Source organism: Dipteris shenzhenensis, chromosome 22 (genome assembly GCF_047967505.1).
Source record: "Dipteris shenzhenensis isolate YYH24624 ecotype China chromosome 22, Dip_SZ_1.0, whole genome shotgun sequence".
Lineage (NCBI taxonomy): Eukaryota > Viridiplantae > Streptophyta > Polypodiopsida > Gleicheniales > Dipteridaceae > Dipteris > Dipteris shenzhenensis.
The window spans coordinates 11015117-11068803 of NC_141617.1; the positions used below are offsets into that span (position 1 = coordinate 11015117).

The following is a 53687-nucleotide window of genomic DNA, read 5'->3' on the forward strand; positions in this document are numbered from 1 at the left end:
AGTGCCACTTTGCTAGCACTAGGATTGGGGTCTTCTATGGTTAGTGTAGGATGTAAGTGCCATCATTGCCGATGTAAGGAGGAGCAATAGGTGTGTTAGCCCTACAAAAGAAGGTTAAAACAAGTGTGCCAAAAAATCTCACCTACCTTCTGATATTTTGCATAAGAAACAATAATCGTGCACAATGTATGGGCCTTTGGTGTATATGTTACATTTGGGGTGTTAGTTAAGCTTGAGTTCCTAAGCTTTGTCTATGACACGTGCAAAAATTTCATTATTGATTACCGTTGACTCATGGGGCACACAACCTTCTCCTTTGTCCCTTCATCTTTCCCTCTCTTCTATACATATTATAACTATAGATGGCATGGGTTTTAGTGGCTCCACCACCTTGTTATTTTTTACCTTCCACTAGTCTTTATCTTGCACCTTCCTTCTCTTGTCCTCTCCCTCTTACCTTCCTCTTTGTGTTCCTTCCAACATTCCTAGAGCCTTGGAAGCCACCTTGCCCCCATCTTCCCAACTCTTTGTCCCCTTCACCCTCCATGCACTCTCCACGTTCTCCTTTACCTTGGCACCCTTTGCACCCTTGCTTTCTCGTCCTCCCATTACCCATATCTTGCTCAGCTTGCCACCTTTTACCCCTAATTTCCGCACTTTAATTACCCATGTTTTCCTCCGCTCACCCTTTGAATACCTTCACTCAATCCACCTTAGCCTCGATCTTACCAGCTTGCACGATGCATTTCTCCCATTCATCATTGGATGTCCTATAGGGAATTACTTCTTATAAATATAGCCCCGATGTGATTAGTCCTATCCCTATTTCTTCTATTATATTGAAGATGATGTACGAGACATGATTGAGAGAGTTTTGGATAGGGAGAAAAAAACAAAACTCATGTCAATTTCACCTTATTAAAAAGTGGAGGAAGAGGTAGGCCATTAAAGGGGAAAAAAAAACTTACCCTCAAGAACACATAACGAAAATCATCAATAAGAGAAGAAGTTGAACTTGCATTCAAAAGCAACATGATTGTAATATTTATATCCAAGGTGAGACATGAAGAGCCATCATGGTATGAAGGAAGCTATTATGTCCTCCCATCAAACTTTTAATTCAAAAATTGTATTAATTAGTCTCCCCCCCCTTTGAAGTTATCCAAGGTGAGATACGAAGAGCCATCATGCTATGAAGGAAGCTATTATGTCCTCCCATCAAACTTTAAATTCAAAAATCATATTAATTAGTCTCCCCCCCCTTTGAAGTTACAGCCCAATTAAAGTAAGGTAAGCGAACGATTAACATAAGCCTTAGGTTGCTTATAAAAGCAAGTTCAAAATTCGAGCTGTCGAAGGGGATCGCGGTGCATTGAAGGTCCTCAAGCATCGAGGTGCAATGTCTGCTATGATGGATTGCTACAACCCATAGTTTGAGCGAGCCAAAAAAATAATAATTGAGGGCAAATATGCTTGCTAAGAGTTGTGTGAGCGGAAGGAAACAACATCAGAAGGCAGTAATGAAGATTGTAGAAGTATTATTTAAATAGTCCTTGGAGTTGAGGCTTTTGTTGACAATGCATTCCCATGAATGAGATTTCTACAACCTAAAGTCATGCAAAGCAAAAAATAGGCTTAAAGTTTGCCTTGCTCACTGATATTGGAGAAGCTATTGCTAAAGGCATGAAAATCGTGACAATAAGCTCATTCTTTGGAGCTCCTCATGCTTTGGAGCTCCTCTATCTAGTCAGCAGCTCTTGCTCTTGCATCCTGCTCTGGCTATACTAGGGCAGAAAGACAAGTTTGTGGAGACATTTGGGATGTAGATGCTTTGCTAATCCTACTTAGGGTGGCTATACATTGAGGATGTGTGCCCAAGCTAAGTTGATGTGCCGAACATGTCCACTGGTAGTTAGGGTGTTTATTGACTTATGCCACCATGGACATGCCAAGAGATCATGGACGGGCATGATAGGTAGCTCATGTCTAGCCCATGGCCTAGATGCATTCAATGCAGTGTGGGTGGGCAAGATTGCCATAGTCTGCAAACACCCTCAATCTTGGCCTGCCCAAGCTGAGGCTAGGCCGGTGTGTAAACACGCTTAGAGGCTATCCCCCTTAGACCTTCTTTTGAGTCTGGCTTTGCCATTATGAGGGTTGTTCCCATAAAGCATAAGGTTGCAATATTGCTGGTAGCATCGCTATTGTCTGATGACAGTTGGGGCTTGCAGGTACAACCCACGACATCCTACATCAGCCAAGTGGTATAATATAAGAAAGGTGCGTGGATTTGTGGGGGCAGTTTCTGGCGAGATTGATTGTGAGTTGGTTCTGGAGAGTCGAATGGGAACGGTATCGGGCCAAGGTCTAGGGCGGGCCAAGCAAGCAAGGCAGGGAATGGGAAGGTTTGCAAAGAGAAAAGAAAAATATATTGAATGAAAAAGGGAAGAAAAAATAAAAAATAAATAAATGGGAAGGCATAGGCGGCAAAGAGCAACTAACCTTCACCAGTGGCCCCCTTCTTCATCCTCTTCTTCTTCTTTCTTTCTTTCTCTCTTTTTAAGCTCTGTTTTTTGCCATCGCCATAGCCAGAGCTCTGTTTTTCAATAGCCATAGCCGTAGCTCTGTCCTTCCATCTCCATCTCCATCTCCATCTCCATCTCCATAGCTCTCTCCTGCCTTCCCCTCCTCCCATCCTGCATTTCATCTATCCCTCCTCTTGCGCCACCCCACTCTCCTCTCCGATTTCCCCAAGATCCCTCCATCCTTTGCTTCCATCAGCTCCCTTGAACTCATGTACGTGCTTTCTGCTTTCGCTCAACTCCAAGTTTGTGTTTTTGCGCTCAGTCTGCCGAACTAGCCGCAGCATTCTTCTAATCTCAACAAATTTCGTGATCGAATTCTCCCAGTTCCGTGTTTGCACAACGAATTCTTCCTTGCCGTCTGTATCTATATGTTCGATCTGTATCTATGCTAAAATTGCTGTCTGGAACCCGTAGATCTACTCTATTGCTCGTCCTTCTTTGTCGGCTCGTCTGCAAATTTTACTTTCGAGATTTTTCGTCCTTGCCGTCCGATGGATGGGTCGCTAGCGTTCAACAATTGCGCTTGTGGATGTATCTACAGTGGAATTCACGTGACTTAGCATGACGTGTATCGGCGTCACATTATTAACCGTCGTATCTTTAGTAAAGCGGAATGTTAACGTAACGTCCTTTTGGTCTTTGCATTTGCGATCGGCTCTCATCAACATTTAGATTTGCATGTAAGTGTCCGCACACCAGAAGAGATTGTATTGCTCTTGCTCACGAGGAAAGAATTGTAGAAGATCTCTCTCTTTCTCTGTCCCCACCTCCCCCGTTGCGTCTATCTTACATCGGAATAGCATTACATGTATCCGCGTCACATTACGAACTGCTGTCTTGACTTATTTTAGTAAAGCGAAAACTTAACGCCACTTCGTTTTGGTTCGGTTATTGCATTCGCGATCCATGTGCTTTAGATTTGGATGTGACAGCAGTACTCCAGAAGAGACTGGCGTGCTCACGAGAAAAGAATTGTAGAAGAGTCTCAGAACCCAGATCACTGCTGCCGTCGGGATCTTGAGTATTCCATCGCCAGGCTCTTTTGTTTGATGTTTTCTTTGTACTGCATAGCATGTTTTTTTGTTCTTCGTAAATCACTCTTGTTTGAATGCTATCAAGATGCATCTTTTTGGATCCATCTTGATAATACATTGCTAAGTGCTACGTCCTGGCCTCTTTGGACCCTTCTCCTTTTAATTTGCTGAGTAATATGTTTTCCATGCAAGTCCCTTCTCACATTTCGAGATTTATTTGCTAGTGCGGCTGATTCATCCATCTTTTCCAAAGAAAACGTTGTAGGCCATTCAAAATATTTTGGAGAAGGCAAGTAGCCGTCTTTAGCCACACATCGGTAAATGATCCTCTGCCAAGGATTTCAGTTAAGTCTTAAGGTACCTTGGGAAGAGCATCAATGTCCCCTTTAATGGAAACCCCTTTGTCAAGACACTTCGCATGACTATTCGTTTTCTTTGAGAATCGTGGATGAGGGGAGAAGAGGACATAAAGTGTTTCCTTCTATATTTCAGTGATTCAAGGTTTTGAGCTTTTTCCCTTGTATGTCTTGCATCCTTGATTGCATGAAATTTAGGGAGGGGAGGTAAATTCTTGTATATTGCAACAGTCCCTACGACTATCCAATGTGGGAGGGATATGTTATCACCTGTGTAAAACATGGTGGCAAACAAATGTAGCCCATGAGGGTAAGCGATGATACCAAGATAGAACAGGTTGCCTACCCAAGGTACGAAGATTCTGATGGGTACTCGTAAATGTGCCATGGGAGAAAAGGACTTGCGTACAGAGCATGCTTCAAGAATGACTAATTTCATGGTCTCATCAAGACGTGCACATCGCTTGGTTGGATCTGCGGCCCTTGAACTAGACAATCAATCACATTAGACAATCAATTGCAAGATTCAGCACATGGATTTGCACTTCCAAGAAGACGACTTCATGGGTGATGCCGGTAACCAGTTGTATAGAGAGGCCAAATGCTCCCAAATCCCTTTGGGATGCATGTATGGACTTTGAGGCTGGCTGGCTCTCTACAGTGGTCTAGACCTGTAGCTTGTGGGTATTCAGCCCATGGCTGGGAGGTGAGGTGCTAGCTTCAACCCTTGGGAGTTGTTTGTGTGGTTTGTTGGACTTTGCCTTGAAGTGATACCCTACCAGGGTCTGATGTTTACTAGACCTGTTTTGGGATTGTTTCAATGGGTCATCTTGGCAAGGGATGGACAGTCGACCCAATACCAATCACCTTGGGGCACCAGTCTCGGTGGCGTTTTGGGTTGTGGGTGGGCTGGAGCTTCAGTGTCCATTTTCTTTTTTTTTATTATCTTTGTAGTACAATTTTAAATTGAAAAAGAAAGAAACATTTTTCCTTGGGTAATGTGTTTGTGTTTGTGTTTTGTTTGTTTTCTTGTATTCCTGGTTAGTTTGTCTTTGTTTCCTCGTGTTCCCTGACTTGGTCGGCTGGTTGATTTGCTTCCAGCCTGCTGGCCATATCCATCCCATACATTTTAGCAAAGCCAATCCTCCACACACTCCTTCATCTAGTTCCTTATGCTTTAGCAAAAGCCCGCCCCCCCCTTTCCCTACTAAAAGAAAATTAGGAGAGGAAGAAGAAAAAACTACCATCCTTGGGCAGGCAGCCTTCACTCCCTATGGTAGACAGGAGATCAACGGAATTGTAATCAGTTCTTTATGTTTTGAAGATGATATTTGTAGTAACAACTGATTTTATTCGTCTTTGCACAAGGAAGAGCACTTTTATTGCTCAACGTGGTAGTTTAACCATACCACTTCTCCGAATGGATTGTAGTACAAGAAAAGTAATGAAGAAACTTCAAAGTTCGCTCTCTTTTATTTTGTAGTCATTAGACCTTTGGAATTACAGCTTTGGGTATGTTCAGGTTTCCTGAACTTAGAATCAAAAGCCAAAGTGGGAGCTTCAATGTCTATTTTGTTTTTCGTTATTAGTTTTATAGAAAAATTTAAATTAAAAAAGAAGAAAGCAACATGTTTCCTTGTGTAACGTGCTTGTGTTTGTGTTATCGTTGTATTCCCCGTGTTAGCTTTGATTTTTTGGGTTTTCAATACAGAACTTCACATAACTCTCTCTCTCTCTCTTATTTCTTCTTCTTCTTTTTCTCTTTGTTATCTTTGTTTTTGTTGTTTGGGTAGGGATTTTTAAAACTTCGCAAGCATTGGGTTTATCCTAGAGATTTTGGAATCTTTCATAGTCTTGAAGGCAGCTTATGCTTGGGTATCGATCAGAAAGTGTAGCTTTACTTACTAAGCGATTTTTGTTCTTATTTTCACTTTCACTCTTAGTTTTGTTTATGTCTTTTACAACCCCCCTTCTTACCTGGCCTATCTTCTTGCTCTTTTGTTCGTTCTACAAAAAATTTACTTTGTAAGATTGGATTATTCTAGCCTTATGAAGTTATATACATTAGATGGTTTTTTCCCGTCCTAATCTTGATGCCCACCGCGGTTTAGGCTTAGCATTCCAACACCCACTTTAAGCTGAATATGAACCGCCAACTTGTAATCTTTGAATAGACCAGGCTTACATTCAGTAATTTGGCTGCCCCCAACACATGATGGTCTCATTGGATCATTCAAAGCCACTAGATGAAGTAATCAAGGCACCTAGTGAACCCGTAAGCACAAGTCTCAATAAACCAAGAGAGTAGGAAAAGACATTTCTTAATATTAGAAACAGAAAAGAAAAGCAACTATGCTCAGCAGCAATAAAAAAGAATGATCACGGATCTTTGGATCCAAGTTTATTGAATCTTCAAGCTAATTCGAGCTCATTTCAAGAGATGATGTGTTTCCGTAATTTCATGCATTTTCAAGAATTAAAATATTAACAATGCACGTGCTTGCGGAAAAGGAATATGAATATAAACATAAATATATAAATGAATGAGTTTGTGCAAACATTTGGAAATGCAACTATGCCATCCCCCCTACCTCTTAGGCACACATAACGGCATTCACCATCCAATAGAAGGCCACTGTGGACAATTCTAAGAGTGGCTCACAAAGACTAGGGTCCCACATGCTTACAAGCGGTGGGATCTTAAAGAAGATGACAAAGAAGATCAATCATGGGTCGGCCAGAAGAAGAGGTTGGTTACCTCTTGAAGAGGGGAGAGCTCAACCCTTCTCTGTATAAAGGTCTGCCTGGGCGGGGGGTGCTTTTGGCAGTCATTTCTCAGGCAGCTCCAAGAAGCGCTGCACATTTTGGCATTCAGCAGCAGGAGAGAGCAGCATTTAGGGCGGCATCCAGAGACTTTCTTCTAGCACTGCTCTTCTGGTTGTAAGGTCACTTTTGTATTCAGTTTTGGAACTATATTTCTAATGCTTTGGTGGCCTATCTATCTGTCTACATCTTCAGATCTGTGTGTTTTTTGATTCATGCTTGTACATGGAGTAGGATTTTGTGGGTTAACAATTTTGTGCTGTGTAAGGTTTAGGGATTGGCTTAGCAAGCAATTGCTGGAATAGGGGCAACAACCAGGGTGGGGGACTATACAACCAATGGATGCCTCGCTTCGTGAATATGTAGAAAACACCTGCAGGCCAAGCCTTGCAGAAACACTCCTGCCTTTCTACCGTCGTCCAAGAACCAATTGTCCCTCATATGGCATGCATGGTATAGATGATATCCTGCCAAATGGCAATGATGGTGGCTGTTGGGGGTACTCGCTGGCCTCCCATCACCTAATTGCAATGGGAAACCTAGATGTTTCAAGTAATAATGCTGGACTCCATCTCCCAAAACATCTCCATGTTGTCAACTTGGTAAATTTGGGCCAAGGAAAATAGGACTCTACACCACAAGGGCCTAGGTAGTTTTGGTGGAACCTGGTTGGAGAAGAAAGACCTCTCCCATATGGTGACCTCCTGGATGTGGTCACCTTGCAATGCCAAGCGTGCCTGAATCAAATCTCTAACTTGGCTCCTTGTGGACATGAGGCCTACAATGCGGCCCACCAGTGTACTATCTTGCAAAGATTGTATTGCTATCTGCAGCTGTTGCTTGTCTTCTAGGGAGAGGAAATCTGAACATTGTGGGACTCTAGGGAGCTGCTAAACCTGAATAAGGATGGCAAACTTCAAAGGATACCCTCTGTTAGTTCCCCGCTAGTCCAGAGCACCATATGCTTGAAACCTCACATCTTGAGAGCTAATCCTAATCCGCCCATGTCTCTTGCTTTCAATATTTTGATCCCTTTTAATCATTTTAAAGTTCATGCTCCACTCCTTCATCTCAGGCCTAATATTCCCCATCTCAATCTGAAATCCTCCCCCAATACAATTGATGCTTACCTCTTGAGTTCAGAAATGAATGGCACCCTCAAGGTTAGAGGATGTTGGAAGCAGTGCAGCATGCGGGGACTAGCTGAGCAGAAACATAGATGAAATGTAGAAAGAGACCTCAAGCATGAGATACACCAGAGATCTTCGTAACTATAGTACACTTTTTTATTCATACTGATGGTGTAAATGCCCTGACTACTGTTGTACATGCTTGCCAAATCAGCATACAAAACTGCGCATGGAAACTCCCCTAACTGCTGAAAGATGGCTGACTGAATGCCCCAAATGGGGGCTAGACTGCCCTCATATAGGGGCTGGCCTCTGGCCGACTAGGCTGGTCTGTTTGACAGACCTTGCCTGGCCGACTTGGCCGATCATGTGGTCCAACCAGCTGACCATGCTGGTTAGGTCAGCTGACCTGACCAGACTAGCGTTCAAGGGCTGGTGCTGGCCCACCCAATTGGATCTCAAACGTGGCTGGGGGGGGTCTAGCCTGGTGTCACTGCTATAAGGTCTTCGACTCTTGTGCATGTGACATTCCCTCTACTGAACTTGTTGCTAGGTGGATACCTTGCAACCCTTCGCCCAGGCGACTCTGATTGCTCCGCTCGGACCTTTGACTGAGCCCACATAGCTCGTGCCTGACTCGTCCCTGGACTAGGGCTCCCAATGAGGTCATCATATAACTTAAGAGTAAATGTGTCACAATGCAGCTTAGTGCAGAGCTGCTTGCGACATTCCCTCCTGCTTAACTTCTAAATGGAGGTAGCTGCTGCTGAGGGAGTGACGTATGCCAAAGGCATCTGATCATGATGACTAGTAACTACGGCTCGAAACTTGACTGTCCTCCCAAAGAACTGGGGAATAACAGTCTGGCATGGTACTGAGTTGGCACCCCTCTGGAAGCTGTACTGCTAAGGCTACTGTGAACTTTTGATCCTTGGGTGGTATGGCACTCCGATAGGCTCCTGGAGATATGAATTGCATGCTGCCCCCTTGTGAACATCTGAGGATTGACTGGGCTGTTGATGCGGAGGCACGGCACTCTTGAAGGCTAATGGCATGAAATTGGCTACCAACTGCTGACATGCTCCGTCCCCACTGCGGAAGATCCACCGACTTAGAAATGCTGGTGTTTCTCTGGGAACTGCTAGGTTGATGACAAAGCCACTGAGGCTAGGCAACCGAAACTGAAAACGTGGAAACTCCAAAATACTCACATGCACTCCTGGGCACTGTGGTACTGTTGTCTGCATGACTGTGGTGAGGGAAAGCTGGAATGCACTTGCCTCCTCTGTTGGCGTGACAACTGATGAGGGTAAAAACTCTGCCGGAATCTGGAACCGTGGATGGAAATGCCTCCCGAAGAACTTGCATGACGTCAGGAGCTGTGGATGTATCTCCAAGGAGCTGAGCGGTGACTGGCACTGCAGAGCACCTCTCCAAGGAGGAGATTGTACTGGATGCTATCCGAAGGAACTATGGAGCTAGTGAGCACTCTCTAATGAATCAATTGATGGGATGGTGCCAGATACTGACTGGTACTGCAACTGCTGCATCCCTAAAAACTAAGAAAGGGGAGACAGAGTGTCGAAGAATCATCAACCTCCGTATTGCTGATAGCTACACCTATGACTTTAGTTATGAGGATACTCCCTCCTGCTAGGCTTGACACTGGTCTGGCAAACTTTTGAGACGCCCTCTCCTACTGAGCATCATGGCCAGTGGGACTGGAAACTGAGCCCCCTAGTGATGGGTGGAAGATCCATCACACCTATACGCTATTTGTGGCATCTGGGGTGTCCCCTTGGGTGGAAGCCCCAAGAGAACTAACTTTGGGAAATAGACAACTCCCTTAGGCGGTGGACCCAAGAGGCTCATCTATGGCAATTGCTGATGGGTTTGAGATATCTCCAAGGATGGAAGACCCATCACTCATAGCTGTGAAAACCATCTGCTCCCCTACTAAAGCTGATCCAGCTGATTGAGCTCCCGGGGTGGAAGACCTAGAGGAACTAACTGGACATGATAAAGCTGCTGGATGAGTAAAAGACACATCCGACGTACCTACACGAACTGACTGATTTTTTCAGGTGGGAACTCCAAGAGAATAAGTTGTTGAAGTTGAATGATCCTCGTAGGTGGTAGACCCACAAGTCTCATCATCTGGGCGTGTGGAATGAGCTGAGCTGGCCTCAGGGATGGAAGACCCCTGAGAGCTGGTTGTGGAAATGGTTGCACTACCCCCATGGGGTGGAAGACCTTGAGGCACTGCATGTAGCTACTGTGGAAATTGAATGGTCCCTTGGGTCTACCAACCCAAGGGAAACCACTGGCTGAGCTGCAAAATAGTCCACTGAACTGTGCTCGGAGATGGAAGACTCCTAAGCAGATAAAGAACGGTCTGTGGGTATTGTGGAAGAATGGTCCACCATACTGTGCTCTAGGGTGGAAGACCCTTGATCTGATCACAGACTCACATTGGTAATTGTGGCTGAGGAGAGGAACTGTGAACAGGCCATGTCATTGCTGGTGTTGTAAAAGCATTTGCTCTTGGTTTCGCCCGTGCTGGACCTCGTATGCTGCCAAATTGGCACGATGTCTAGATCGATGCCGGGCTGCCTCAAGGCATTCCTGTTCCAACGGAAGCTGGAAAGGGTCCAATGTTGTTGCATCCTCCTTTATCTTCTTTTCCTGCTCGGGCTGCTCATAAAATAGCCTATTCTGCTCAAGGAGATGATCCTACTCCTTGAACGTTTGCTTGAGAGCTGCTGTACTGGATGGGTCCATGATGGAAGACTGGTAGACCCATCAACTGTTGCAACAAGGACTGCGAGAGAAAAAATAAAATGTCCCCCCTAACCTTGCCCCGCAAGGTGTAAATGCATACGGACGGGAACTGGCCCGATGCGTGACGAAGGTTGGCAGGGAGAGGCTAATGGAGTATGGTACTACTATAGTTTGCTCCCTCCTCTGCTAACTGAGTCCCCATAACTAAGCTGTGCCACCAGGACTCCCTCCAACCTACTTCAGATCAGAAGGAACCTTATTAATCTGATACCAATGTAGCATGCAGGGACTAGCTGAGCGGAAACATAGATGAAATGGAGAAAGAGACCTGTGCTTAATAGTGATATTATTCAATGCTCTGTAATCTATACAGAGACGAAAAGTATCATCTTTCTTCTTCTTTAATATCACTGGCGAAGCAAAAGGTGAAAAACTTGGTTGAATCTGCCCCAACTTGAGGTATTCTTCCAGTTGTCTTCGCACCTCTGCCTCTTCAGTAAAACTCAACCTATAGGGAGGTCTATTTACAGGTTCTGCCCCCGGGATTAGTTCAATATTATGCTAAACATTCCGCTCTGAAGGTAACCCATAAGGTAGCTCATCCCTAAAATAATCAGAGAATTCCTCTGTTATTTGATCAGCCAGCTTGGCCATCTCTCCATTTTGAGCAACATCAGTGCTAGCCGAAGAATCATTAATCGGCTCTACTGATGCAGTACAAAGAAATAAAAACTCTTCTTGAGCTTTTTGAATTTTCATCACGGAAACCAACGGTCATTGAGGTATATTCCTATCACCTCGTAAGACATACAGCACATCATTCATCTTGAATTAATAAATGTGCTTTTTCCAATCTATAGCTGGATTCTTCCTAGAATGCCAAGCCTTACCCAGGGCTATGTCTGCATGGGCAAGCTTAGTCATTTTAAAATCAAGCTTCTCAGCATAGTCCTGAATTTGAAGCTCCAACTGGATAACCCTTTGGTCCCATACTTTAATTGAACTTTCGTCTGTCATCCTGACTGTATATGCATAGTCAGATGGGCTAGTCTTTAGTTTCAGCCTCTTTACGAGCTTGGTGTTAATTACATTGTGCGTTGACGCTGAGTCGAACAACACAATGACCTGATGATTAGCTACTTGCCCTTTCATCTTAATTAACTCCGTATCATTAAAGGCTGTATACCCCGTTGCTGCGGGCTTTGCTAGGATATTATCATGTGCACTAGTTACTATCTTAGCAACAGACACACATAACAAAAAAGATACTGACCTTTGAGAAGATCCCGCTAGCTGAATCTGCATCTGTTCTGCTCTGGGACTTCCCTTCATTTCTACGTCGCATTCTGAGACCATCATCTAAGCCATCCGACGATCTTTGTTCCGTGGACAATCTTTCCACTGATGAGGCTGAAGGCAACCAAAACACAAGCCTTCTCTCCTCGTTTTTTCCCTTTGCTCTGGGTTTAAAGAGGACTTCGACCAAGCCCAGGCTGCCATTGGTGTTACTTTTCTTTTCATTCCAATGGTGGTACTTGATTTAGGAGTCTCAACTGGTTTCGCCTGCTTGGCTTGACCACTAGACTGTGAGGCACCCCCTTTGCTAATCCACTTCTTCTTAAACCCAATTTTCTTCGGGTACCCATACTGAGTCCCAACCTGCACAAACCCACTTGGTCTGTTCCCTTTTGCATCTTCATAGTTCAGGGCTATGGCAATTGCTTCATCTAGCGTGTTCGCATACTTAGCCCGAACTTCCATCTTTATCCGATCATTCAATCCAAAGATAAAATCTTTTACTTGGATTGACTGAGGTAGGGGTTCATCAACCTTTATTACACTTTCTCTAAACTTATCAGTGTATTCTGCCACTGATGATAAATTTCTCTGACGAAGGTTTCGGTACTGATCCCAAGCTCAGGATGCTTCGCCAGGAGGTAGGAATTGTTTTCTAAGTTCCTTTTTAAACCCCTCCCAGGTAGTGGATGCTACTCCATCTTTCTGCTGTTTTATCCACCACCTATCCGCTGCCTCATTAAACATATGAGTGGCCTCGCGGATTTTCTTCATATCATTCCTGATTTCACAAATGGCGAATGCCTCGTCCCATTTGTGTAACCAGGTGTCAATGATATCGGAACCATGGTCAGACATTCGACCAGAATACTTTTCTGGCCTATAATTGGCAATATTAGGCACCTTAGCCCTCCTAGGCTCGACCGTACGAACACTGGACTCCGGTTCCATCGGAGATTTACTTTTCTCCTCATGAGATGGTCTGGCAGACATACTATGTACCATTTTTCTGAGTTCAGACTTCCCCACATTTGTTTGTAACTGCTGCGCTAAAATCTATTGCAAGGCATCCTCTAACATCGCAATTCTGCCAGACAGTGTATGACCTGCTGGGTGCGACACCTGCGGGGTCGGTCGGACTCCCGACTCTACAGGATCCATCATGGAAGCTTCTTCTTCCATTTTCATTTAGGTCAATGGGTGTTTTTTTTTTAAAAAATAATAAATAAAACACCGCTTAAAACTGTAATTACAAATCGAAAGTCCAACTTCCAACTTTACAGTTGTAAACTTCAAATACTCAAGACAACAGCTATCCCAACATATACCAAGCTGCAAACCACGAATACTTTTCCTATGCTAGGGAAATAACTGCAAATACCAAAAACTGTAACTTGAAAAAAACTTAAAATTTTCAGAACTTTAAGAAACTCGGTAGAGAGCCCCCCTGATCAGATTGCTCTTTCAATTTTAGTCAACGGAGATCTCCCTGCAGGTACTTCGAACAATAGATGGATCCTAACGAGAAGCCAGGTCCTCACGCCAAGATCACGACCTCCGTAGCCAGCCGTGACCAACCAAGGAACAACAAACCAGAAGAACCAACTCTCTTTGTAACCACCGACTAGGTGACCTCTCTATTGGGTTCAATATGAATTTCATCTCTCAACTTCAGCCAAGAAATTCCGCGCCTCATAACCTCCTCTAAAATTAATGTGATCGTTTACCACATTCGCAGGTCTTTCACCCAGCATCGCTTATCACTTCGAAGGATCTCCACGTAACGCAGATATCGGATTAATTTCCCTGGTCCTAAGCTAGCTGCAGACCAACGGGTGTCCAAAATTGCTTCACGCCTGTCTTTCAAGATTCCTACGTGAACCGTACGCTCCTGCAATATCCCGGAGTCCTGGTCCCGAATTCCTTTGCGTGATACCAGGTATGAACCTGCGATGACGTCCAACTACCAAATGTCAGATTCCAACAGCTGCGCCGTTCATCCATGCTACCCAAATAACCAGCAGCTTGGTTGTATCGTTGTCTCGAAGGTAACCACCCATAATCCTTGCATGATGCCAAGGGACGAGACAACTAAACCCGTGACCACCTAATAGCACACGTCGCTCGTCGTCACACGCCCAATACAACCCGCGCTTCCTTCATGCGCAACTCGTATGAATCCCATCATTCAGCCTGAGCGCTCTGATACCAAATGAAACATTACGAACTAATCTCTGCCTTCTTTTCGTCGAATCACGGGCACGGGCACTTGGTTTCTCCTCCCAGCCAACCTCGTTGGTAGCAAGCTCACAAATCGTCTATTACGTAAAAGCTCATGCTTGCTTTTTTTTCAACGAGCCCCAAAACTCCCTAGATGAATCTAGTATGCCACATGTCATAATTGTAGGGTCTTTCCTTAATGCATTATTTACCCCTCTCTTGGGATATCTTTAAAACATTTGCCCCTAGGCACATTTAATGCATTAAAGTCCCTTAGCCTTAGATCCACCTAGTCTAGTGCCATGTCACCCTCACCAAGGACCTTGACCTTTATTCCTTTTTGATCATTTACATGAAGCCCAAACAAATATAATACAAACATTGATCCTTTAAAAGGAAAATGCCGACTGACCCTTCCCAGGTCATGTTACCTCGACTTGAGCGTAACAGTTGGAGATGCATTGTTGGGCCTGGAAGAATAAACCTTTAAGATGAAACTTAAAAATGGAAATGGATTGGAGAAGAGCAGATACTGAATGGTAACTATGGCAAGGAGTGATGGAGATGACCTGGAGATGTGGTAATGAATGATGAAGAAGCTGAGTATCAACCAAATGACCAATGATCGGCATGTGTCAGTAAGCCCAATGCACGACAAAACCATATAACTACACTAGATGAGCATCTTGTTGACCAGTCACAATCTCAACACCTCTAACATCAGCCTCACCTATGATCTACTGCTGCTATTCCTTGCTCCAATGCTTGTGCCCTCTCTGTCTGCCCATTGTGGACCAACTGAAATGAAAAATAAAGAAAGAAGACGGAAGGGACAAAGGGGGGATAAAAAAGGAGGGATGGAAAAGAGGGAAAAAGGCGGGGGGGGGGGGGGGGGGGCGCAAAATACAGCCACCCCAAGAGAGCCTTCTTCGGCTGTCGAAAAAACAGCCAGCAAAGGAGAAAGAAGGGGTAGAGGCAGCTTGAAAATGCTGTCCTGCCCGCCCAGCACATAGCAAGGCAATACAAGCCTTGTAGGCTTTGTTTCAGCCCTGCAAGCCTGCCAAAGAGCTGGCTCGAACTAGACAAGGGGGAGGAGAGAGAGCGAGCAAGAGGGAGAGGGAGGCAACCTGCAGCGGGAAAGGGAGAAAAAAAGGAGGGGTGGGCTGTACAAAACAATTGTGAATAGTGTGAGGACACAATGGAAGCTGAGAGGGTGAGAGGGAGCTTGAGAGACACAAGTTTTGGGGGGTGCAGTCTATTTCATCCATATATATATGTGTTTGAGTATTGTACATAACTGGGGTTAAGGTACAGTGACCTTTAACCCCCATAACCTCCCACTTAAAGGCCAATGTGCCTTTAAGGGAGAACAACCACTGAGCATACTATCCAATGCCCATCAATACACGATAATGCTCAAACTGCTGACTAGGTAGACTCTTTGTCAGCATATCTGCAGGGTTATCATCTGTATGAACCTTGACAAGCTCTATGTGCTTGTCCTCAAGTATCTTTTTGATAAAATGGTACCTGACCTCAATGTGTTTGGTCTTTGCATGAAAGACTGGATTCTGTGCTAGTTGAATAGCACTCATGGAATCACTATGCAATGTCGGTACACCTGTATGAATCCCCAAATCTCTCACCAGCCAATCAAGCCATATAGCCTCCTTGCAACCTTCTGTGGCTGCAACATACTTGGCCTCTGTGGTAGGCAAAGCAATGCACTTCTGTGCACGAGATATCTACGACACTGCACCACCTGCAAAGGTGAACACATAACCAGAAGTGGATCTCCTGCTATCCACATGCCCTGCATAGTTTGAATCTGTGTACCCAAATACACGCATCTCTCCTCTGCCAAAGCAGATACACACCTCCTTGGTACCCTTCATGTACCTCATGATACACTTAACTGCCTCCCAATGCCTCTTTCCTGGATTAGCCATATACCGGCTAACATCTCCCACTGCAAATGCAATGTCTGGTCTAGTAGCTATCATAGCATACATAAGACTCCCAACCGCTGATGCATAAGGAACCTTGGCCATCATGGCCCTCTTCTCATCTGATTTGGGACTATCTGCATGACTCAGTTTCACATATGGAGGCAATGGAGTACTTACTTCCTTCCCCCCCTCCATATTGAAACGCTGCAATACTTTTGTAACATACTCCTTCTGTGAAAGCCAAAGGAGTTTCTTACTCCGGTCACCCGTGATGCGCATACCAAGAATATGACCTGTAGGTCCCAAATCCTTCATGTTAAAGGCCTCATGCAACTTGGCTTTCAATGCATCAAGCTCATAGCCAATAACATACCATCTACATAAAGTGCCAGAAGTATTAGGCTATTATCTTGAGCCCTTTTAGTGTAGAGGCAGTGATCAATCTCACTTCTTCTGAAACCCTGGGACCGAATGAAAGCATCAAACTTGTGATACCATTCTCTAGGCGCTTACTTAAGGCCATGGAGACTCTTTTTCAGCTTGCAAACCAAATGCTCTTTGTCCTTTTCTTCAAAGCCTTCCGGCTGTATCATGTAAATTTTCTCATGCAAATCCCCATGTAAGAAAGCTGTCTTGATATCCATCTGCATAAGCTTCATATCCTCTATCGCCACAAGTCCAAGTACACATCTAAGTGTGGTCATCTTCACAACCAGAGAGAATATCTCATCAAAGTCCACACCCTTCTCTTGCTTGAACCCTTTAGCAACCAAACGGACCTTGTACTTAGGCACATCATCACCTGTGACCTTCATCTTGTAGACCCATTTACATGACAATGCTTTCTTTCCATGTGGCAAAGAAACCAAATCCCAAGTCTTATTCTTTATGAGTGAACTCATCTCTGATTGCATAGCATACTACCACTTGCGCTGATCCTCTCTCATCATAACCTTTCTGTAGCAAGAAGGTTCCCCGCAATCAGTAAGCATCACTTAGTCTACCCCTGGAATAAATCTCTCAGGCGGTCTAGACACTCTAGTTGTTCTTCTCAAGGGCATTTCAGCTTATTGTCCCGCCTGCATATTAGCCACATTTGGCTCATCATTGCCACAATAGATGATCCATCATCTGTCCTTGATTGTGTACCTGTGGGAGTACTTGGTGGCACCATTTCCTACACATTCGGTGCTTGGACAGTTTGCTGTCTATCAACATATGCGGGTGGAATCACATCCTGGAAAGTCATTCTCCTCATTTCCATACAACCTGTCATTCTCTATCACCTTTTGAACAGCTTCAAAAGCTACAGCATGCAGATCTGAAGTAGAGGAAGAGGTCACTAGGAGATCAAGCAATAGAGGCAGTCTATTTATAGTGTGGCTCAAGATAGAGGAAGGCTTGGAGGCATATGGGTTAGTTTACACCCCTGTCTCAAGGAGAAAAAGACATTGGGCTGCAATGGTCCTGATGGAGGATCTGGTTAAATCTGTGTTTCAGGATTGTCGCACGCAGAACCAGCATGTCTACAGTTCTGGTAGTTGTGAAGACGAAAAGGTTGGATAAAGGCCCTAGGATTCATCTGCCAACTGGCAAACAAGCTGTGGATGCCAGTATGGTCCTAAATAAGCATGGCGTCATCAAATACTAATTTTAAATACCGGTTGGGGTGGATGACCAATGTGCCAGGCATTGCCACATATTAGATCTGGGTCAAGCCATCAATGGCTATGAGATTAGAGTTCATCGTCTATAATGCCGATGTCACCCGTGTGTAGAAAGCCTTCCTCGTCGATGGTGTTGGCAGTGGAATGGGATCTCTTTTACATCCTGTTTGGTATCTACATGATTAACCACAACATGCCTTTTTCCTGGAGAGTAGGGTGAGGTTACTTACTTATTTGGTGCCTGTTGTGGTGTTTGGATCAGCCAAGGTTCCAATAGAGGGACAGTATTGCTACTCGTAACACTGCTTCAGCTAGATGGCTCTGTTTTTTGGAATTCCTGCTTGACAGGGCAGAGCGGTTTGTGTACTGCTCCCTTCCATGTTAATATAGTACTATTTAAGTAAAAGAAAAAAAAACAGGTCATCTCAGTTTTGACATGTAGTTCGCAGTACAATGTGGCAGCTACATAAAGCTGCTTACGGCATATGTCTATCCTAGTCCTATAGGGCATGTTCTAATGCCAAAGGACAATAGTGCAGCGTTTCATTTGTCCTCCCCATCTGACAAGTCTTCAGGTTGAGTCCTTTTTAGACTTTTGTTTTTTCCACAATGAGGCAATGGCAGTGTTTGGAATCTGGATAACAATGCTGAGCATGCTTAATGGCATGCTGATGACTGTTCTTGTCATCCTCACTCACGTAAGAGACTCACATGTTGCATATATATTGCTGTATAATTTGTCTTTAATTTTGGCTAAGTTGTTTTCTTATAGACTCTCCCTTTTGTATATTAAGTCTGGTATAACACTGTGCTATCATATCTTTTGAAATGCATTATAAATTTAATAATTCTCTTTTAGATATTTTGTAATGTTATGAGAAGATGTAAAATTTATCAAAAGCTTTAGATAGAAGTCATAAATTGTGGCTTCACTTCAGAGAATATTACGTTGAGATCCATGGTACTGAAAAAAGAGTTAAAAGAGCAGAGTATATTACCTAAACATTTTAGACATCTTGAATAGTAGTGTGGCAGGCATCCAAGTAGGCCACAGTACGGAATCAAGAATTGAGACTAGTCTGGCTGTTTTGTCTCTTTTCTAATGATGATCCAGGGTGGATGCAATTTTTCTGCATTCAGAGACTCTTTGAAGTTTGGCTGAATATTTGCTGAGCATTTGTGTAGTACTGATAGCTGAAAGTTTTAACTTGGCAGTGAGGATCAATTGATGCTTGATCAACAAGATATTCAATAAGTGGTGCAGGCATGTGAGAAAATCAAATACCTCTCAAAGAAAATGGAAGAAAAGCCTACACTAGGTGTGCCAAATGTGTGGGCAGCTGTGGCAGTTATTCAATGGTGGTGTTTCAATGTTCTTGTCATTGTCATGAACAAATGGATATTTCAGGTTGGTCATTGCTTTTTACCTTTTGGATTATAAAATGATTTGTACATGCAAAGTTTAATTTTAACTAATTGCATGAGAAAGCTTGATGAGTGAATTTACCCAAGACCTAGTGGAAGTAAACCAATTAGTATTCCTTGCAGGTAAGTTAGAAAGTCGTTCAGATGTGCTCATTTTATACCTGCCACGTGCTTTAAGAGGTTTCTAGGAAAGGGCAGACACTCATCCAGACTCAGGCCAATAGGAGGGCTGATCTCAGGTAAAGAGGCCAATGGTCTAGAAGGCTGGCTGCCCTGGCTAGGTGCTCTGCATCTCTGGGTCTATAATGCTCAGCCCTTCCTCTGCCTTGGGGGGGATCACTGTTTGCCGGGTGACTCATTTGGGTACTCCATGTGCCGTCCGCCTACCCAGAGAAAGTTCTGAACCAACCTCCTTAGCTGCCCCATACAACCCCTGTGGAAACACCCAATGTCCCAGGCCGTCGCCAAGAAGAGGACCTGGTACACTAAAAGCGCTCGATCTCCGAGGGAAAGCCTAAGTGGAGCTCCAACATAGTTCATCACAGACACTCTAGCACTGGGATTATCTGTTGAATCATCCAGCCCATCCAAGATAGTGTGGCATCTTGCCACGGTATCCATCTGAAGCTGAGATCAACCCTCGTCCTCCTCAGATGCTGTGAGGAAGCCTACTTTTTTATTCCAATTGATCTTGGCTCTAGAATCCCTGCAATAGGTATCTAGAAGGTGCCACACTCTCTCTAGGCTCAGCTGTGTCCCCGCATACAAGGCCGTGCAAACTCTGAATCCAAGAGCTCCTCATCTTGATGGATTGGCAATCACATTCCACGAGGCATGCCTCATGAGATCTCATAAAATAGCCCAAGTCCTCTGCCACCAACAAGAATAGGAAGGGGGACCAAAGCTTGACTCATTGAGCTGGAGAGAGAGAGATAAAGCTGCCCCTTTGTGACCAGCAATCAACATCTGACTGGAGCTGTGTGCATATAGGGCTGAGACCTCTTGTTCCCAATACTTTGAGAAGCCTCATGATCCTCTCCAAGAAGGCTGCCAACTCCACCTTGTCGTAGGCCTTCTTGAAATCCTAGTGTAAAATTGCTAGTGACTGAACCACCTGACCCCACTTTGCTGTGAGAAGTGCAGTGGAAATGAACGGGAGTGAAGAAAGAGAGAAAGCCAACCTCACACACCAAACAAGAAGGGAGAGAAAGACCAGAGAAACTGCAAGTGATCTCAGGTCAAAACCCGACCAACTGCTGGGAAGACCTCTGCTATAGATGCTCAATGCTGCTACACAATGAGATGGAAAACAAGGAGTGAGGGGGGGCCTATAGATAGCCCCTCACCCTCCTCTAGTTGGCTGACCTATGAGGGCCGACTCACTGCCCTACAGGGCCGACTCAGCTGCTAGGGGACCGACCCTTCTCTGCCCTTTATAAGGGCTGCTCATAGCCTCACAAGGGGCTGACCCCACCTGCCTATCAGGCCGACTAGCAGCCACTAGTGGCTGAACCCCTGCCCTATATGGGCCACCCTGATCTGCCCTATGAGGGGCTGGACACACAGCTTATAAGAGCTCACCTCCTTCCCCAAGCAGGTTGACCAGGCAGCCTAGGTGTCCGACCAACAAGTCAGCCCACCTGGCCCCGTAAGTAGCCTGGCAGGGGTGGGACTGCAGCACCAAGGGTGGCCATACAAGTCCTCCACACAGGCCTGATCAAGGTGCCTCAAGAGGAACTGCCACGCGGGATGTAGATAGGCCACAAGGGCCCCATACATGTCAGGACATACCGGCCTCAGATCTGCCTGGGTATACCTGCTCTCCAGGGCACCGGATCATCCGGGATCTGCCACAGTGGCCCATCCTACACTACCCTCACATGGGGCGGGCACCACAACAAGGCCATCTCTCTATACCCTATACTAACCTCATGGGGGCGGGCACACCCACAAGCACTGACCCTCTCTCTGTAGAGTGACATCAAGAGATGTTGACCTTCAACATCTGCAGCTTCTCAGAATGTGAAAATGTTGTCCAAAATGCTCCTCTCTTGGACAAAACTGTGTGTCGTGAACGATGCCTAAGATGTGTGAGTGCAACCGCAAACTCAATACCTTGTCTAGGATGTTGTATGCGGCGTTGGATCGGGTGCCATTGGCATATATCGATATGTTTGCCTATCTTTTGGATCAAACAAGCCCACCTGCATGCAAGAGAGTGAGGCAGCTTCCCTGAACTCAAGATCTCCTAAGATGCCAAGTGCAATGGGGTGGCCACATGCTCGTAAAAGGTGCAGAAGAAGAGTGGGGAAAGCGTGAGCAGATTGTTGACTTTCCTCAAAGTGGATTGTGCACTCCCCCTGGCTTGTTCAAACGGTACTGATTGGCCCTTTTAGGAAGTGACTACCCATTTTGGAAGTAGCATACCCCAAGTTGTTGTATTTGGTCCACAGTTTGGTGTGGTAGCAATGATGCCCCTCCCGATGTGTCGGATGGATTGGGATTACTCACCCTCAAAACCACCAGCCCCTTTGCAGCTCATTGCAAGATTCTAGCACTAGGAGGGCTTTGTTCTCCTTCGCTCAACCCCCCCATCAGTTGGAAAATAGTGAGCTATAATGTGCACAGTTTTCACGACCGGGTGCATCAGCAGCCCCAAGGATTGATCATGAGATAAGAGTTGCAGCATACCCTCATAGGACACACGATAGATGTTTTGATGGTACGAGAGCATATGTTCTCAGCAACAGATATCAAGAGATGTAGTCACCTACTCCCAAGATGTGGTCCTGAGATATAGTCCCCAACAATAGGACATGATTGCGGAGAATGCATCTCTATGGGACATGACCTCTCTTGAGAGATGTTTGACCAAGGAGACCTAATAAGTGGTAGAGCGGCGTATATTGGGCATAGGGGTCAAGGATCTCTGTATTCGGGTCCTTAATGTTTGTCTCCAGTAGAGGGGCCCTTTCTAGAGGCAACTCACGGTGTGTCTTTCTGAGGACTAATGGATTATTGGAGGAGATTTCAATAAATTCGAATTTAAGGATGACAAGCAAGCAGGTTGCAATGAAGCAAAGGAGTCGATGAAGATGGTGCTGCAGGGGGCAGCCCTGTTTTGCCTCCCTTTGAGGTTGAGGATGAGGAGGCCCTCTTGAATTGTGAAAGCGGCTTGCCCTCCTAGAACTAGAGGCACCACTTGCAGGGATGCTAGGGTATCGGGTCATAAATCTATCACCTAGACTTCTCCCTATCTGCCATTCACGAATGTGCTACCATGGAAGCTCATCTGTCATTTGAGTTACGTTCAAAAAGTGCCAGCTGAGTAGGGGCTGATATCCACTCATTCATAGTGACCATTGTTGGCTTCGTCTTGCTCCCCTAGCTCTCAAAGGAATACCTATGTTGGAGAATTAGACCTTTCATCTCGTAGGAACGGCGGGGTCCAAAGGGACTTTTGCGCCATTCGGCCGTGATGGCTACACCAATACTTGGAATCCACCTACTAGCTGCACTTTGGTGAGAGCTCTCTGATTTTGGGGTCACAAGTGTAGTTTGGCTGCATGCAGCGAAGGAATGTTGTGGACGTGAATTCCACTAGCACAATTGATGTAATGTTGGGCTTTAATCATTCTTCATCGGAATCATGGTCCTAATTACCCAAAAAAGGGAGACCACTAAGTTAGCCAAGCAACTTGGCTCAGTTGGCCAATCATTTAGTTATGATAAGGGATGACTTTGGTTGGCCAGCTACTGGACTTCATGGGGGCCATAAAGGCTCCCTTAGTATCAGTAGAGACCTAGCCCCTTGCTCCTCGACCACATTAAAGCTAAATAGGATCACATAGTTGGCACAATGCCCTCTTATACTCAGCCCTTTGGCACCGGTTTTTGAGCCAACAGCTTGTATGCAGTTTAGAACTTGTCGCTTTGTGCAGCATAGAGTAGTTAGGTTTCATCATATTGTCATCTCTTATGCCCTTGTTATCTTGGTCTTTGTTCGATTTAGTGTTGTGGCATCTACACATTTCCGTATAGTAGCACACGTGCTTCGTTCAACTTGACACTTGTCCTTAGTTCTTTCTCAAGGATTTCAATATTGACAATTGATGAGCATGGAAAATCATTTGCTTCATGATTACAAGGTAGACAATCTCTATTACTCTTGTGGGTTCTTTTGCAATACATTCCACTCCCCTTGGGTTTTCTTCCCCTCCATGATTTTAAGTAGTTATTCCCTAAGGGTGTGTGCACATGCGCGCGCACGCACACAGAGAGAGAGAGAGAGAGAGAGAGAGAGAGAGAGAGAGAGAGAGTCTATTAATATCCATGGGAGACCAATAGGTCTATGGGACAGCAAAAAACCATCTAGTACATCTGCTTTAGGGAGGGCACATGGCAGCTCCCAGGGAGTGCAAAAGCAACCCCAATTATTTAGAATACCTACATCATAGTCTGAAAAAGTAATCAGCCATACGTCAGTTTAAGACTAAGAGTCTTTTGGTTTCGATTTAAACTCTTTGATTAGTGCTATGCCTTCATGATAAACTGCCCATTTTCCATCCTTCCTAGCAGCCCGGACTTTAGCTAATTCCATTGCCTTGTTCTTCAATTGTGCTCGTGTAAGCTCCTCAGCTATCCATATCTTGGTCCCTTTCAACTTCTAAGATTGTCAAAGTAGCTTGATCCGTAAATCTCGCAACTTAAGTGTAAGAATAGCATGTCCTTTGGAGTGTTGGATATTAGTTGCCCTGTCATCATCATCATCATCATCATTATTATCATCAACCTTCCATTCAATATTAAGCATGGCTGCTTTGACATGTGCTAAAGTCTCATTGAAAGAGTCATCATCTTTGAACCATCCTTCAGGGAGCCCCCCCACTCTAATCTTCAATGCATTATCACGTATGGCTTCGTGTTCTTAGATCTCTTCTTGGATATCATTCTTGTTTGCCTTTGTGTCAAACTCCTCAATCAATTCTTTCTTGATTGATTGTACTTCAATATGGACCATATCTTTGATTGTAGAGACTAGTTGAGGAGTAGGAGAATTCTTACATGAGTTCACAACCTGCTTGCCAGGGATGCGTCAAATTTACGAGCAAAAACCTATGAGAAGGTTTATCCAAGCGTGTTTTTCAAGAGATTTAAAAAATTCTATTTCTTTAGGAAACATGGTTTTTATACTTTTATTTTCACTAGAACTAGATCCCTTTATCATAAAAATATACAGAGTAGTCACTCATTCATTTTTACACAACATAAATTTTCTTATTTTAGACATTCCTTTGTACCCCTGTTATTACCTTAAAAAAGTGTTGAAAAATAATTCCTTTAAGAAACATCAATCATAATCACTCTCAATGTAATAATACTATACATATATAATTACTTATTAACACATTTATATCATATGGCAATATCTTTATAGTGTTTTTATAGCATAAATAACAAGATATTTATGGACATGTTTCTAAAGAAGTTTAAATTACTATAAATAAGTATTAACTTGGGCTTATATATCACTCTCATAATATACATGTAATATTTAATATTGTGTATGCAAGATATAACCCCATAGATGTGCTCAAATGGGGTGTTTCGATCAATTTGAGTGGTTGAATGACTATATTTGGACATTGGATGTGAAAGTTATGTCACTTTAAAAAATGTTGTCCAAGATAGTTTCCCTAGCAAAACTACCTTGGAAGACCTACTTCAAAGGGGTTTCGTTGGCGAAACTACCTGGATGGCTTACTTCAATGAGTTCTTTGAAGAAACCCTTTCATGAAGATAGGTTGAGAGAGGTTTTTCAATGTCACCCCCTATTAAGTAAAAATTGTAAGAAGGATCATAAGGGAATTTTCATAGAGAAGTCTACTCTACATGTGGATTTCTTCAAAAGCCATCCCATTATGGTCTCACCATTCCTAAAGATTCATCACGTAAAGATTTGTGTATAAAATAGGCATTGCTATAATACTTTGCATATTTCTAAGTGAAACTATGTTTTCTTCTGATCCATTTTTGCATAGTTGGAAGCTTTTTTTTTTTCCTTCACTTGGACGCTCGAAAGATTTCGCTCAGAAAATGCTCATCCTCGCTTGCCAAGTCCCTCTAGAACTTGAAGTCAAGCTTTTACTTTTGCGAGCTCAAGCCTTAACTCTCTGACTGCTAATAAATCTGTTCATGTTGTCCAATGATTGGTCGTTTGGACCCTTCTTGCTGGTAATTGTGTGCATATGGAGAGGGTGTCATGGCTGCAATTGTAGAGTACCGAGTCTTGATAGTTGAGGTTGATGGAGTTGAGGGGGATTTGGAGGAGAGGGTAGGTCATTCCATGTTGGCTATTTCTTTAGAAATCCCTAGCTGAACCTAACCCCGAAGTTGGGCTGAGGGTTCAGCCCAACTCGGGGTTAGAGACCTTAGGAGCTTGTTGTGAGAAAGTACGGGCTGGTATGATGAATTGGTACGAGATGTACAGAAAGGGTACGGAGAACTGTACGGGGCTGTTACGATGAGGATTACGTGGGGGTTTCAGGACTGTGCGAGAAAGCTACGAGGAGCTGTATGGGACTGTACGGAGAGTGTACGACGAGCTGTACGGAGGGCTGTATGGCAAGCTGTACGGACAGGTACTCTTTTTCATCAAATATTTACAGCCAAAAAAAATTATGCCAGCTAAATGTGTAATCATAGTAACTGTTTGCTTCTACTTTATATTAAAATTCTGCAAAGTCCTTGTTACATTAATATACTCCATGTGGCATTACTCCGAAGGGGTTGACTTGGGTTGGGAAATCATGAAGTAAAGCCAATAGTCATTGTAACTTGGGCATAAGAGGCTCTGTGTATTTAAAAATTAACTTCATCATTTGCACCTTATAGTATGGGAGTGATGCTTGATGAGGGCAATTTGTCTTGTGTAGTCACAATGTTGCTTATAAAGAATGATTACCTAGAGTCTTACTAGATTGCTGCTTTTCGTACCACTTAAAGGGTGCGCACTCAACAAGTGACTATGCTTGCTGCACTTGAAGTGTAGTCCCTTTGCTCGAGCATCAGCTTTGGCTGGCAAATCGATATGAGGCTTCTTCACAAGAGGTCTGGATGTCTGCTTAGCCTTTTCAAGCTGGGAGTTGGAGTTACTGGCTCAGTGTGGTAGACAAGAAAAATCGGGGATTTCTAGGGGACCTCTATAGCTACCTTGTAATACACAGCGTATAAATAGAAATGGAAAAGTATTGACAACTAACACATTTCGTCAACACACCCCACAACTACGATCCGTCATATGCCAATTTCAAACATTTCTACAACCACAAGTGGGTTCGTAGATGATTAGGGATTGATGACTGCAATTTCGTTCAAACCTTCTTATGGAATTCGGAGAAGAACCAGAATCCTATGCTGAAAATTTTGATGGATATCCCTTGGGCTGCTCAAACATGATCAATCAACATTATGCGCTTTCCTCCCCCACATATATGCTATATTTTGCATAAGCACGTCATCCAAGTCAACATTCCATCACATTCGCAGACCATAATTGGATCTTCACATGCCAACATAGAGTCCTACATACTAACATGACTCAAACATTCATGCCAATCCTTACCTAGCCTTTGCAAGACGCACAAACTCCATGTTGCCTGTACCACTTGTAATACACACCTAATTACCAAGGTACCTGCATCCAAGCATGGCTGAGCCTCTTGTCTCTATGTCTTCAAAGTCTGTAGCTCGTTTTGTTTCTCTCCACAATGCATGCCATCTCTTGATCCAATTCTTCAATTGGTTCCTCAAAGCGCCAATCAAGATGTGGCTCGTGCATATATGTCCATATTTAGAAGCTCCCCATAAGATGCCTCATGCATTAAGTCACATGATAGAATATCACTAAGAAGAGGAGACACTTCACTATCATTACCATTAACAAGACATGCTACATGTATCTGATTATCACTTTAGCAACAAGCATCTCCTTCGGGGATTCTACCTCATGTGAATTAGAAGCCGCAAGAGTTTCCAATTGCATTAGTTAGATGCAAGCTCTCATTGGTGCACATGACCTCAAGGGCGAAGAGGATAAGGGTCAAGAATGAAACAAAATGGTTATCTCTGGCAAGCTCATCAGCATCATAGAGTGAGAAGGCTTCACTGCCTTCTCCCTGTTCATCATAATCACCCTCATCTTTCCTTTCCATTGGCCATACTCCTTCATCATTACTTAGGTTGATTGTCACATGCCCACCCTTTGGTTGGTTAATTGTAGACGCTTCATCATAGAAGCTAACAGCTTGTCTCAGCTTCATACACCAAAGCAATAAACTCATCCCATCCACCACCTGTTTCCCCATCATCTAATACCCCCTTCTCATGCAAGTGATATTCGTCTTGGTTGGAGAAGTATGTCCCCCTTCCCTTGTTCATAAGCATCAGCATCAACCTCATTCTGAGCATGCATGCCAAGTTTTTCTTTATTAGGTCTTTAAAGGGATGTTGCCTCTTCATTAGTCAGGGACTTTGACATATCTACATGGTGCAGGTGGATGTTCTTCTAGTTGAGCCTTAGAGACTTATAAGAGCTCTCAGCTTCTTTATCATCATCTTCAAGCATCTCTGGCTCCACTTCATTGGTGTTTGCTAGATATGATTCCTCATCTATGATCTGAGACTTTGAAGTTTCATCAGGAACTCCTTCACACCTTCTATAAACGACTTTGCATCACATACCACTAGCGGTGGAAAAAACTCTTTGTCCTAGTTTGGAACACATCTAGTCACATCATTGGTCTCTGTTCGTTTCATTACATTGTATGTGAAGTGATACATAAAAAAAGAAATCCATTGCTTGATGCATAAGGTAACACAATCACATTCAAAGAGGGGCTTTACAAGCTTTGACGCATAAGACCACTTTTCTTGTAAACTAGGCACATTTTCCACTCATTGGCACATGCAATTGATGCATTTTCCACTCATTGGCACATGCAATTTCAACAGATTCATCAAAATTGTTGAGGATTCTTCAACTCCACCTTCTACCTGAGATCCGCATGAACCCAACAGCAAATATCTTAATCTTCAGTCCTTTGATGGGGCTTCAGGATGCAGAGAAGCTCTCTGGTTGATCCACAATTCCATGAAATAAATTAAATATTGGTCTACTTCTTGATGTGGGCTTTGCTAGTAATTACTAAACTTCTTCCAGATCCCATTGGGATCCCTCTCCCTTGCATATGGAGCTAGGAAAGATACTCTTACCTTTTCGTACTCTAGCTCTCATGGAGGGCTCTATGCCTCCCTAAATACTTGCATGTAGGTTTGCATCCAAGTCCTGGCTTCACTTTTCAGGCAGTATGCTAAAATTGAAGTAGCACTTCTGGTGATCCCGAGAAAAGGGTTTTGAAAAGTGTATTAATTCACCCCATTCCCTTTTTGGCTAGATACTAGCAAGATATGAAATAAATTATTGAGGGGTAAATAAATTGGTTAAGCACAAATTTCTTGCTAGTGGGGGCTGCAAACCCTGCCATTTAGAGATTTAATCCTTATTCTTGGGAGACTCTGCTTCCACCTTGCCTCCTTTAATCCTTAATTCTTTTGAGAATCCGCTTCCACCTTGCCTTCATGCTGCAGTGGAAACCCATGTGTATGCCAAGTAATCTGAATATTTTTCCCTCTTTAAAAGCTTCAAAGGTTTCCTTCTTGTCCGAGATATCCCAGTTGTTTGCAAGTTGCTGACTCACAATTTGCCTTCCATCCTCTAGCTAAGTGCCCTTCATCATATCAGCATATACTTTATCTTTATTCTTGAATTAGCCATTGTAATGCATTTGCAGCTATTGCAAAAAGTAGAGGGGAAAGGGGGTATCTAATGAATTGATCTCTTGAGGGCAAAAGGGGAAGAAGTCACGCCATTGACTTCTACTTTTAGCCACTTCTTGCATGAGAGGGACTTCCACAAGTTACTTGATCCTAGGTCCAAAGCCCGGATCTTGAACTGACTCAATGAATCCCCACTCCATCCGATCGTAGGATCTACCAAAATCCACCTTTAGAAAGCAAATGTCCTTCCCCTGCTCATGAACAAGCTCCAAACCCTCCCATAATGTCAGAATAGCTTCAAGATGTCGCCCTTTTATGAAGCCCTTCTATTCCTTTCTTATCCAAACCTACATCTCGTCCATTAATCTTAATGCTAAGGCCTTAGCAAATATTTTGTAGCATGTGTTTAACATTGTTAGTGGTCTCCAATTCTGGATCTCTTCCTTGTTCCCCCCCCCCTTCCCCTTCCTTGCGTTAATCTTACTGTCCAAAAAGCCTCTCTTTATTGATTCATTCCATTTGATAAGCAATGGGACCAATCGGATCCCAAAAGATTGGAAGTCCATTCTCTCCTGAGGTCTTGCCTTTGGCCATGCAATTAACAACCCCTTTTAGCTATTCAAGAGTAAGCTCCTTGTCTAGATATTCTGAATCAAAGTTTGAGAGAACCCTTAGGCGATCTTGGCTAGACTTAGCCCTTGCTACAAAGCTTCTCTGTTATTTGTTGTGTGCACGCTAGGGACAGGAAGGTGGATGACAAGCTAGAGTACTATCCGTGGGAATAGTACTCTAGCCCATCGTCCGCCTGCCTGTCCCTAGCATGCACATGATATTATTAAATAACTCCATTACTTTTCAGAGGGACGGATAGTCGATTCACCTTGAAGATTGACATGATATACATGACTAGAGTTGTAATTGCCCGAATACCTTAGAAAAGGGCAGATTCAACACAACAATTCTCCTCCTTTGGTTAGTGTATTCCTTTTAGTTAAAAGAGTATGCGATTGTGCATAGATTATTGTGCCCAACCCACATAGAAATTAAAAAGCATTTAAGAAAGAATTGCATGCTATTGTCCATGCTGTGAGTTTCACTTTGTTTTGTAATGATTTGCTCGAGTCTTTGAAGGGTCAATGTGAACATGGCCACCTTTACTTAGAAAATAGAAAAGTTCATAATAACAAGGGCCTTGTGGAGGCTACATTTGTTGATGATAATTGTCCTATAGTTTTAACATTGCTGGTTGGCATCAAAGAACAATTTAAAAAGTTGGTGAAAGTAGCAACACTTCCAAGATGACGTTATAGTTGGTGGAGCACCTATAGTTGATGCAAAGCATAGTAGATGGTGATCTACTCTAACAAGAGTAGAATTTTGTATTCTTGATGATAAAGTAGGCACCAAGTTTTACATGAGTATCATGATAGTCCAAGTGTAGAACATGTGGATATTTAATTATGTTCTTTTGAAGAGAGTTCTTGTGACTTGGTGTGATTCAGTTTTACATGAGTATCTTGATGGTCCGAGTGTAGGACGTCGGTATTTAAACGACATCTTTTGAAGAGTTAGTTCTTTTGAAGAGACAGTTCTTGTGACTTGGTGTCATTAAGGACGTCCATGATTATGTTATTAAGTGGCAAATTCGCGAGAGGTAATTAAAGCAGAGCGTCGTATGGTAAGTGATTTGCTTCATCAATTAGAGAACCCATCTACCAAGTTGGAAAGTATCTCTATGGATTTTATCATTGATTTATCTAGAACACAAAGAAGTCGTAATATCAATAGATTGACTAAGATGGATCATTTTACTCCAACTAGGAAATGTGAAAACTTGGCAAGATTGTTTGTCGAAGGAGTTTTTAAATTGTATGGTCTACCAGCGGTATTGTTAGTGATCGGAATAGAAAGTTTGATAGTCAATTTTGGAGGGGTGTCTTCACCTAAGTCAAGTATGAGTATGTATGATTATCCGTAATTGGATGGTGAAGACAAGGCTTGCCATTCAAACTTTTAAGGTATGCTGCGTGCTTATGTTAGTAAAAGATAGAGAAAGTTGGAAGAGTATCTATTAATTTTAGAGTTTGTCTATAATAGCTCAAAGCATTCAGCTAGGGGCTATTGTCATGTTGATGTATGAATTTCAGCCTACAGCTCCCATTTGTGTATCCTAAGGGGTTTTTGAGATATTATGGTCTACTTTAGAGATGGGCGGGCTTGCTTACAATTGGGCCTTACCAAAAGGATATAGAGTTCATCTGGTGTTTTATATTAGCTTTTTGAAAAAACGACTACTTGAAGGTGATAGTTTGGTAGGAGAGGAGATTCTTGTAGACTTGATTCAACCTTTAGTGCTTCTGCACGATGAGATAATTTTTTATGTTAAAAACAGGTGTATGCGCTGTATAGTTATTCAAGAATATTTAATCAAGTGGGGTTTAGAAGAGAATGCGACTTGGGAAAATGTAAATAAACTCGAAAGTGATTTCTTAATGTTGTTGCAGAGGATGTTAACTCTTTTTAAGGCATAGGAGATGTTGCATCAATAACAGTATGATGTGGCGTTACTCCTAGGTGAGAAAATGCTACATTAATAATAGTATGATATGGCATTACCCCTAGGGTGAACAAATGTTAAATCAATAATAGTATGGTGTGGCACCCCTTGGGTCAGGAGTAAAGAAAATGGTCATAGTAAGCTAGGCCCAAATGGCCTAAGAGGCTAGAAGTGCCTAGCTGGGAGCTAGTACAATCAGTACTATTTGGATGTCCTAAGTGTCCTATAGTGGTCTAAGGGCTAGTATTGCCAAAGTAGGACAGCTACTATGGTTAGTATTGATTTCATGTCCTAAAGTGTCCTAGAGGACATATTTAGTAAGCCAACCACGTGGTTTAGGGGTGGCAGATGGTGCACTCGGGAGTTTTTTAGGAGTGTGCTAACAAGACCTTCATTTTGTGTTCCTATGTTTGTTGTAAAATGTATCAGTTCCCTAGATGCTTTATTTCACAGCAGAGAAACAAAATTTAAAGCATTATAGTGCTTGGTTAGTCCATGTTGATTCTCATCTTTGGTCTATGCAAAGCCAGTTATTAGATTTCTTGTCCAAAAAAAGGGTCAGTTTTAAGATAATGATCTTTACTTTGGTGGTGTTGTAACAGAAACTGGACTTCAAGTATCCTTTAACAGTATCTTCTATACACTTCATATGCTCAGCGGTTGGAGCCCACATTGCGATCAAGATATTGAAGCTGAAGCAATTGATTGAGGTTGATCCTGCAGATCGCTGGAGTCGCATCTTTCCAATGTCCTTTGTGTTTTGTGTTAATATTGTGCTTGGCAACGTGAGCTTGCGCTACATCCCCGTTTCCTTCATGCAGACAATCAAGTCCTTCACCCCAGCCACAACAGGTTGACATCTTGCCTGTTCTTTTACGTTTTCAAGTATAGTATTTTCAAAGTATAGTTGATGTCTCCCACTTATTTGTAAACCAGAACAAAGAAAAGTTTAAAAAACAGTCACTCAAATAGGCCCACTTGTGTCATTGATGTTTTCCTTGCAGTCGAGCATGGAGCTGTGCACAGAAAAGTGTTAAAGTTTCACAGACCCACCCATCCCTCTTCTTCTTTGCCATGTGATTACCCTCTGTCTTTCATTGCTAAGCTCGGTGCTCAATCATTTGCTCTGCTTTTCCTTTCAAAATATGCCATAGTACTGATGTGTTAACTTTGTGGCGATGTGAAGTTCCAAATCTTCTCCTTGACATATCATCCTTCATTTTAGAAATCGATCCCTTATGTTCAAGGTAGCCTGTCTTGTTGTGATTCATGGTGCTTGAAATGGAATGCTGTGTACTATCACAAGGATTTGACTTTCAACAGACTTTAGTCATTTTGTTTGTCCCAACACAATTCTGCTCAACCTTTTTATAACCAAAGGAAGGGGGCTCTTCTCATAAATGCATCTTCCCACATGCATGGTGTGGGTGGAGGCATCTCCCATGTGGGCTTGGTGGTGCGCATCCTCAATAGCATGCGATAATTTCCTCCCCTCAAAAATCAAACCTTCTTATCCTAAGTTGAAGAGGCCCCATGGATCCATCTCAATATTATAATGCCTTGGAGGATAAGTGGAGGGTTGCCACGAAGATGCTTGCCACCTCATACTACTTTTTCCCTTATAGAAATATTATTTCTTGGGCTATACATCACCACCCACGTAGGACTAGCCCACATGGATGAGAAAGTCCAAGATCCCCTGACACCTCCACCAATTTAATATGGATTTGTACATCTATATGAGTATATAAGTGCAAGGAAGAACTATCAATAAACTAGATGAAATATGTAGGTTGTGTCAAGTGTTGGAGCTGCTCATTGAGTACCTCAAACGACTCACTTTGCCAAAGATAGAACCCAAGGACCTTGGTTTCTTATTGGGAACGACACCTAGAAGAATGAAAGCTTTGAGAAGAAGCAAGGGTGAGCAAGATCAAGAATTGTTGTTGTTTCTCATCTAGATTGTACTAGGCATCTTGTCCTTGATTAAGGCAACCGAGGTTTTGACCAGCGCTCATCTAGGAGACTTCGTCATTCGAACTCCAGTTCCAATTTTGCAGTAGTGGACGTCACACATCTTTGCTTACCTAGGGATGTACCATCTCTTGGCCTAAGGAGTCTAGTCTATTTCAATTTCATTAGAAGGGGATGTCATGGGCTTCCCTATCCCGTAAGCATCTGGGCTAGGCAAAGCAGCCAAAGGCCTGCCACCAAGGGCAGGCATTAAGCAGACACACAAATTGTAAGTACTCAAAAGTCCTTCTAGAAAAGTTTCACGGTCCACATGCTGCAGTTGTTAGTTGTTTTTTAATGTGGCTATAATGTTCGGAACTCTTCTAAACTAAGTGAGCTAGTCTGTCCATTGCAGTTGTTAGTTCTCAAAGGGGACATACTGGCTCCAACTTACTTTATTCCTTTTGTTTTGGCCTAGGGAGGCTAATTAATCTAGAAACCCAGTATAGCTGCTTATGCTTGGGCACTGATGACGACTTAAGTGTTGCTTTGCTTGCTAAGTATGTCTTCCTTTTGTTTTTCATAAAAGTCTTTGTTTACCTCTTTTTTCTTCTCTTTCATTTTCTCTTTTATATTCTTTGTAGATTTTTGATCTTTAGAACAACAAAAAATCTAAATTTGTATGATTGGACTTATTCTAGTCTTACAAAGGTATATATAATTAATCTATGTTCATAGGTTGATTTAGGCTTAATTTATTTTAAACATAGCTTAATCTTTTAAGCTTAAGTCATAGGTTAATCTTTTGGTAGATATCCCCAAAGATCAAGAAAGGATTTGAACCCAAATCTTGTCTTTCTCACAATTGAGCCCTACCACTAAGCTATAGTGTGGTATAGCATGCCTCTTGCTAACCATAATATTATAAATGGTCCCTCTTCCCCCTCCCCCTTTAGGACGTCCCTTCTTCTTTAATACCCCTTCATAAGTGGTCGCCCACCCGTGGTCCCTCACGTGCCTCCCTCTTTAAGGCCCCCTACCCTCCGTTCCCTCCCCCCTTTATCCCTTAGTTTAATCATTCGCTTGCCCTCTTCCTTTTCACCCCTCGTCTTTTCTCCACAACTAGTTAATAGGAATTTTGATTTAAAGTTCTCTAGGGGGACATATTAGCATCATTTGCTGTGGGATGAGAGTATATGAGAGCAGCAGTTAGATGCATGTGGAGACATGTTACATGGAGGGTCGTATGTTAGCCAGAGAAAAATGTAGAACCAAAAGGTTGCAATGCAGTTGATAAGTACTAGAGGATTCAAACTTTGAATCTGCAAATTTTGAAAATGAAATACCCGTTGGCTGGAGGAGCAGAGGGGCTCTGTAAGAGGAAAGCTTGGTTCCTCTGCAGAAGTGCGCGGATTAAAAAAGGCGTGAAGGTTAAGTAGGATGTGGATATCATAATAAAGTACCCGTGTCTATGGGTGCAGACTTGCCAGCTATTCTTGCACCCAGTCCATGAACCTCTCTTTGGCCTTTGGGAGCAGGTGTACTTGGCATGACCTTTCAGTGACTTTGCTTCTAATTTATGTATTAAAATAGCGAGATTTACCAAGTTCTAACTTATTTTTTTGGGTTGCTTTTCTTATAGTTCGTGGAATTGAGAAATGTTTTTGTTGGGATGCAGTGATTTTGCAGTGGTTCATCTGGGGAAAGAGCTTTGATCGCCGTGTATGGTTATCACTAATCCCTGTAGTAGGTGGCATCATGTTGACCTCAGTCACAGAGATGAGTTTCAACATATTTGGATTTCTTGCAGCCTTCTTTGGATGTCTGGTCACGTCAACCAAGACAATTCTCGCAGAATCTTTGTTACATGGCTACAATTTTGATAGGTATAGTTAGTTTCTCACTTGACAAACCAAATTTGTCTTGTGTTTATGCTGAATTCTCTCTTGGGAATGATCATTGTAAATTTTAAAACTCATAGCCATCAGCAAAACATCATATTTGCTTCTTTTAGAAGGATGTTTAATACTCTGCACCCCACCAACCCGCATCACCATCCCGTTCTGACAGGGGAGAAGCTACTGTAGTTGGAACTAAAATGGCCTCGTGAATACGCTTATATCTAGTGAATTTACAAAAGGAGCAGGAGTTGACAGGGAATGTCTTGTGTGTGCAGCATAAATACTGTTTATTACATGGCTCCATATGCAACATTGATATTAGCTTTCCCAGCAATGGTTTTTGAAGGGCCTGGTGTCCTAAGATGGATGGCTGCTCAGGAGTCACTCTTGGAGCCATGCATCATTATTTTAGGTTCAGGAATATTTGCATTTTGCTTGAATTTTTCCATCTTCTACGTCATCAAGACCACTACTGCTGTCACTTTTAATGTCGCAGGCAATATGAAGGTAGGTCTTGTAATGTCAGTTGAGAATGAAAGGATATGTTCAGTTTTTGCTCCTGAAGATGATGTGATTTGATGAATTGATTTTTTAATACAGGTTGCGGTGGCTATAGTAATCTCTTGGCTGATCTTTCGCAATCCTATCTCCCTTTTCAATGCTTTCGGCTGTTCCATCACGTTACTGGGTTGCACATTTTATGGCTTTGTCAGGCATAAACTTGCTCAAGATGCCAAGGCCATCAGTCTTCAGGCCTTGGAAAAGAGTGATGACTTACTTCCTGTCAAACTTTAAACAAATATTCGAATCAAATCCCCTTTAGAATTTATATATTCTATTTTCTTATTGGGGATGCCATCAAAAATGATGGTTAGACTGCTTACCTGTTGTTTTTCTAAATTTTCCTATATCTTACCTTGCTTGATATCCGGATACCGGTCATAACTACCCTGTTCTTGTCCAGGTAGGTGCACCATACAGAGTTAAATTACAAGGGAAGGTTAAACTAGCTGATATTGAAGTCTTGCATTCTTCTTTTGGGCGCACAAAAAAAATGAAGGCTTGCAGTACCATCAAAAGAGTTGAAGTTGATGTAGAATGCCAGCAGAGCATCTGACTTTTCTTTTTTTGTTGTTCTTCGATCTTCATGCTTGCAGCAGCTTGAGTCTCTTCTGTTTGTAAGATTTTGTATCCGCAGATTTTTCCATATCTGGGATGTGTTGATTATACGGTAGCAAAAACAACTTGATCAAGTTTCACTATGATTGGTCATGTGGTCCAATTTTGAGCAGATTAGACTAATCATAGAACTATAAAAATCTCATTGGGACATCTGAAATTTCACAGTTGTTGGCAAGATACAAGCATACAGATTACACTCTTTGGATAATGCATATACATCAGCTGAATATTTTATTGAACTAAGTGATAAATTTGAGAAAATGCAATGGCGCCAGAAAACAGGCAAGAAGATATTTTTGTTCCAAATGAATGAAGTTAAAATGTATGTTAGTGCTTTTGGATTTGTAATTGCCCCATGCAAAAGGCCATTAAGAGGACAAAACTCAAGAATGTTAAAGAGACTCTTTGAACTTTCTCCATGGAATCTTTGAACTTGAAGCACTACAGAACACTTCAAAAGGATTACCACAAAATAGTTGCTGCAGGTGTGTTGACTTGATATTTATGATGTTCATTCTTTTGACTGTCAAAACAAGGTTTGAGTATTTTAAGTCGTTGAAGTAAGTTTTAAGGTCGTGTGGATTGGCTTTCAGAGGAGTAGATTGGCTTTAGAGACATTTATTGAGTAAGTAAGTTTTAAGGTCGTGTGGATTGGCTTTAGAGACATTTGTTGAGTAAGTTTCAAGACATTTTTATTGAGACATATTTAAGGTCGTGTGGATTGGCTTTCAGAGGAGTAGAGGGCTTTAGAGACATTCTTTTGTTTGAGTATTTTAAGTCGTTGAAGTAAGTTTTAAGGTCGTATGGATTGGCTTTCAGAGGAGTAGATTGGCTTTAGAGACATATTTATTGAGCTTCTTTACTGGAAGCTCTTGAGCATACGCGTGTTTATTGTTTTTCAACTTTTAATGTTGAAGAACTTGACATAAATCAGAGATGGTGGCTTTCTATGTGACATCTCAAAATTAAAGCAACCTCTTGTTAGTGATGGGTATAAGTTTTATTTTAAGTAAACAAATTGAGTGCTCAAACCGAGTAGAGAGTATCACATGGAATGCTTTTTGTATGAAGTTGAGGATTTCCTACTGCATTCGACATGGTTCTCTCTATTAGCATGAAAGCAATTAAAAAATATGTACGGTGCTTATGTATTCACATATTGGGTCTCCTAATCTAAAAATTTCTTGATCTCTTCATTCAAGCATCCCATTTCCATGGGATTTGTTCCATTAGGTTGTTAATTTAGTGTTTCATTAGTGTTTGCATTCAAAAGCTGCATTAGATTAACAAAACTTTAAAGATTTGAAAGATGCATCAAAAAAATTATTTGGTGATTTAATGAAACCCCCAATTCTAATCTCATTAAACCCCTTAATCTAATCTAACTAACCTCCCTAATCTAACTCTCTCTCCCCCCTAGTTAATCTAACTCTCATTCTCATTGCCCTTCGCTTAGCCCATCCCCCTCCGCCTTGCCTCCCACCATGCTCCCTCCCCTCTACCTGGCATCGCTCATCCCCACCCCTTGTGCATTGCTCAAGAAAACCCCCCGCTTGCACCGCATAATCCCTCTTCCCTCTTTTGTCTCCTTGTGTGTCTCCTCTCGTCCTTCTGCCTCCTTCGCGTCCAACTTCTTCCTTGCCTCCTCCCTCAACCACCCCAGCTCACGCAGCAGAGCTCAATAGCTCACCCTATGGATTTTGTCGACGCTCTATTTCCTTGCTTTCCCATAAATCACTGGATGTATGTGCCATCTTGAACGATGCATTAGGAGCTGCCTTTCAGTTTTTACTTGACAATCTGGATGGGAGATTTGTGACTATTGTGATCCAGCCCTATTTCTTGCAAGGCATTAATACATTTTAAGGGAGGGCGAGATGCTTTTGATTCATGGTAGGAGTTGTAGATTGCGAGCACCTTGCATTAATATATCTAAGGGGAGGACAGGATGCTTCTGATTTGCAGGAGTAGCAGGTGGCGAGTAGGAGCAACAACGATGGATGTCTGAAGCAGGTGCAGGGGATTGTGGATGGCAAAGGTGGCTATGGTGAAGGGCGGTGCATTAAGTAGAGTGAAGGCGATGTGATCAATTGAGGTGGCTTTTTAACAAGCTTTGGACTTGCATCTAAAAAGATCTTTTTTTTTTTTTGTACCTTAGGTTATCAGTGTTTCCTTTTCACCCTTCTTGCTTGCCACCACTAATTAATTGTAATATTCACCAATAAAGGATTTCTATTTGGTAGAAGACATCTTTGTACTTCACGTAAATATGTTAAGCTTTCGTCGCCTTTGCAATCGAGGTAGCATTTTTTTCGCATGATACTATTAAAAAACCTTAATGATACTGTTAAAAAACCTTAACCTTTTCCTTTTCCAATACGCTTGTAGTTGAAGTAGCACTTTCTTCATGTGCAATGACAAGTTTGTTGCTTGAAGTACAGGATCCACCAATGAAGGGCCATCTTTTAGACAGTAACATTCATTCACACAGTTTGGAACTTACCTCATTAGATACTTTTGAGGCTGGCCTTGGAGTCATCCAAACAAGAGCAAGGCAAACATATGGTACGAATGTATATCTGCATGGCTTGCCAGACACGATATTCAAATGGACAGACTTCCCCCCTTGTAGTACAACATGGACATGCCTCCCTGAGTTGATCCCACGAGCTGAGATCAATCGTATCATATGGTTCGATCTCCTCCAACTCCATACATCTCAGACTTGGGGAGAGGACCAGGGGCTCCCCACCAAGATCTAGTTCTACTGCGATCACTTCCTGAGAGTATCAAAGGAGGGATTCATCATCAGACCCTCGTGTCTTGAGGATAGAGGAGTCTCAAATGTTGGACAATGCGGGTTTCGTCCCATCAATTGAGGATTGAGGCAAGGAGAGCCACATGTATACTCGGAGAGCAGTGGATCTGCATGCTATGTATGATGGGGGTGGTTGAGACAGAGGAGAATTTTCTTTGTGCTTGCCTAACCTACTATGAGATTAGGGGGCGCTACCACTATCTCTACTCGAAGGGCAGTGGCTTCGGTCCACTATCACGAATGATCCATTTCCATGACCAGGTCTACATTGGGCTCTATCTGATGGAGATGTGCCGACACAGTGAGACACTACCGCAACATATCAAAGAGCAGCAGGAGGCGGTTAGTAGACCTTATGACATAGAGGCTAGCCAAGCATAGCGACACGTCCTATCACAGTGTTCCTCAAGGGGGATCGGCAGAGATGAGGGGTCACTCTGGACATAGCCCAAAGAGTTCAGATATTGAGGAGATCGCGTACCCCGCCACAACGTGAGACAGCTTGACAGATGCAGATACGAGATTTCTTCACAACTCACCAGAGAGTGATCACTATGTCAAGCTTCGGTTTTTGAGTCCTAGCTTTGAGATTGACTTGATTCAGTTTGTACTTGATTGATTATGATTTTACTAGCATAGATTAGTACTCAATAAGGGCCTTAGCGTGCCCTTTGCTCCAACCCATTAAGGCTTGTATGAGTCTTCTTTTTTTGTGCACTTTGTCCCATAGGCCCACAAGGTTTCCCATGGACATTAATACATCTTTCTTTCTTTCTTTTTCTCCTTCCCATTTCCCCTTTACCCATATTGCCACTCTTTACCCCCTTTTTACTCTCTCCTATGGTGACAGAGCATGAAGATGGGTTTCGCTTGTCCCCTTGTGGTGGTTTCGAAATCCCACTACAGTATTGGTGTGCCACTAGGATGAATTCTCCACAATTATGGCTTATGAAGGTTGCTTCACCACCGAAAGCTCCTTTCTTGGCTCACATGTAAATATACTTCTCATTACTCGCTTATCTTCTGAGTTATTTTTTAAAAATAAAATTTATACTCTCTCTCTCTCTCTCTCTCTCTCTCTCTCTCTCTCTCTCTCTCTCTCTCTCTCTCCCTCTCTCACGCGCACGGGCTTTGTTTTAATCATGTCTCTCTACCTCACTCTCTCTCATTCTTCTCTCTCTTCTCACCTCACCGTCTCCCTCCTCATCCACCTCCTCTTTCTCCCTTTTCTCTCTCTCTCTAATCGCCCCCTCTTCTTCTCCGCCAAATGTCCACTACCATTGAATGCCACATGTCCTCCTTGCACAATCGCCACATGTGCTCCGCACCGCTCCTACAACTTTGTTGATGTAGCATGCTGATGATGATGTGGCATGTTGACATGGCACCTTGTCTATGTGGCTTTCCAAAAGATGACATGGCAAGTGTTGGATGACATGGCTCTATCTTGATGACATGGCTTATTATTGAAATGGCATCCTTAATAATGTGGCAATTCTCCAACCATGTGTTTGATGATGTGGCACACTTCTTGATGACATGCCATAATGCTTATGTGGCACTTGATGGCGTCATCAAATGACATGTCAATCGAATGTATTGATGTGACAATTGTGTGCTTTAGGTTTGAAGCTATGATTTGCGTTTTAACAAAAATCTATGGTATGACTAAGACAAGTGCATTTTCATGTAAATATTTGGGATATTTTAGATATATTTTTACCTTACAAGAAAGAATGTCAAAGGCCATATCTTTTGATTGAGGAGAAATTTCACTATGTTGTAAAAAAAGAGAAGTGCTTATCTTTCTGAGCTCCATAACTATGTTAAATCAAACTTAGAAAGAGCATGATCTTGGTGGTGGCATGGTTCAAATTGGCATATGCCAATTAGCGCCATAAGGTAGAAAGATTGGTATAACTTTTGTTTGTGACCTCCATCAAGGTGTTGTAAAGAGCAAAGTTGTTTTAACAAAAATCTATGGTATGACTAAGACAAGTGCATTTTCATGTAAATATTTGGGATATTTTAGATATATTTTTACCTTACAAGAAAGAATGTCAAAGGCCATATCTTTTGATTGCTACCCAGCTTGATAAGTCTAGGGTAGTTTGCCATGGTTGCAATCAAAAAGGGCATTACCACTCAGAGTGCCACTTGTGCAAGTTTTGGATAGATCTGACAGTGAGGTAGAAGAGATTAATGTTGAAGAGATAATGCCTATTGAGGAGATTTCACGTAGAAATGCCCCTACAAGAAGAAATGAAAAGAGGTATGGTTCTGCTTCCCCTATGCAACATGATGCATCTTTTAATTGGTGGGAGTACATTGATGATGTCTATGATCCATCATTGCCATGCAAGGGTAATTCATATATACATTTATCCCCTCAGGTGCTCTTCTCCTCCTTTGGAAAGCATAGATGTTGAAGCCCTAAGAGAATTGTTTGCTGATGAAAGTGATGATGAGCTCGAAGTCTTAAAAGCTGATGCTAGTGATTGTGATGAGCTTGAGATTGACAGTGATACTTTCCATTCTCCAATTGATGCCTTGACTCTCATGGCTCTACAAGAAACACCTTGTGAAGCTGAGAGTTGATGGCATGTACGACATTGAAGAAGAATGCAACAAAGTATGGGAAGACTTCACAAAACCCATGGAAGTTGCCATCAAACCCAAGGAGATGGTTGAAATAGAAGATGTTGAAGGAAATTTTCCTTCTTCTCTACCTTCTCTCTATTTCATGGATGATGGACATGGAGCTTGAATCTGAGTTGAAAGCATTGAATGATGGGCCGTACATGGAGCTTGAATCTAAGTTGAAAGCATTGAATGATGCATTACCAATTGAAGAAACATTTCCCTTAGCTCTTTTTTCTTTTGATTTCACTAATGGAGACAAGGTGGAGACACATCCCTTGATAAGCATGATAAAGTGGAACAATGGTTGCAACATGAAGTGGATTATGTATTGAAATGCAATGGTGATCTCCTTCCATAAGGTGGCAAGATTCTTTAGAGCAGTCTTGACCCTGTAACTCTATGAACAACCAAAAATTATGTTAACTCTGTGTCAACATAGACTCAAGCAGCACAACATGTGTGTGTGGAGTTGCGGCAAAGCTCTGCTTGTATTTGCATGTTGCATGTAGAAACTGCATGTAGAACTTACATGTAGAACATGCATGTTGGATTCTTAAGAGAGATTATTCCTAGCCTTATGCCCTTTGGCTCCCTAAAAAAATTTCATGCAACGAGATAGGCTAATGGAAATACTGAGTTGTACAAATTCCCTCTTGTTCAGATGAGGCTCATAACCACTTAGCAAATCTTTTGGCCTCTAAAGCTCTCAGCAATCTTTTGGCTCACCGGATGTAATGTTTTGGTCTTTAAGGCTCTCAGCAATTGCTGAGTTTTTATTACATTTATGTAATCTCTTTTTGTTCAATTTGAGGCTCTCAGTATGCATTGTTGTTAACTTTTATATTTGAATGGTTATGATCACTAGCTGTAATCTTTTGGCCTTTAAGTCTCTCAGCAATTGCCGAGCAAGATCCTCTGTTCAATTTTTGCTAAGTATAAGTTGTTGATTTTTATATAATTTCTTATTGGATTTAGATATACATTGTAATCTCTTTTGCTCAATTTTCACTCGATGAATTGTATGGTTGACTATCTGGATGGCACCACCGGGCCTCCAGTCACCGCGGTGGCTCGGAATACTTTTACCCTCATTTATATTTACTACAACAAGGACTATAATTTCCTTGGTTTAGGACTAAAATAGCACTAAAATAGCTCCAACGACCCACCGTTGTGGTTGCATGGAGATACATCTAGAAAAATACAATTAAACTTTCAAAAATGCAATTGACGATATGGCCCTTGAGGGGTCCCCACTAGGGGCAAGGGCCATATTGACATGCATTATAGAATATCCAGGATGCCATTGGACAAATATAGCATATCGATATAGCCCTTGCCCCTAAAGGGGACCCCTCAAGGGCCATATCGTCAATTGCATTTTGCTTGGTTGCACAAGGAAATACATGTTCATTCGTACACAAATATATAACTCTAAGAACCAGCACAATGGCTGTAATAGATCTCCTTCTGTTTGCCAGTACAATGGTCATCATAGACCTCTTCTTGTAATACGTAAAAATAGGTAATGCAGCTATAACTCCAAGAATCAGTGCGGTGGTCGCTCCAAGACAAACTTGAATTCTGGGTGATGATAGGTCGTCAGGCCAAAGACTACACTAAGGCGATGCTCAGAATGATAGATTGTGTCTCATTATTATGCCCAAAACTAGTGCGGTGGTCTCACCAAGCCAACCTATGATTTGCATGGGCAAAGTTGTGGCAAAAGGCTACACGATGACATGTGGTCAAGCGCTGCGATGCTGTTTAAAATGAAAGATTGCATCTCATTATTATGCCAAGAACCAGCACGGTGGTCTCTCCAAGACAACCTTCTTGAATTTTAATGATCTGCATGGGTGCAGTGCCCAGTGACAGGTGGCAAAGCTGCTGCAAAAGGCTGCGCGATGATAAGTGGTCAGGCCAGAGATTGCACTGCGTGAAGCAGTGTAGAGATGCACGATGTAGTGCAGAGCTGCCATGTGTTGAGATCTGCAGCGTTTAGAATAAATAGATTGCGTCTCATTATTACACCAGTGTGGCATCATGACGTTGGGAAAATTTTCGACGAGAGCATGGGTCCGTGCAAAATTCAAAATTTCACCCAAGAGCACGTCATGTCGTGACCCCAAAATGGCCCCAAAAATAGTTTTGTAATTGGCTTACAGTCAAGCAAACATTGACCTAGCACTAAGCACGGAGCATGTTAGAATTAGTTGGCTTAGACGAATCAAGCTCTCTTACAACTTCTGGCTTCCTAGCATTATACATTTGTCGTTACCGACAACAAAGTGCAACCAAAATCTTTTCATGGCTTGCCTACCGAAGATGTGACGGCTTGGCTTGATCATTTTGAAAACATTGCAGAGTATCACAATTGGTCTGAGAAAATTGCATATAGCAACATGAGGCTACCAAATTTCATTAGCCAAGTTTGAAGATTTAGCTACTACTGCCAAATTTTGTGCATGCGAACGTCATGCAAACAACACTCCAACACTTGCATGATTTGTTCCAAAAGGATTATGAACATGTCGCTCAATTTATTGTCAAACTCAACCAATTGCTCCTACGAGCCGATCCAACAATGTCGAAGGAGATGAAATTCTTCTTTTTGTGGCCTAGACTCTACCATGATATTTCGTGTCACACTAGAGATTAGGTCCCTCAAACCTTCTACGAGGCAGTTCAAATAGGGCAACGGATTGAATCATGCATAAGAATAGAAACAACAAACCGATCTTTTCATCTTGGCCCACATACAAATGAAGGTGATCACAGACATAGTAGTGTCCATGGATATTGATGTTCAAAATTCTTTGAAGCACATGGAACGAAGAAAAAACATTGATCGCGATGCTGAACAAGGAGGAAGACTTCCAGATCGGGATGAAAGAGGTAGACCTAGGTGTTTCAATTGCAATCATTATGGGCATGTCGCTAAATACTATCGATCATCATTGAAGGCATGCACATTCAAGCAAGAAGTACAAAATGTACAGGTTCATGACGTTGCATCCTTGGTTGAATTTCCAAAAAATCTCGGAGTAGTTGGATTTGTGAGGCCTCCCAACCTCATTGCCAAGCCTCGACCTTTAATAACCGTAAAGTCTCCATCATTTATGCTACCATTGTCTCTCATCTGTTCTCTGTCCTAATAGATACTGGTAGCTCAATTTCCTCAATAAGCCTTGCCCTTTTAGAGAACTTGCAACTTTCTCAATATTCATACCGATCACATTTCAACATATGGTGAATTCCATTTTCCTTGATCTAATCAAATAGTAGGAACTAGTGGGGTATAAATTAATGACATTCTGATTCATACAAAGATTTGGATGCAACATGTCAAACTCCTCTAGGAGTGCTCAGAAGACTAAACAAATATAGTCTGAAGCTGCAACTCAAAAAATGCAAATGGGCATCTATTTCAGTTAAATTCCTTGGTTTTATCATTTTATCTATTGACATTCAAATGGATCATTACCCGAGTGGCGTCAGTCCCTTTGGATGTATCATTGGTGTACACACTCACACATTTGACACTAGTTCACTACATTTGGCAGTTTGTCACTTCTTCACATCAGGGATTTGTGACACTTGGTAGAGCTATCCTCCTTGAATTCAAGATTATGCATTCTTCTTGCATGCACATATACCACCCATGTACGGTCATTTTTATTGACTATTCTTTGGCATTGGTTCCTACACATATACATCAGCCTTATACAACCTCTTGGCTACTCCCAACACCCAGTTATTTTTACTTTACCACAAGCTTGATCCTTGGCACACAATTGCTCTTCCATCACATAACGTGGTTTAGATTGATAAATTTAGTGTAAGCCCCTAGCGGCGGCTCGACCATAAGACCCAGTCATAACTTTCGATGAAAATGCAATGTCAGGTCTAGTAGTAGCTGTCATAGCATATATAAGACTCCCAACCCTTGATGCATAAGTAACCTTGGCCATGATGGCCCTCTCCTCATCTAATTTGGGACTATTTTCCTAACTCAATTTCACATATGGAGACAATGGAGTACTGATAGCCTTCCCCCCCTCCATATTGAAACGTTGCAATATTTTTGTAACATACTCCTACTCCAGTCACACGTGATGCACATATCAAGAATATGACTTGCAGGTCCCAAATCCTTCATGTCAAAGGCCTCATGCAACTTGGCCTTCAATGCATCCAGCTCATAAGTGTTCTTGCTAGCCAATAGCATATCATCCACATACGTATCAAGCTATTATACTTAGTCCTTTTAATGTAGAGGTAGTGATCAATCTCACTTCTTCTAAAACCATGGGACCGAATGAAAGCATCAAACTTTTGATACCATTCTCTAGGCACTTGATTAAGGCCATAGAGACTCTTTTTCAGCTTGCAAACCAAATTCTCTTTGCCCCTTTCTTCAAAGCCTTTCAGTTGTACCATGTACATTTCCTCATGCAAATCCCCATGCAAGAAACTTGTCTTGACATCCATCTACATAAGCTCCATATTCTCTGCTACCACAAGTCCAGGTACACATCTAAGTGTGGTCATCTTTACAACCAGAGAGAATATCTCATCAAAGTCCACACCCTTCTCTTGCTTGAACCCTTTAGTAACCAAACGGGCTTGTACTTAGGCACATCATCACCTATGACCTTCATCTTGTAGACCCATTTACATGGCAATGCTTTCTTTCAATGTGGCAAAGAAACCAAGTCCCAAGTGTTATTCTTCATGAGTGAACTCATTTTTGATTACCTACATACTCCCACTTGCGTTGATCCTTGTGCATCATAGCATCTATGTAGCAAGAAGGCTCTCGACAATCAGTAAGCATCACATAGTTTGCCCTTGGAACAAATCTATCAGGCGGTCTAGACATTCTAGTTGATATTCTCAAGGGCATTTCAGCTTGCTGTCCCACCTGTATATCACCCACATTTGGCTCATTATTTCCACCAATAGATGATCCATAATTTGCCCTTGATTGTGTACTTGTGGGAGTACCTAGTGGCATCATTTCCTGCACATTTGGTGCATGGACAATTTGTTGTCTATCAATATATGTAGGTGGATTCACATCCTGGAAAGTGATTCTCCTCATTTCCATTTCCCTCATGGGTGTCTTATGAATCTTCTTCTCATTGAAGACCACATTATGGCTTCTTATGATCTTCTTTGCTTCTAGATCCCAGAGATGATAGCCCATCCCTCCACTTTCACCATAACCCAAAAAGATGCATTTCCTAGACTTAGGATCTAGCTTTTTCCAAAGCTCTTTTGGCACATGTACATATGCCTCACACCCAAATGTATGCAAATGAGAGTAAGAGGGCTTCTTGCCACTCCATGCCTCTTCAATAATACCACCATCCAAACTCTTACTAGGTGATCTATTGATCACATGCATTGTAGTCTTCATTGCCTCATCCCAAAAACCATTAGAAAGACTTGCATTGGAAAGCATACATTGTAACATTTCTTGAATGGTGCGGTTCATCTTTTTTGTAATTGGATTTTGCTCTAGAGTACGAGGGGACATGAGATCCCTCTTGATCTGACGTGTATCACACAAAAATGCTGAAATTCATGAGAGAGATACTCTCCACCATTGTTAGTCCGTAGGCAGCTAAGCGTTAGATACCTGACTAATTTTCAACCAAAGCCAGCCATTTCTGAAATACCTAGAACACATCGCTTTTTTGAGCCATAGCATAAGCCCACACTTTCCTAGTTTCTCATCAATGAATGTCACATAGTATTTAGCCCTACCTAATGAACATGTAGGCATGGGACCACATACATTTGAATGCACCAAATGAAGCCTTTCAAGCTCTTTCTTTTCCCTTCTTTTATGGGATGATTTAGTTTATAGCAACATGGGAATGAAAGAGGAAGATGCATATGCACAAATAATTATTTAGGATCTGATGCTGAATGAGGTCATGTTGCACTGAATGAATGAGAAGGCAAGCTTATTTGGTTTCATGCTAGAATTGCTAATAATAGCAACAAGAGAAAGATATAAATACAGGAACTGCTAATAACAATCGCTTGTAGGAATTGTATATATACATATATATACATATATACATACATACATATATATATATATATGTATATGTATATATATCTATATATATATATATATGTATATATATCTATATATATGTATATGTATATATATATATATATATATACATGTATATATGTACATATAAATATGTATATACATATATATACATATACATATATATAGATATATATACATATATATATATATAGATATATATACATATACATATATATATATACATATATACATATATAACAATAGCAACATGTGAGATGAAAGAGGAAGATATGAAGGCATAAATAAAATGTTGAATGAGGTCATGTTGCACTTAGGGAAGGAGAAGGCAAGCTTATTTGGTTTCACGAGCAGATGAAGCTCAAGCCAGTTGGAGAGCAGTTCGCCATTTATTTAATGGAGGTATTGATAATATCATGGTTGGGCATGGGAGATCATGCTCATTTCATTGGGATCAAAGCCTTGACCATCATACTATTTCACATGTACAACAAGAGTACCAGAGAGAAGACAAAGACTTACCTAGAGAACTCCAAGGATAAGAGAGGGGGACCTACCTGAATTTTTATCAATGGTGGAAGACAAGTAAGATGAATAAGATTGAAATTCTATAGTTTGATAAAACCGGTGGAATGTAAGGATAGTACATGGGGTGAATTCATGGATATTCATAAATGGTGGAAGGCAAGTACCGATCATGATTTCTCTCTTCCAAACTATCGTGGTGAACATGCAATGATTAGCATTTGGAATATGCTTTATCCATCATAACTTTGGCACTTTGAACGTTTGTGAGAGACATTTTCTTTATCTTCATGAGATTGATAACTCTAGATAGCCTACATCACCACAACACTCTTATTGAAACTATAAGGAATTTTTTACTGTTCCTTTTATGAGCCAAAAGGGCCCAACTTGACCCCTACACTTTTAGACTTTTGCGAGCATCAAGGGCCCATTTTGTCCTACACCTTTTAGACTTAGTTCAGAGGGGCGGATGGCACACCTGACAAGAAAGAGAAGGGAAATATGACAATAAATTCTGTTGTTCACACAAAAAGGTGGCCATCAATTCTACTATTCACACAATTTGGTGGCCATCACTTCTATTGTTCACACAATTTGGTGGCCATGTTATATGGCACAAAGAAGAATATCTCAACACAAAAATGTGATTTATCTAGTGGTTTGTGTGTGGGAGTGGGATTGCATTAGCAAATTTTCAAGACCCAAACATATTTTTTTGCACATTCAAAAGCCTAATAGCCATTGGTCTAATGACGAGGACAACAACCCTTCACCAACCAATTCAAAAGATGTATGTTGCTTCACGAGAACCTATCCTTACTTAGCTTCCTTGTCTTTGTAAAGGACCTAAAATAATTTTCTTGGATTGGCAATGACTTGAGAGACTACCATTCACATATATGAAGATTGTATGTAATTTTGCCTAATGGTTTCATGTTGCCATATTGATTTGTACTTGTATGCCCTAACTTTGCTTTGATTGGATTTCCTTAATAGATTCACAATTACAACTAACCACTTTGTAGTGCTAGACCACATGTAAATGGTCCTAACTCAACAAACTACTAGTTGACTAGCTTTTAGATAGCAAGAGCATGCCTATCAAAGGGGGAAGCACACAGTTCACAGCCCTAGTTTGCAAAATTTGGCATAGAGAGCCTCATCTTTCACCTATTAACCACAAAAACCCAAAAAAAAAGAGAGGCAATGGTAGCTTGGAGGAGAAGAGCTTGCCACGTGTCACAAATAAGGAGCTCTTAAATGGAGGCTTGGAGGGGGGAGGAGGTGGAAAGATAAGATGCAACTTTAGGGGCAAGGAGGAGATAGAAGGTCAATGGAATGGAGGAGATGGAAGGTCACCTTTGGGAGGAAGGAGGAGATGGAAGTTTAATGGAATGAAAGGAGGAGATGGAAGGTCTCAGAGCTATGGGTTAAGACTTAGCCAAATTTTCAAAATCCAATCCAAGTATGCAAGGTGAATTGATTAGCAATTTAAGAATCAAAGATCCACCTTCAGATGGGGAGTGGTTGAGGATGGTCATGCATCTTTGCACGGGCAAAGCACGGGTTCATCTCACTACTCATCATCAAAATCAAGAATGCCATCTAGAGTGATACGCATAATGAAGAAGCACGTTGTTGGTAGCCTTATGTATCATGAGAGAACTAATTTGGAGGGTGATGGGGAGACTTTGTGTCAAAGAAGAAGTACAAGAATTGTCATTGATACTAATGAAGAAACAACCAAATATAATACATAATAATGGCTCATAAGATAAGAAAGCCTTTAAGAAGAGTCAATTTGACTACACCTACTAGCACTAGTGAGGATCCCAATCACATATATTATGCAAGTGTGGTGGAGCAACTTGTGAACCAAACATTTTTGGCCATTAGAAAGACAAGTTTGGGAAGCTATTTGAAGTGACCTAAGGGGACTCCAAATATTGGGAAGTGCAACCAATGACTTCATGATTCACGAAAGGGATGCATGATCAAGAATGTTACATTTCAAATCAGTATAGCCTATAATTGTCAATTTCATCCATCACAGTATTGTTGCACCACAAGAACATTGGGAAGTGCGGGAAAGTGACAAGACACTTCATTAAAAGTGCCAAAAGCGACATGTTGGTGGTCAAAACCCTTGATAATGGATCAATTTGAGATGAGGTAGAAACCAAGGGCTTAGTGGTGACCCATTCTTAGAAGCAAAAAGTTGATTCACTCAGTTGGAAGAATGATCAACCTAAAGGTGTCCATAAGGATTCTCACACAGAGAAATTTTTTCCAAAGGTGTTGTGGGAAAAGGTCATCTAGCTAGACCCAATGATTTGAATAAGGTTCCATTCAAAGTATTTAAATTGTTTCCCTAAATATGACTAGGGAACAACTGTTGGGTGGAGTGCTTGGGTATAAAGGGAATTATTTTGGCATTTATAAATGACAAGATTGTAGAGAAATAACTAGCTCTCTAGGTGTAGAAGCAAGATGGCTAAGACTTTTAGATAGCCCACATTGGGGTGGAACTAGGAAGAGGGTAGGCATATTGAATCCAACCTAATCAATATTGGAATGAGGTGGTTTTTGAAGTTGCAATACAATGTGACACTATAATATTTTTGCAGTCCTCTTGAATGGATGATCTAAGGTTAATGTTCACATAGATGCTTCTTGAATGGAGTTGGGCATAATTAAAATGGAATCGGCCTTGTTCAGTACCAAAATGGTTGGTTAAAGATGGGTTAAACATGTTGAATGCCTAAAAATGCAAGTGATAGGAAGGACCTTTCTAAAAATCTTGACTATGTTGAAAATGGAATGAAATTTTTAGGGCACACCCCATGTTGTTAGGAGGTAATTCATTGTCCAAAGGCAAGATCAAACATAATCGAGAAAATTACCAGATTACCATCAAAAAGGGGAAAAATGCGACTTGCCATCATCATAACTATAAAAAGAACTATGCAACTTTTGTACATGGAGGGATTGAAAATTTAAAAGGCATCTATTATGATGATAAAGACATAAAACTTATCATTAGTACCCATTATTGAGATTGATGTGCTTAAGATAATTTCTTAGTACTAGTTTCACACTTGTGATTCCTTTTTAGCCCAAGTGGATGATGGTACTGAGGATAATGAAGACTCAATAGAGGTCATTGCCTTAGAAATAGCACCTAAGGTGGAGATCACCAAGATTCATTGAGACAAAGAAGATACCCCTGTAGATGTGTCAATTTGGGCAATGAAGCAAAAGTCCATGTCGATGCAAAACTGAAATCAAAATTATACAATTTTTGCAATCCTACATGGATGTTTTTGCATTGAGCTATCAGGATAACAAAGGCATTGATCCCCATCCTTATTAGCATTAAATAAGTATGAAGGATGAGGCCATTTGTGTCCAATGAATCCAAACTACACATAGTATGTGGAAGGGATCAACTTCATTTATGCTATTGACAAGGTCATTTAGTTGTCACCTATAGTAATTGTGCCAAAGAAAAATGGAAATTTATAGCTCTGTGTAGATTACCAAAGTCTTAATTCCCAAAAAAAATGTTTCATGGAGAATCTTCCAGCTTACATGCTTCATTATGTTGATGGTATGGATAAAAACACAAGGTCTTAGTTAAGCCTATCTTCCCCACAATTCATGTATTGTTCTAACTATCATGTTTGTGAGATGGTGGCAAGTGGATTGGCCTCCTTTCAAGATCTAATATATATTGACCAAGAAGAAGATGTCCTATGAGCAACAATACTAGACTTTACTTCTTTTTTGAGGTATTTTCTTTGACTTAGGTTACTAGAGGATTTTGACATGGATAATTTATGCAATATAATGAGTTATACTTAGTGTTTTTATCCATGTTTTGTTAAAAGTTCTAAGCTCAAGTTTATAATAACAAAGAAACAAAACTAATGTATCTTTTGGGAGTTGATAATTTCTTTGTTAACACCATTTTAATCCTCACATTTGTAGTTCCAATCCATTACAAATTGAGATGTTAGCCTTGAAGAAGTATGTAATCTTATAAATTTAATTTTACACAGACTTATTGGATTAATATTGATAAATATATTAAAAAAGAATATCATTTGAGTTTATAAGTAGAATTTGATTTTAAATTTTAATATCAAGCTTTTTTATTCTAATGTGATTTGTGATCTAATTTAACATTTGCAAGCACACTATTTAGTATTCTTTTAGATCAACTATAGTCTAGGCAAGCATGTCACACTCCACAACCCTTATCAAGAACATTAGCCATGATTATATAAGATTTTGAATCCATTACATTTTGATGAGTGGTCTATATGTGTTTGTGTATACATGATTACACATCAATTAAGCTCTCCATGTTTGATAATTGGCCTATAAGTGTTTGCCCACACATCATTATGCATCAATCAAGATCTGCATATGTTGTAATGATCTTATTTTGGGTATAGATATATCATGTTATCATCCTTTGCATGATTGGGTCTACAGGCTTGGGTATAAATGTGGAAAAGGATTTCATTGAATGTGATGCATTCACGGCCTTGAACTCCCTCTATGAGACTAGGGATATCCTTATGCTATTGGCTCCATTGGGTGTGATTGGTAGTTTATCATCTTTAGCATTGGATGTGAGCAAAGATGTTCTATGCATGTGTTTCTTGTAGTGTACAAGCAAAAAGTGTGTGTATATGCATGTTGTTAGAAAGTAGCTGCGTGAGAGACAAGTGCATAGACCAAATAGCTAATTGTACACAACATTAAAATGAGGTGAAATGGGGTAGCTCTACATATGTTTGGCCCTCTTTGTTGAGATCAAAACTAGCAATAGGTAAAGATGCGTAGAGAACGAGAAGATGGTGCAGCGCAAAGAGTAGTGAATTGTTATCCATCCCTAAA

At 41.7% G+C, this 53687-nt stretch overlaps 1 protein-coding gene across 2 annotated transcripts; it reads left to right on the forward strand.

The window, feature by feature from the left end:
* The first annotated feature begins 2514 nt into the window (after window positions 1–2514).
* Window positions 2515–36890, forward strand: LOC147887723 (UDP-galactose transporter 1-like). 2 transcript variants are annotated; one of them, XR_015543101.1, is made up of 7 exons: window positions 2515–2796; window positions 19057–19249; window positions 32263–32512; window positions 35292–35499; window positions 35790–36021; window positions 36115–36384; window positions 36479–36890. XR_015543101.1 is itself a non-coding variant. In XM_087393385.1 (6 exons), the coding sequence occupies exons 2-6, from the start codon at window positions 19139–19141 to the stop codon at window positions 36307–36309; spliced, it is 996 nt and encodes a 331-aa protein (XP_087249511.1). In that variant the 5' UTR covers window positions 2515–2796; window positions 19057–19138; the 3' UTR covers window positions 36310–36890. The 2 variants fall into 2 exon arrangements, 1 of the variants encoding a protein (XP_087249511.1); XM_087393385.1 differs by having other exon boundaries at window positions 36115–36890.
* The last annotated feature ends 16797 nt before the right edge of the window (window positions 36891–53687 follow it).

Bases quoted from the DNA above. Each gene is read 5' to 3' on its own strand.
- LOC147887723 (XM_087393385.1), top strand. From the start codon at position 19,139: ATGGAAGAAAAGCCTACACTAGGTGTGCCAAATGTGTGGGCAGCTGTG. The intron at 19,250-32,262 runs GTTGGTCATTGC...GTGTTGTAACAG, and splicing joins TGAACAAATGGATATTTCAG to AAACTGGACTTCAAGTATCC. The intron at 32,513-35,291 runs GTTGACATCTTG...GTTGGGATGCAG, and splicing joins CTTCACCCCAGCCACAACAG to TGATTTTGCAGTGGTTCATC.